The sequence below is a fragment of the Carya illinoinensis genome, chromosome 12 (genome assembly GCF_018687715.1).
Source record: "Carya illinoinensis cultivar Pawnee chromosome 12, C.illinoinensisPawnee_v1, whole genome shotgun sequence".
Taxonomy (NCBI): Eukaryota; Viridiplantae; Streptophyta; class Magnoliopsida; order Fagales; family Juglandaceae; genus Carya; species Carya illinoinensis.
Genome location: NC_056763.1, coordinates 9,785,549 through 9,857,637, shown reverse-complemented (window position 1 = coordinate 9,857,637; position 72,089 = coordinate 9,785,549). Strand labels below are relative to the sequence as shown.

Sequence of the window (72,089 nt, the reverse complement as noted above, 5' to 3'; positions counted from 1 at the left end):
AATGTTTGAATTTAATATTAAAATCTAGATTTTTAACTGGTTAAATATAATCAATCATAGGGAATTTGGCTACAAGAACCAATAGAAAGTTGCGCCAGCAACTGCAGCTGGCTTTTGTTGGAAGAGCCAAGGCGCGTCCTCCATGCATGCGCAGGGTGGGAGACGGGACATACACTAGCGCACAACGACAAAAGTGAAAAATATTGCCATTCGCCAAAGCGTCGTTATCCTTAATGTAAAATATGTAAAACAGAAACAGAGAAAAGGAAGAGAAGGAAACAGAGAATAGGAAAAGAATGAATTGAATTACTTGAATGAATACTGCTTTACATCACATCTATTTATATACACGTATTGGCATTGTAAGCTATCTGATTTTACTATATCAGATACAAGAAAAACAAGAAATGTAACTAACTTATTACATCAACTAACTTAACTGTCATATAACAGTTTCTTTATTTGATTTTAGCATTTTTGCTTCACATGATTTTAATTCTAATGCTTCAATTTGTTCTTGGATATTCCAACACCCCCCCTCAAGAGGGGAATGGATATTAATCATTCCCATCTTGCGGACTAAATGATGAAAATTAAGAGAACCAAGTGGTTTAGTTAATATGTCTGCCAGCTGATGTTTAGAAGGAATATGGATGATCTTGATCAGTCCTTCTTGTAATTTTTCTCGGACCAGATGGCAATCTAGCTGGATGTGTTTTGTCCTCTCATGTTGAACAGGATTTGATGCAATTTCAGAAGCTGGTTTGCTGTCAGTGTAAAGCAAAACAGCTTGTGGATGGGGAATATGTAAGTCAGCCAGTAGATACATTAACCATTGAATTTCACATGTAGTAGAGGCTAGAGCTCTGTATTCAGACTCAGCTGAGGATCGACTAACAGTTGGTTGTTTTTTTGACTTCCATGAGATGAGAGAATCTCCAATAAACACTGTGAAACCAGTGACACTTCTTCTAGTATCAATACATCCACCCCAGTCACTGTCTGAATAAGCTTTTAAATGAAGATGAGAATCTGCAGATAAGAAAATGCCTTGTCCTGGTGTTGCTTTAATGTACCTGAGAACCCTTTCAGCAGCTTGAAGGTGCTTGGTACTCGGTTTAGCCATGAATTGGCTTAATGCTTGTACTGAATAAGATAGGTCAGGTCTGGTTATAGTGAGGTATAGTAGACGGCCAACAAGTCTTCTATATAATGCAGGATCTGGCAGAGGAGGAGATGAATCATTGACACTCAATTTTAGGGTAGATTCCATAGGAAAGGCTATAGGTTTACATCCTGAAAATCCACTGTCTTGCAAGATGTCTAAAGCATACTTGCGTTGGCACAAAGAGATGCCTTTAGCTGATCTAGCCATTTCAATCCCCAAAAAGTACTTGAGTTCCCCCAAATCTTTTATTGTAAAAGAATCATGTAGAAACTGTTTAACAGTAACTATATCATCAAGATTATTAGATGCAATGATGACATCATCAACATAAATCAAGAGTGCCACAAAACTGGTTGAATTGTGTCTGATGAACAAAGAAGAATCAGATTTTGCTTGAGTGAAGCCAAACTGTAGCAAGGATGAAGACAACTTAGAAAACCATTGTCTTGAGGCCTGTTTGAGACCATAGAGACTCTTTTTGAGTTTGCAAACTCTAGGATCAGTTGGTGAGGAGTACCCTGGTGGTAACTGCATGTAGACCTCTTCATTCAAGTCTCCATGAAGAAAAGCATTGTTTACATCAAGTTGATGTAAATGCCAATGCTTAATTGCAGCAATTGATAACAAAGTGCGTACTGTTGTCATTTTAGCCACAGGGGAGAATGTATCAAAAAAATCAAGGCCTTCTTGTTGAGTGTACCCCTTTGCCACTAATCTAGCCTTGTATCTTTCAATTGTGCCATCAGCTTTGTATTTAACACGATAAACCCACTTACATCCTATTGCAGTCTTATTTGGAGGTAGAATTGTAAGTTCCCAAGTTCTATTTAATTCAAGAGCTTTAATTTCTTCTGACATGGCAGTTTGCCATTGAGGATGTGAGCTAGCTTGTTTGAAAGTTTTAGGTTCAAAGGTAGAAGATATAGTAGAAATGAAAGCTCTATGTTTAGGGGACAATTTTGTAGTGGAAAGAAAATGTGCAATAGAGTATGGCTTACCAGGAGAAGGAAGATAGCAATGGAAAGATTCCTGAGATGCTGAAGCAGGCTTGACCATATTACCACAATAGAAATTCTGCAAGTATGGGGGAGGATTCCTTATTCTTTCAGATCTTCTGGGATTTATATGTTCATGATTTATTTGAGGAATAGAAGGTATTGAAATCTGAGAGCTGGAAGGTGAATGTGAAGGTGAGACAGGAGGTGAATTGGAAGATGCTAGAATAGGAGAAGGTGAGACAGAAGGTACTGTAATTGCAGAAGGTATTGCAATGTCAGAAGGTGAAATAGTAGGTATTATATGTTCAGAATTTGAAATAGGAGGGACTGTATTGTCAGAATTTGAAATGAAAGGTGCTGCAATATCAGGAGATGAGATTGAAGGCACTGCAATATCAGGAGATGAAATGGGAGGTACTGTGAAATCATATGGTGAAGGAAAATCAGGAAATATAAAAGGTGTATGATTGGTGTTTGGTATAGAAGGAAAGATAGTTTCATGAAATACAACATTCCTGGAAATGAAGATTTTAAGAGTAAGGAGGTCAAGTACCTTATATCCTTTGATATTAGGTGGATATCCAAGGAATAGACATTTTGAGGCTCTAGGTTGAAATTTTCCTCGACTGTTTTGAATTGTGCTAGCAAAACATAAACAACCAAAGACTTTGAGGTAGTTGTATGCAGGTGGTTTTTGAAAAAGAAGAGCATAAGGTGTATTATTTCCTAATACAGATGATGGAGTTCGATTAATGAGGTGTGTGGCAGTTAACACACATTCACTCCAATATGATAAAGGTAATTTTGACTGGAAAAGGAGAGCTCTAGCTACATTTAACAGATGCTGGTGTTTTCTTTCAACTCTACCATTTTGCTCAGGAGTTTCTACACAAGATAGTTGATGGATCATGCCATATTTTTGATAAAGATTAGGCATGTTGAATTCTTGGCCATTATCTGTTCTAAGTGTCTGAATTTGAGTATTAAATTGGGTTTGAACATAAGTAATGAAATTGATGAGTAAGGATCTGGTTTCTGATTTTGTTTTCATAAGATAAAGCCAAGTGAAACGTGTATGATCATCCACAATTGTAAGGAAAAACTTGTAACCAGAATGTGAAAGAATTGAGAAGGGACCCCAGATGTCACAATGCACTAATTGAAAAGCTTTATTTGCATTGCTTTGTGATACAGGAAAAGACAATTTCTTTTGTCGAGCTAGGGGACAAATCTCACAGACATGATTGTGAGATGATTTTATACAAGGATTAAGAGAGCTAATGATTTTCAATCTGGCAGGAGAAGGATGTCCCAACCGAGAATGCCATATGTTAGGACTGATGGAAGAGGTGTTGGCCAAAAAAGAATTGGTTGAGTCATGTAATGTCTGCTGTGTGTTATGAGGAAAAATAAGGTGGTATAGGCCAGCTCTAACTTCAGCAAGCCCAATCATCTTCCATTTGTTGATATCCTGCAAGACACATTTAGATTGAAAAAGAAACAAGGCAATAGAGTTTTCTTTAGTCAATCTTGAAGCAGAGATAAGATTGATATGAAAAGAAGGGATGTAAAGAGCATTATGTAGCACTAAATCAGAAGAAAGTTTGACAGTTCCTGTAAAAATAATAGGAACAAGTTGACCATTTGGTAAATGGACTGAAGATGGTTTGGTGGGTATTTTTATTGAAGTAAAGAAGTGGGGAGAACAGATCATATGATCTGTTGCTCCACTATCTAGTATCCATGGAGAATTCAAAGAATTAACAGTTGAACAAGCAGTGAAATGATTACCTGATGTGGAGGCAGTATTGACTGCAGAATTAGAATTGATAGGTGAAGTAGACAAGCTATTGGCAAGAGTGATCAGATTTTGTATTTGCTCTTGAGAAAAAGGCAAGTTTGGGATATTTGAATTTTGCTCCAGAGAAGATGCAATGTTTACATTGGGCAATCGTGTTGAATTGAATCTTTTTCCTCGAGGGCCTTTCCATCCTGGTGGATAACCTATGATCTGAAAGCACTTGTCTGCAAGATGTCCAGAAAAACCACAATGGGAACAAGTGATTTCAGATTTTCCTTTGAGTTTGCTGAACTTGGAAATATTGGGATAAGCTTGTCTTGGTGGTTGTGTAGCAGCCATAGCATGAGAATCAAGAGGAAGACCTACTGCATTTGTCAAAGATCTTTGGCTTTCTTCTTGGAGCAGCAAAGAAAAGACCTTCCCCATTGATGGTAAAGTAGAAAGAAGCAGTTGACTTCGAATGGCTGAATAAGAATCATGTAAACCAACCAAGAACTTCATCACATAGTCTGCTTGTTGGCGATCAGCAAGATTCTTTAAGATGGCACAAGTACAAGTGTTCATAATTCCACAAGTACATTTAGGGAGAGGGCGATAGCTAATGTATTCATCCCATAAAGTTTTGAAATCACTAAAATACTCAGTGATTGAGTTTGAGCCTTGAGAAATAGAGCTTAAAGATTTCTCTAATGTAAAAACTCGTGGGCCATCACTTCGAAGATATCTAACTTTTAGTTCATCCCAAATGTCAGATGCAGTGTTAAAATAGAGAAGACTTCCTCGAAGTTCCTTTGCAATTGAGTTCATCAACCAAGACAAAACAAGATTGTTTGCTCGCAGCCAAGCAACATGAAGTTTTGTGTTATCAGGACTAGGTTGAGGCAAACTTCCATCAATAAAAGCAAGTTTGTTCTTTACAGAAAGAGCAATCGAGATTGATCTACTCCAAGCAACATAATTTGCACCATTGAAAAAATCAGAAACAAGAAGAGCTCCAGGATTATCACTGGGATGGAGATAGTAAGGGCTGGATGAATCATCAGATGGATTCATTGAAGATGAAGATGAAAAAGAAACTGCCATATTAGCAGAGGATTCCATAGCAACAAAGAAAGCAGCAAGAAAGCTGAAAGATAGATCAAGAGAGCAGCGGAAATTTTATACTCGATGATACCATGTAAAATATGTAAAACAGAAACAGAGAAAAGGAAGAGAAGGAAACAGAGAATAGGAAAAGAATGAATTGAATTACTTGAATGAATACTGCTTTACATCACATCTATTTATATACACGTATTGGCATTGTAAGCTATCTGATTTTACTATATCAGATACAAGAAAAACAAGAAATGTAACTAACTTATTACATCAACTAACTTAACTGTCATATAACAGTTTCTTTATTTGATTTTAGCATTTTTGCTTCACATGATTTTAATTCTAATGCTTCAATTTGTTCTTGGATATTCCAACACTTAACATGGATCTCACTACTTTGTGCTCCCCAACATGCGCCCATATTGCTCTGGCTTTTGCCCGTTGTTAATATCTTCAATTAGGGCGGCTGTCTGCTAGCTGGGGAATAAAAGCATCTTTCCATCAAGACAAACCATGGCTTGCTTTACGAGGTAATTAGAATTACAAACAATTGAAGTCATAAGTAAGTTGGAAGTTCTGTGTCCATCCAAAATGTTTCCTGTACGAAGAGCATATTAACCAAGTAGACACTCTTCTATCCCATTTGGATGTTAAGAGGGTTTCAATCTATCTCATATTATCTTATCTCAACATTCAAATACGGCTAAAATATATATTTTTTAATTTTAATTTTTAAATTTTTAACTTGTTTATCTAATCATTATAATTTTATCAAGCATTCAAATAAAATACCAAAAAAAAAAAAGAACAATTCTACTTTTTTAAATTTCAAAACAAAAATAGCGTTTTAATAATATTTTAACTTTATAATATTTTTTATTTAACTTTTTTTCTCTTAAATTCTAAAACCTCGTAAAACATTTTATTTCAAATTATTTTATTACTGTTCATAAATTGTTTATATCATCTTATCTTAACATCTACATTAGACCCATGTAGGTCACCTCTTCCACGCCCACCACCCAACCCATGCTACATACCTGTTAAAATTTAAAAATTCTATAAAGAAAAATATTACAGCCACAAAAAGATATAATAATAATAAATTTATGAACTTTTTTTTTAATGCTAAAACATATTTCATTTATTGATAACGGGACATTACAACTAAATTTTGACCTAAAACTTGAATAACTCTCCAGTACATAATTGTAACTGACATAGTCTACTCCATACTGTGACTCTTTACAGACCCACCGTCTGAGAGATAGTACTCTATTTAAGACAGAGTTAATAAACCTCACATTCAGTTTAAGATGGAGTAGAGGACACACTCTATGAACAAAAGTCTAAAAAACTATATATGTTTTTGTTTTGTTTTTTTATTTTTCTAAAACAAAAGACATAATAAAAGTTAAAGATATATGAAAAAATAACAAATTACAGGTTGGAAAGATATATATTCGCATTTTCAACCTTGGAGGTAAACAAAACACTAACAAAGCGACTGTGATGGCGTGTGAGAGCCACGCGCCACTGTGGAAGTATGGTAGTCGGTCGAGTCTAAAGAAGTCGATGGTCTTAAATCCAGAAAAGTCACACCTGGCAACAACAAAGTTCCCCTTACGATGGTGAGTAAATGTCACACGCATACTTTGTATGATACGTTATATCTATATTATAATAAAAGTAGTTGTATAATGTTACATATTATAACAAAGCACGTCAGTTTGTATATTTATATTTGTAAAAAGAAAATGCTTAGAGTACTGATAAATTGGACCCACCAAATGGATCGATGCCTTTTTTTTTTTTTGCTTAATGCTTAACAAAATGTTTATTAGTGAATTGATACATCTTTTTTAATATTTAAAGATGTTTAATAATATGTAAAAAAAAAAAAAAAACAAATTATAGTAATAGGTTTAAACCATCGATACCGTTAGTAGGATCCTTTATAAAATCTCTTTATTATCTATAAATTAGTTTTTATTCAGGAGCTTGAGCTAAAAAACTACGTAAGGAAAACGCTAAACCCACCTAGCGTTTATCTCAAGTTCTCAACAATGGATTTCAACAGTTTTTTTTTTTTTTTTTTAGTAAATAATGAATGAAGTATTTTTTAATAATATTGTGAAATTTTTTTTAACAATTAAAAATATACAAAAAATTGTATGAAAATAAAAATAAACCAATACATAAACCGATGGAGCTGAGCCTGGCGCCTCCGATCTACTGTTTGAATCTCGGTATCACTTCCCACAAATGCTCCGCGCTAAACAAAAACGTCATGTACAGGTTGATAAGCGCAAGAAGTTACACAGGATAAAATAATTAGAAATTCTAGTCTTATCCAGAGTTGGTTCCGGTCCCGACAATATTTTTTTTTCAGTGATTAAATAACTATTTTTTTAATAATATTATAAATTTTTTTTAACAAATATATAAAAAAATAAATGATAATATATTTTTGTACTTCTCGGAGGCCTTCTCGTGCTAGCACGGCTATAAAATAACAGTCTACGTTTGTTGTTATTATTATTATTATTATTTTAATTTATAGGTACGTGAAGCATTTGTCCAAAAGAATCTCTGGCCAAAGTGAACGGAAAATAAAATAAAAGCAAAGACAGAGAATGACAACAAAGTCATACGAGCTCTTTAACAAATAGATTTCCTATCACAGTCAGAAAGCCTCGTGACCCACCAAAAATAAATTGAAAACGAAACAGATTCCATATCTTTCAGATCCAGAGGAAGAAAGACCAAGAGAGATCCTGGAAATCTACTGCTCTCCATTGTTTTTTTTTTTAAACGGTTAAAAGTTGAAGTTAGGAGTAGAGAACGGACGTAGAGCATATACAGTGACAACGACCAAGATCAAAAAAAATTATCAGCAAACAGAAGCCAGCTTCAAGATCCCCCAATCTTTCCTCCCCGCATATTTACACGACACACGCACGGCCTAAAATCAGTTAAAGAAAGAAAGAAAGAAAGAAAAAAAGCCCGAATTAAGTAGCTGGCTACCTAGAAACCAACCAACCCAACCATTTCTCACGTGATCAATATTTGCTTTATTCAAATAATAGCAATGACCCAGTGGTTCCTCCGCTTCCCTCAGGTTCGATCAGTGCGGTTCCTGCAGTTACCATGCAAGCCTCTATTGCTCCCGTTACATTCTCTCTTCTGTTGCGACGAGAACAGTTGGCCGAACCCAAACACGGAGACCGACTTGGAGGACCCACGAAGCGAACAAACCGGAACATTGAGAACCGGAGTGACTCTCACGTTCGCCGAGTATGAGCGCTCCATTCCCCTCTGCTTATGCTTCAACGTCCTTGGCCCTCCAATGAAGCTACTCGGACTGCTCGAACTCCTCTCCAAGCTCTGAAACACTATCTTCCCTGACGAGTTCATTCTCGGGCTATCCAAGGATACCCCTCTACTCCCCGCCCCACCTGAATGCTCCCCCGTTCCCCTCCTTATCGGGCTTCGTCCCATCCTCGTCGGATTTGTATTATTATCCGACGATATTGCCCTCGGTTTCACCATTCTCATCCTTGGTGGGTTGTTGGGATTCCGGTGAAGAGAAATCGGGTTCGAGTTTGGTTTATCGGAGTCGAGGGAAAGCCTAGGGACATCTTCGTGTTCGGGTCCAGAGGATGAGGAGGAAAGAGAGAGGCGCGAGGACATGGAAACCGACTCACAGTCCAGATCATTCAACAACGGGAGGCTCATCGAAGCGTCAGAGGAAGACGACGAGCATCTTGAACAGCTTCTGTGGAGAAAATGCTTCAGAGACCTAGGGTTAGCGCTCCAAGTCGCCTTGTGGGTTTCAGGTTTGTTGTTAGCGTTCTGGTAAAACTTCTTCAGCCCTAGAAGCTCCTTCCACCTACTCGAACACCTTGGGGCTTTTGGAGAAAACAGGTAGGAGTCCGTACCGGAAACCTCGGCTCTCCCCCGGGAGTTGGTGGAGTCCGGCGACATTATCTCCGACGAGGTTGTGGGCTCGTTGACCGAGGGCTTTACCGCTGAGAGCTGGAGAGGCACAAGCTTTCCTTCGGAGAACAGCTCGTCGGCAGGGTGCATAGCGACAGGATCTTCGAGCCTGAACTCAAAATCGGTAGATGAAGCTTCTGGATCTGGCTTCTCGGAAGGTTCCATGGCAGCCGCTGTGGGAGCTTTGACTCCAGCAAGTTTCGAGGAGTCTTCTTCGCGGCTGAAAGAGATGCGAGGGCTAAGCCAACCGTACGGAGGGAATGTCGCCGGAGCGCAGTCGAAAATGTTATCGGGCGACATCCCGATATTGTTGACGCATGCGGAAGCCATTACCCACAATGTACTACCGTACTCTAGAACCGAAAACAAAAAATCCGGTCAGCATCACATAGCTGGAAATGCAATAAGACCTAGGGCGAGAGAGGGAGAGAGAAAGAGAGGGAGAAGGTTGGGGGGGTGGGGTGTGGTTCGTTGGGCGCTGTGCTAGGGTTTGGAAGAAAGAACTGCCTGCCTCAGTCAAGAGTGGGAGAGCGTACTATCGCCTCGTGCTTATTATTATACATGGATCAGATCACAGCATTTCCTTGTATTCAAGCGCCACTAGCCTTGACTGCATCTCGCGGCCACCTCTCAGCGTTTAGAGAAATGATATTTATTGTGGTTAGGGGTGAACAAATAAGCCGCTGTTCCGAACCGGCCGATTTAACCTACCCGAACCGACACAAAAAAACCCGAACCGTTCCAGTATTCTTCGGAAGCGGAAATGGCCGCACCCGTTTCTGACTTAATCGAAAATTACCCGATACCCGTTTCTCTCACTCTCTCCTCCTTGCTCATAAACCCGGCAAGCATTTGTCGAATACATGATGATCTGAAACCAAATGTCTTATGCAATGAAAGTGAGAAAGAATACCAAAATCTCCGTTCTCCAAATAAAAATTTCCTGATGAGAAAGTTGCCTCTAAAAGCAGCTAAATTCGGGTTCAAAATCGTGCGTTGTACATATAAGTATATTATTTATTAAAATGTTATTTCAACTTTGATAGAATCGATTGGATATCGTCGAAAGAGAGAGAGAAACGGACCTGTTTGACAGATTCGGCGATCTCCGGGCCAATACCATCCCCAGGGAAGAGAGTGGCTCGGATCGACGTGGGCACGGACGAGAAGGCCCTGGACATAAACGGTGGATTAGCATTTGGGGTTATGGCGGAGGAGAGGATCTGGCTCGACCGGTTTTTGAGGACGCGTCGATGGAAGCCATGATCATTGAATCACGGCCATGGTTCAGACCAGTAAATACTGGAAACCTTAGAAGACGTTATCATTATCGAAAAGAAGCTTGTAGAAGCCAGAGGAATGTTGGTCTGGGTTCGGCTTGAAAGCAAAGAAGCTGAACCATTTGGGTTTGGGTTACTGGGTATTCGAAGAGAAAAGGTCTGAAACGAATGTCTTATAGCATACCAAATAAATTAAAACGGAAAACCCGAAACAAAACGAGTCGGGTAAACGGGTAACGGGTAACGGTTCGGGAAAGCCATATTCGGTAGTGGAAACAGGCGGGTCGGGTCGGAATGCTGCTAATACGGTCCGGATCGGGTCGGGTGAACAGCCCTAATTGTGGTTGAGTGCGCTGATGTCACAGTTTTAAAAAAAATAAAATATAGTTGAAAGTATAGTTGTGTATTAATTTGTGTATTAATGTGATGTGATTAATTAAAAAGTAGATTTTATTGAAAACAGTGTTAATTTAAATTTTAAGTATGAATAAATCAATAATGGTACACAGATTAGTGCGCAACTGTACTTGTATGTAGCAAAATTCTTTAAAACTTTTTTATTAATAACACTCATTTTTATTGTAATGCCCTCAATTCACTCTTTGAGATGTAATGAACACTTAAAACATAAGGATATGTAATACATGGTTATATACTCTCATTTATAATAATTAATATATAATGTATCCTAGTATATAATTAACAGTTTATAAATATCGCAATGGAACAAAAGTAACTAAAATAAAACTCATGCCAAAATGAACAAAACATTCCAATTGCATTGATAATTATCATAAGTTCAAATTTAAAGATAGCGCATTATTCATACAAGTACTTAAAACTAAGCGTCAATAGTTAAATTAACTCTTTCATACACTCTAAGGCATAAAGAGTTAGTGCTATAAACATCATAATCAAATCTAATCTATGCTCCAGGTCCATCTCCTACTCAAGCAATTGTATCCATTGGTCCATCCAAATCGGTTTCCTCCAGTCCTCATAAAACTTTTATCATTCTAGAAGGAATGGTAGTGACTATCACAATGAGATTCCTTGAAATCTCAATAAGTTAATAACCAACGTACCTAGAGATAAATTATGCATGACAGATGATAAATATGAGATGCATGTTATGCAGAAAGTCAATATTTGTCTCCTATTCAGATTCTTCAACATTTTTAGAAAACTTTGATGCACATTTTCTTTCAAAAAACATATTCCAATTCATCTTTCAAAAATATAATCTTTCATCAACATTATAGCCATCATTAACATTAACATCATAACGTATGATATTATCACAGCTCTCCATACGTATTGTGAGTACCTGTTGGTGATTATAGTACAACTCATGTTGGAACTACATTCTCTGTAGATTCTTTTTAATGCATTGGTAACAATGTTTTGAATACTGTACCAGATGTCGTACTAGTCAAGGCATTGGAACGAAATATTTTGATATCCGTACCGTTTCGTGTACCGTTTCAAGATAGTTGATATATGAATAATATATATATATAAATTATATTCCAAACTAATAGTCTATATATGAATAAATTATACATAAATACATATATATAAATTATAAATAGTTTGGTCTGAATTTGGGGTAAAAAATGAGCTTGTAGTTTGAAGAAATGAAAAAAAAAAAAAGTAAAAGCTGAAATACTAGTCAGTACGGGCCGATATAAGTGCAAATATCGGCCGGTACGGCTGGTATTTGGACTTGTATGAAACAGGTAAGATACCTATACCAAACCAGTGGCCGTTATGGTATGGTATTCACAACAATGATTGGTAATATAACATTTCATCATAACATCATTATGGTAACATCATAACATCATACATATGCACCCACCAACCGTATGTGCCATAAATTTGACTTTGCTCTGGTATTTTTTAAAACAAATACATTCGAAGTATGTTGACAGTTCTTTGTCAATCTAGGGTTACCATTCCATTTTTACTCACTTTAGAGTGAACAAGTTGCACTAGGATAATTCACCGTCCTAGTCATTGGGATCGGGACAAAAATTTATATTTTCATGCTATGCTTGAGAATGTTTTTCATGACATGTACTTGTAAGATATGCTTCATGTGAAAATGAAAATCTCATATAATATGCCAAAATGGTGGAAATTACACTTGTCATGTAAGTAAGTAATCAAATACTCAATGTATCATATAACATGATGTTCATGCTCCGAATGAAATTTATATCATGAATGTGATATTTATCAATAAATTATAAATAAATTATCAAAGTGTAAGTTAAAGGCTAACTTACTAATTTTATGAAGTTAGAGAATCGAGGTGGCTGAAATTAAAGTTATTCTAAGTTAGGATTTGAACCACAGGAAGATGTTCATAATCAAAATGGTTCAAAAATTGATACTTACAAAACTGCTTTTAAACTTTTCAAAATTGCCACTAAGGCCCTAAATTTTCACTATTTGTAATCGAGCTCCAAAATTCACCAAGTTTCCCAAACATCATATTTTCTATGTTTTAAAATCATTTATGCCCTTAGAATTGTAAGATTCAAGTTATGACTATGCCAAACATACCCAACCCGTGGCATGCATATCTTAAGGCCTATATGTGATTCCAAGCTTAAAACCTCTGTGGATGCAAGTGTGCTCAAATTTAATCAAGTGGAAACTACAAATATAACCTTAGGGGCAATTTACAAACTTAGTTACAGATCATACAAATTCATCCCAACACTTAAGCATAGATTACGGCCAAATAAGTACTAAACCATCCATTAACCATATGCATGAAGTTTCTAACTTTTCTTTTTCCAAGAAATGTTTTAAAACCTAACTAAATCTTGAATTTCCATTCTTATCCCAATCACAAGGCTTTTCTAAATGCTTATGATTCAAGCCTAGGAAATTTAAGCAAAACTTCATAAATTAAACTTAAATTAGGTAAAACCGATGAATGCTAGTTGATCAACACAAGATATGAATTTATAACCTATTATGGCAAGCTTTTAACCTCAAATTTAAATCTTCAAAGTTTATTCGAAGACCTTAGTGAATCATATAAAATCATATTAAGATGTGCCATGGCTAAAAACTCAAACCAAAATAATTTATTCATTCAATATTCCCACATTGACCCGGTTTGCATTTAGCATGGTAATCCCTAAATAAACTCAATTAAAATTTCATTTCCATGCCATAACTTAAAGCCTAACATGCTATGATAACACTAAACAAAATATGGGGCAAGATTACTCACAAAATCATCTTTGAGCTCCCAACACAAACTCACTTCAAGAACACTCTCAAACCCACTCGGTTTCCCTCTATTCTTACACTAACAGGGAGTCCAAGAATTCTAGCGGAATGCTTTGAGGAATGGTGGGAGGAAGTAGGGGCAAAGGGGGGTATTTATAGGGCTTCATGGAGGGGGTGGGGGCATGGGTTTGGATGAAGAAAAGGCTTGGTATTGGTGGAAGTTGGCAGTGGAGTGTGGATGTGCAAAAATTAGATTGTGTCATCCTTTTGCAGGTTAATAGTATCCTATAGGTGACGCCCCTAGATTCCTCTTGGAATTGCATGAATTCTGAAATTTCAGGACATGCAACATAAGGTTACCTACTTCCGTTCGTGATAATTAAGGATACAATGCACCTAGCATGCATCTAAGCAATATGCGATATTTGCAATGGATACATTTTTTTCTTTGAGCAATACTCTGTACCAGAAGTAATATATCGCAAAACATAAACATGCTTCATAAAATTTCTGTGATAATTGGTATCCAAAGGTTACAATACTTGTCCAATAAGTCCGTAACATAAAGAGTACTAGAGATAGAGCTCCTTAAATACATGTAAAACTAAAGTAACTACTAGGCTAATCAATCAAGTAGCTTGCTCAACTCAGTCAAGGATACCATAATACTATCAATGGAATGGAGCATCGAAGCAATGGGCTCTGCGTCGTGCTGTCACTGTCTAGTCGACCGCCTTCAAACGATCTTGTAACGACCCACTAGAAATTTAATGGTGGAATTTCCATAGATTTTAGGAAACTCGTGAAAACCCTATAAGTTTTCATGAATCAATCAATCGCATAAATTTTAGTCTGTCAACATAATTAGTGTTATCACTTACTATAGTACCAAAAATGTGATTTTTAATTATTTGAAATAGTTAGAAGTGTCAGAATGCATTATGGTCTATGTCATTAGACTCAGTGGGTTATTTAGGATTTTATGGCACAATAACTTATTTTCATATTTTTGGACGAAATGCCTTTTCGAAACTGTGAAGTTATTTTTAGGGGTAATTCGGTAAACAATTTTCACTATAGCTTCATATGAATATTAAGGATTTCTCGGTACCAAGTTTATCATGCACTTTTTCAGAATGAATAGTAACCTTGATAAACACACCAAGTGCAATATTTTCAAAATTACAGTATGGAATGTCCAAATTAGGTTAGAGAAGTTTTTTTTTTTACACTTGGTAAGATCTTAACCACACATGATGAATAGTATTTGACACATGGCACCATGAGGAATATTTGATGGATTTGAAGGAATCAAGGTGTGAAATCATGCCACCTAAGCAGAAACCTTATTCCATCCGACCAATCAAATTGTGCTAAACCAAAAATGATTTATACCCTAGTAAAATCCTATATGGTTGGAATCTGACTAAGAACCCAAAAGCATAGTTGAAACTGAAATCCTAAACGGTTTTATCCAAATCCTAAAATTGACCTCAAAATCCTAACTGAATCGGTTTCTAACATTATGTTTAATCGCTTGATTAAATTACTTCCACATGCTATTAATCTTTCAAATTTATGTTAGAACATTATTATCCAAACTTTTTAACCTTGGATATTTGATTGGACTAAAAGCAATTGGATTTGGGCTTGATAGCAATCCAAACCCTCTTAAAACCCCAAATTAAGGCCCATTCAATTTAGAACCATTAACACCCATGAATAAGGCCTCATTAGCATTGCTTTTTAACTCAGTTTTGCACTCTCACTTGGCTGACCAGATCTTTCAAAAAGGGCCTAGAAGGTTCTAGAAGGGATAAGCTAAAGGGGCCACCTCACTCTTTCAACTCAATACTCCACCATGAGGAAATATCTTGGGATAGTTTTGTCCACTTTTTTGGGTTATCAAGAGCAACACTCAAGCTCACTCTCAGCCCTCTCTTCATCCTTCACTTATCCAAGAAGTCTTCCAGCTCATTTAATAATCATCCCACCTCTTTTTCCCACATTCCTTAGAAAGAAAACTAAAGACTCTCATATAGCTTTTCGTAGTTCTGCACACTCATTTTGAAGCTTTGTTAAGTATTTTCTCATAAATTTTTCTTCATACAAGTTATTTCTTTTTTAGTCTAGTTTATGTGGATATCTTATTTTTTCTATTTTAAGATCATTTGATCAGCCAAATGTTGTTTGAAACCTCGAAAGGTCATTCTAAGTGATAAATTGGAGAGTATGTTATATTTTGGAGTTTTTGATCAAGCTAATGGATAGATCTTAGTTTGAAATTTTATGGAATATTGTTAACATGTGTATATAATTATTGATTGAAGATTTTTTGCATGATTAAAGGTTTTGATGAAAGATTTTCTTAGATCTAGAAACTTAGAAACTGGAAGAGGAAAAATAGTTTATGTTTTGAGAATGTTTAAACTTTTGGTGGTTTAAACCTATTCCAATGACTTCGATAATTTTATTGGAGGATCCTAAGCCTCTTATATACATGTTAGAATATTATTTTGAAGGTATTTGATGTTAGTTTCAAATAAATGAAATTTTATGCAAAGAGATATTTAGATACGCCAAAGTGTGGATGTTCTTGGCTAAATGTATATTTTGGTTGATTTTTAACCATGTGATCTTGAATTAGAAGCTTGGATCTGTTTTAGGACGCCTTTTTAAATCGTGTGATGTTTTGGCTTAAAGATCATATCTTTATAAGTCATTGATCAAAAGGTTGATTAAAACTAGTTAGAAACAAAAATCTATTTTTAGAACTTAGAAAGAAACCAAAAAATTCCAAGTATTGTTTCAGTGATTTTGATGACTTTTATTGATGATTCAAAACATGATTACTCTTAGGAATATGTTATGAATATGTTAGAAGAAAGATTTAGATTTTTGAAGTTCTTGGAGATGCTGGGAAATAGATCAAATCATTTGATTCAATGGTTTGCTCTTTCAGTTAAAAAGTTTGAATCCTTTTTCTAAAAGTTTGGTGTTGATGATTAGCATATTTTGGTGGGTGTTTCAAGTATGTTTTAAACTTAGGATAGAAAGATATTTGTTGCAAAAACTTGGTTTGATAATGAGTTTTGAAATTGTAAGAATTGCAACAAAAATAAAGGAAAAGCCTATGCAAGTTTTGGCCCCTATAGAGTTTTTATGGTTTTGTTTAGTGTTAAATTTTTCTGATTTGATATTTGAGTTTAGAACAAAATTTACATGAGGTATGTAAATTTTGGTGATTTTTGGAGTTAGGATGCAATATCCATAGGTTAGGGGTAAAATGGTCATTTTTTCACATGTAGAGGGTAAAATGGTAATTTTGCTGTAAGTTAGTATTTTTCTATATTTCTAATTGTTAGTGATTAATTTTTAACGTTTAGAAATTACTATTTTCAGTTCCTCGTGATCTCACTTGAAATTGATTAGAAAATATGAAGATCGAGGTAAGTTAGCTCTTAACTTACTAGCAGTTTGCTGTGTATATGTACTAAGTAAAGGAACTACAATGTATGTATGTGTGTTATCATATATTTCATGCCATTTCAAGTTATCACATATTTTTCTATTACACAGAATTTATTCTATCATGAGTTATTCATCTATTACTCAAGATATTCTGTCACGTATTACTATACATTGCAAGTACATCATGTTAAGTATGCCATCTATTACATGTATGTCATGTCATATTCACTATTGCAAGTATGTCTTGTTAGTTATGTTGTCCGTTACATGTGATACTATGTTATGAAATGTTGTTTGTTACATGTTTATATCATGTTACGAAATGTTTCTATCTCAAGTTAGTCATGTCTTTCGAGTTATGTTACATCAGGACTTCTGTCCTTTCGTATTCCAGTCATGTTTTGCCTTGAGTACAGTGTGTGTATTTTGACAACAGTCAAGTCAAGTTATTCATGTCAATTACGACCCTAAGTGCTAGGATGGGGTAATATCCTAGTGAAACTCTTTTGTTCACGTTGGAGTATTTAAATAGGTGTGAAATTCTCTGAGTTGATGAAATACTGTCAACATGTAATGGTAGGGACCTAATTAGCTGGTCACCGGAATGGCTGATGGAGCCACATTCAGTTTCGTGGGGTCCATAGTGAGTGTGGCACATGAAGTATGAGGTCATAGCAATTGTGGTGTATACACTATGTGAGACACAACAATTGTGACACATAAAGTACATGGGGCCACAACAACTATGGAGTATGTATTAATGCACTCATAGCTGGTCCGGTCCATATACCTATGTTGTGATGTGATAGTCGGCACGGACACATGGCTCTAGGGGACCCATGTAGCACCCAAGAAGTTGAGTTTAAGCAGTTAAAGAATAAGTTTAAGATCAAGTTCATGTTAAGTCAAGTTTCAGGGCAAGTTCATGTTAAGTTATGTTTCAGAGCAAGTTCATGTTAGGTAAAGTTTTAGATCAAGTTCAAGTCAAGTTCAGTTCACATTTCAGTTTAAGTTATATCAGCTATGTTATGTTGTATGTCAAGTTGTGCTATGATTACTTATGAATTTGACTATGCATTCAGGCTTTTACTGTCATGCATGCATCATTAACCTGTGTGAAGGTTTTCTGTTAACTTGCTGAGATTTGTAATCAAATCTCACTGTAGTAGTCTCAACTATCATTCCCCCCCGGATGGTAGATCTTGTTATAGGACTCGAAAGAGAATCAGAATCCGACCAACTAAACATGATCGACTAAGCTACGGTGTGGCGTCAATGATGACATAGTAATTAATTTAGGTTATTACTTGTACTTATCGAGTTGTATCTCCAGTACTCTTTTGATCACAACTATTTTGGACTACTATTGTGATCATGGCTGTTTATTATGCCTTTATGTATGAAGTATGTTTCAAGTATTTGTGATATTTTTAGTTTGGTGCATAGTATTACTAGAGAAAAAAATTTATCCGCTAACAATATTGCATAATGCTAGATACATGTTAGAAACATTGCATCTTATATGTCATGAACGAGGATAGGTAACCTTTACATGTTTCGATGCTTCAAATGTCTATTCGATTCCAAACGAAATTTGGGGGGGGGGGGTCACAGATCTTCTACTGCATCTCCTGATCTTGGCACATGATCTACCATTTCAAGGGGAATGATAGTTGGGACTACCACAGTGAGATTTGAATACAAATCTCAGCAAGTTAATAGATAACTTAACATACAGTTTACAAATACAAACATGGTAGTAAAGGCATGAATGCATAATCATAATCATAAATAAGCATGACATGACTTGACATATAACATGACTTGAACTAACATGAGAAGAACTGAACTTATGTGAACTAGACATGATATAAAACTAAACATGAACTGAACATGAATTGACCTTGAACTGAAAGTGAAATAAATGTGACGTGCAACTGAGCTTGAAACTGAACATAAAACTTGACATGACGTGAACGAACTTGTGAAATTGAGCTCGACGCTTCAAACCAAAATTTACATTTCTCATATAAATTTTGTCCTAAAGTCAAATATCAACTTAGAAAGAATTAAACAATTGTGACGCCCCCAAATTCTACTTGGGATCGGATGGACATTTGAAGTGTCGAGACATTTAACACAAGGTTACCTGCCCTCATTCATGACATATAAGATGCAATGTTCCTAATATGCATCTAACATTATGCAACATTCACAACGGATAAATTTTTTCTTTAGCAATACTATGCACCAAACTGAAAAATATTTTTTTCTTTAACAATACTGTGCACCAAACTGAAAATATCGCAAATACTTCAAACATACTTCATACATAAAGACATATTGAATAACTAAGATCACAACACTAGTCCAAAATGGCTATGATCCAAAAGAGTACTGGAGATGCAACTCCATAGCTCAAGTAGTAATTTAAGTTAACTCTATTAACATTGAAGTTACACCGTCACTCAGTCAACTGTGTCCAGTTGGTCAGATCTCGATTCTCCTTTAGGTCCTATAATAAGATCTACCATTCGGGGTGAATGGTAGTTGGGACTACCACAGTGAGATTTGATTACAAATCTCAGTAAGTTAACAGAAAACCTCTACACAGATTAATGATATATGCATGACAGTAAAAAATGAATGCATAATCAAATTCATAAGCAATCATAGTATAACTTGACATACAACATAGCATAATTGACATAACTTAAATTGAATCGTGAATTGAATTTGACTTGCCTAAACTGAGCTGGATTTAAACAGAGACTTGACTTGACATAAACTTGATCTGAAACTTGACTTAACATGAACTTTATCTTAAACTTAACTTAACATGAACTTGATTTGAAACTTAACTCAACATGAACTTAATCTGAAACTTAACATGAACTTGGAACCTTATTTCTTGAATTGCTTAAACTCAACTTCTCGGGTGCTACATAGCATAACTTGCCGATTACATCATCACAACACAGGTATCTGGACTAGCTGTGAGTGCCTTAATACATACTGCACAGTCGGTGTGGCTCCACGTATTCTACGTGTCACAATTGTTGTGTCTCACATAATATATGCGCCACAATTGCTGTGACCCCATACTTCATGCTTCATAGTTGTTGTGGCCCCATGAATTGTTGAAATGAAATGTGGCTCCATCGGCGTTAGTGCCTAGCGCGCTCTGGTGACTAGCTAGTTAGGTCCCCGCCCACTACCTGTTGAGAATATGTTATCAATTTAGGAAATTTCACACCTATTTAAACACTTCAGCATGAACAATAATTTCACTAGGATATTACCCCATCCTAGCACTTAGGGTCGTGATTGATATGAATAACTTGACTTGCCTTTTCTCGAAATACACAAATTATACTCGAGACAAAATGTGACTGGATATGAAAGGACAGAAGTCCTGATGTAACATAACATGACTTGAACAAAAGACATGACTAACTTGAGATAGAAACATTTCATAACATGACATAAACATGAAACAGACAACATATTTAACATGACATACTTGTAACAGTGAATATTACATGACTTGACATACATGTTATGATGCCCCCAGATCCCCACATATGGACACGGGAAAATCGAGACGTCTGGATGATGACAACACGGGTCACTACCCTATCGACGAGTGCCAAGTGTGTGTAAAAGCAACAAATGTGCACGAAAAAACACGCAGTGGATAGCAAAGTCATATAACTAAGTACCAGAATTTTTCTTAGTTTAATACAAAGTGGTTCAAAACATACATAATAAAATATTACAAACTACAAATATCTTTTAAAAACTAACTATAAAGCATAACCCCACCCAGAACTCCAGCGGAGCCGTATCCTCGGGCTCAGCTTCCTCCTCCTCCTCGAACTCTGCATCAAAATCTACGGTACCAAAAATGGTGCCGCAGGTAAGTAAGATCCAAACACCAATAGATAAAAACATATTAACTCAAACAACATGCATGAAAGAATGCAATGCACATAACCCATAAAACACATATTTTTCCATGCACGCCAAAATCTCATTTAGCCCAAAAAACGCATTACTTTCCAATTCCCGCCAAAAGTCTCATTTGGCTCATATCCAACTCATACCAATAACCAATTAATCCGTATGCAAAATTACCTCCCCTAGGGGTCATCCGCACACCCTGGCTCCTGTGCCACACCACAGGTAACGACAACGCGTGTGACACCTAAACAATGCCCAGTTTCGCGTCCCGAGCGTTCGTAGCCAAGCATCCTCTAGCCCTCGCCAGCGAAGGGCCACAGAGTCGGTATGAAGAGCTTTACCATTCCGCCCGCTCTTGTTGTCGCCCAGCAACAACTCAGGGGACATCACTCAGTATATTACGCTCCTGAGTGAACAGAGGAGCTCCACCGAGATAATACCCCATCTCGAGTTGGGGTTGTGATACACATGCACCCGAAAATCCATTTACGCCGATGAAACATGATTTTCTCAATTAAATAAAATGCACGTGCATGCACCATGTAAATGCAACCTCAATGCACAAAACAACCAACCAATCACAAATCAACAATCCAAGCAACTCCGTCCTCAATCCATCCGACCCTCGAACTCCTCGGACTCAGTCCGGAATCAACCAACCAGCAGATAAATAATTATGGTAAGAGCAAAATATATTTAAATCTAAAAGTAGAGTTTGGAAAATACTTACAGCGCTATACGATATTTTTCGAAAGCTCGCGACGTTGCAAACGGCGGAGGAAAAACAACGTAACAGTATATTTTACACTGTGGTCGTGGGTAATAAATTACCCACTTTCGAACGGGGACAAACCAAGACACAAAATTGATAGGGAAGGGTCTTGAGATGTTTATGAAGTTAAAGGAAGTGAGCTTTGGCCGTGGGTAGTGGTGGAAACGGCGGTGGATGGCCAAAAAGGGGCTGAACGGAGTTGAGCTCGTGGGAGCTGCTCCGGCAACAGATCGAGGCCAGAAATGGGTGGGTTAGGTCGGCAAGAGGTAGGGAAAGAATTTGTGAAGAGGTTGTGGCCGGAAGTGGAACGACGGAGCCGAAAAAGCTCAAAAACCGTGTGGCTTGGAGGAGCTCGTGGCAGCTAACGGTGGCTCGGATGGAGGTGAAACTTGGTGGGGATGTTCACTGGTGGGAGGAGAAGAAAACTGGGTGGGTGGTGTCGGCCACGTCACCAGCGAACGGCGGTTCTGGGCTGAGAAAGCAACCGGCGACAGAGAGAGAAGGGAGAGCTGGTGCCGTGACTTGAATGGCCCTGAAAATTGGTGGGGGTGATCACCGGCTGGAGGGGGTTCGAATGGTGGGGGTGGTGTTGACCACGCCGGCCGGCGGCGGCAGGTCTGGACGGTCAAAGGGTCAGTGACGGGAAGGAGAAATGGAGCAGCTCGGGCACGTGGGAAGAGAAGGAAGAAGAAAGAAGAAGAAAAGAAAGAAAAAGAAAGAAAAAGGAAAAAGAGAAAGAAAAAATATAAAAGAAAAAGAAAAGATGAGGGAAAAAAATGAGGTCCAGTCCTCACTCTGGAAACCAAAAACTGATCCGCCGAAAATGATTTTAAAAACGTAAAACGACTAAAATAAATTAAACACCACATCAAATAAAATAAAACTAATTTAAAATACAATAATTTAAAATAAAAGAACTAATATATTAATTAAATTAAAAAACAACTCATTCAGTGAAAATACACGTAAAAACGGGTCATCACACATGTAATAGATGGCATACTTAACATGACGTACTTGTAATGTACAGCAATACATGATAGAATATCTTGTGTAACAGATGAATAACTCGTGACAGAATAAATTCTGTGCAATTAAAAAATATGTGATAACTTGGCATAGCATGGCTTGGCATATATGATAACATATATATATACACTGTAGTTCCTTTACTTATCACCCATATACAGTAAACTGTTAGTAAGTTAAAAGCTAACTTACCTAATTCTTCGCATTTTCTAAGCAATTTCAAGTGCAATTACAAGGAACTGAAAATAGCGATTTCTAAAAATTATAAATTAATCACTATAAATTAGAAATATGGGAAAAATACTAACTTAGAGCAAAATTACCATTTTACCCTCTATATGTGGGAAAACAACAATTTTACCCGTAACTTAAAGATTTTGCATCCCAACTCTAAAAATCACCAAAATTTACATACCTCATGTAAATTTTGTCCTAAACTCAAATATCAAATCAAAAAAATTTAATCCTAAACAAAACCATAAAAACTCTATAGGGGTCGAAACTTGCATAGGTTTTTTCCTTATTTTTGTTGCAATTCTTCCAATTTCAAAACTCATGGTCAAACCAAATTTTTGCGCAAAAATCTTCCCATCCTAAGTTTAAAAACATACTTAAAACAACCACTAAAATATGCTAATCATCAACACCAAACGTTTAGAAAAAAGAATTCAAACTTTTTAACTAAAAGGGCAAACCATTGAATCAAATGATTTGATCTATTTCCAAGCATCTCCAAGAACTTCAAAAATCTAAATCTTTCTTCTAACATACTCATAACATATTCGTAAGAATAATTATATTTTGAATCATCAATAAAAGTCATCAAAATCACCAATACAATACTTGGAATTTTTGGTTTCTTTCTAAGTTTTAAAAACAGATTTTGGTTTCAAACTTGTTTTGATCAACCTTTGGATCCATGACTTATAAATGTGTGATCTTCAAACCAAAACATCACATGGTTTAAAAAGGCATCCCAAAATAGAGCTAAGCTTCTAATTCAAGATCATATGATTAAAAATCAACCAAAACATCACATGGTTTAAAAAGGTGTCTTAAAATAGATCCAAGCTTCTAATTCAAGATTACATGGTTAAAAATCAACCAAAACATAAATTTAGCCAAGAACATTTGCACTTTTGCCTATTCGAATATCTCTTTGCATAAAATCTCATATCTTTGAAATTAACATAAAATATCTTCAAAATAATATTCTAACATGTATATAAGAGGCTTAGTATCCTCCAATAAAATTATGAAAGCCATTGGAATAGGTTAAACCACCAAAGATTTAAACTTTCTCAAAACAGAAACTATTTTTCCTCTTCCAGTCTCTATGTTTCTAGATCTAAGAAAATCCTTCATCAAAACCTTTAATCATGTAACAAATCCTCAACCAATAATCATATACATATATTAGTAATATTTCATAAAAAATTCTGGACCAAGATCTATCCATTAGATTGGACAAAAACTCTAAAATACAACATAGTCTCCAGTTTATCGCCCAGAATGCCCTTTCTAGGGTTTAAACAACATTCGACTGACCAAATGATGTTCAAATGTAACAAATAAGATATCCACATAAACTAGACTAAAAAAGGCACAATTTTTATGAGTTAAATTTGTGAGAAAACACTTAAAAAAGTTTCAAAGTGGGCATGCAAAAGAACTTCTAAAAGTTGTCCAAGAGAGTCTTTGGATTTCTTTCTAAGGAATATGGGGAACAAGAGGTGGGATGATTGTGAAATGAGTTGGAAGACTTCTTGGATAAGTGAGGGATGAATAAAGGGCTGAGAGTGAGCTTGAGTGTTGCTCTTGGTAACCCAAAAAGGTGGACAAAACTATCCCAAAATATTTCCTCATGGTGGAGTGTTGAGTTGAAAGAGTGAGGTGGCCCCTTTAGCTTATCCCTTCTAGAACCTTCTAGGTCCCTTTTTTAAATATCTGGTCAGCCAAGTGAGGGTACAAAACTAAGCCAAAAAGCAATGCTAATGAGGCCAAATTCGTGGGCCTTAATGGGTCTAAACCAAATGGGCCTCAATTTGGGGGTTTTAAGAGGGTTTGGGTTGCTATCAAGCCCAAATTCAATTCTCTTAGTTCATTCAAATATCCAAAGTTAAAAAGGTTGGATAATGATGTTCTAACATAAATTTGAAGGATTAAAAACATGTGAAAGTAATTTAATCAAACGATTAAACATAATGCTAGAAACCAGTTCAGTTTGGATTTTGAGGTCAACTTTAGGATTTGGATAAAACCGTTTAGGATTTCGGTTTTAACCATGCTTTTGGATTCTCATCTGGATTTCAATCATATAGGGTTATACTAGGGTATAAATTTTCTTTGGTTTGGCACAATTTGATTGGTTGGATGGAACAGGGTTTTTGCTTAGGTGGCATGATCTCATACATTGAATCCTTCAAATCCATCAATGTTCCTCATGATGCCAAGTGTCTAATACTATTAATCATGTGTGGTAAGATCTTTCCAAGTGTCCAAATAAAACTTCTTTAACATAATTTAGACATTCCACACTATGATTTTGAAAACACTGTACTTGGTGCGCTTATCGAAAATATGAAAATGGGTTATTGTGCCATAAAATCCTAAATAATCAACTGAGTCTAATGACACAGACCATAACATATTTTGACAATTCTAACTACCTCAAATAATAAAAATCGCATTTCTTACACTATAGTGAGTGATAATACTAACTATATTGACAGACTAAAATTTATGTAATTGGTCGATTCGTGAAAACTTATGGAGCTTTCACGAGTTACCTAAATCCTATAGAAATTCCACCATTAAATTTCTAGCAGGCTGGTACAACCTCCCCTATAAAAAAAAAGATTTCATCCTCGAAATTGACGCAAGTAACAAACAACAAGTTAAGGAAAGATGTTGCTTACCAACCTACTGTCTATCAAGTATATATCTACCGTTGAGATTATGTCATTCCTTAACTCTATCACTTTAATCAATAATTATACTGTAATTCCCCCACAAAGTAAGCGAAGTTGTACCGACATACTTTCCAAATCTAAAACTTCAAGTAGATACTCTTCTGAAACTTTTCCTTAGAAAAAAATATAAGCGAGACACTTTAAGTGTCCTTGTTAGTTGAAGTTTTTATTTTTATTTTTAATCCATACACAACTAAATTCACTTTCTCTATTTTCTCAAGGAATTCTATCTATCTAGGACTTGCTTACTCCTTCATAATCACAATGAATCATTCCTCCTCCTATGTGGTATTTCGATAATTGACCAGTTAATAACTTAAACTCAAGACTTTCTCTCTTATGATTGGCATAACTCTTTTATCCATCATGAGCTGCTCTTATTCTAACTCTAAATAAAATGATCTATTCCTACTGTTCACATAAATCCTCAAGATTAAAATTTTACTCCCCATATACTAGTCTTCCAAAAGGAGAGTGATCTACATATCTAAAGACAGTGCTTCGCAAGAAACCATTTATTGGCTGCAGGGTAAGACGATTATCATAAATGAATCCTACTAAGGCCAAAGCTTCTCCTAATCACTTTACTCTTCCAAACACAAATTCCATCGTATTCTCAGAATCAAAACAATTCTCCAAATGTGTGGAATACTATTCATCAACATTAAATAACCTTCCTCATATCACTAAAAAGTATTTAATATTTACACTGGCATGAACAATAATACTCATAATGAGAATTATTACTCTTACCACATGGATGACAATTCAGCTTCCGAACAGAACTCTTGTGTGATACCATAATTTTTAAGTTTATTTTTAAAAAAGGACTCACTTGAATCAAACAGTGTACAAGTTATAGATTATATTGGCCTAGCATTGCCTAACGCTAGTTATAAAGTAGTACTACTACTAATTGTAGTCAAACAAATCTTAGCTAAACTTAAACATAAAAGGGTCTAGAGGGTACCAGGGATGATGCCAACTCCTTCTGTTTCTGGGACATCAACATCGATATCAACTGGGGTTATAGCATACACGCGTGTCGAGATGTGGGGCCTTGGCTTGTGATCGGTGGTCACCTGTGTCCAGTTGGTCAAATCCCAATTCTCCTTCAGGTCCTGTAATAAGATCTACCATTCCGGGTGAATGGTAGTTGGGACTATCACAGTGAAATTTGATTACAAATCACAAGAAGTTAACAGAAAACCTCTACACAGGTTAATGATGCATTTATGATAGTAAAAGCATGAATGCATAATCAAATTCATAAGCAATCATAGCATAACATGACATACAACATAGCATAACTGACATAATTTAAATTGAAGCGTGAATTGAATTTGCATTGCTTAAACTGAATTGGACTTAAATTGAGACTTGACTTGACATGAATTTGATTTGAAACTTGACTTAACATGAACTTTATTTGAAATTTAACTTAACATGAACTTGATTTGAAACTTAACTTAACATGAACTTGGAATCTTATTTCTTTAACTGCTTAAATTCAACTTCTTGGGTGCTACATGGGTCTCCTATAGCCATGTGTCCCTACCAATTACAACATCACAACATTGGTATCTGGACCAGCTATGAGTGCATTAATACATACTCCATAATTGATGTGGCCCTATGTATTCTACGTGTCACAATTGTTGTGTCTCACGTCATGTATGCACCACAATTGCTGTGACCCCATACTTTATGCTCCACAGTTGTTGAGGCCACATGAATTGTTGAAATGAAATGTGGCTCCATTGGCGTTAGTGCTTGGAGTGCTCCGGTGACCAGCTAGTTAGGCCTCACCAGCTACACATCGACAATATGTCGTCAACTTAGGGAATTTCACACTTATTTAAATACTCCAGCGTGAACAGTAGTTTCACTAGGATATTACCCCATCCTATCACTTGGAGTCGTGATTGACATGAGTAACTTGACTAAACTCTTCTCGAAATACACAAAATGTACTCGAGATGAAATGTGACTAGATATGAAAGGACAGAAGCCCTGATGTAGCATAACATGACTTGAACATAACTCGAAAGACATGAGTAACTTGAGATAGAAACATTTCATAATATAATATCAACATGTAACAAACAACATATTTCACATGACATATTTGCAACAGTCAATATTAAATGAATTGATATACATGTAATAGATGACATACTTAACATAACTTACTTGTAATGTATAGCAATATGTGATAAAATATCTTGTGTAATAGATGAGTAACTCATGACTGAATAAATTTTGTAGAACAGATAAATATGTGATAATTTAGTATGGCATGGCTTGGCATATATGATAACATACATATATACACTGTAGTTCTGTCACTTATCACCCATATAAAGTAAACTACTAGTAACTTAAAAGCTAACTTACCTCAGTCTTCTTGTTTTCTAAGCAATTTCAAGTGCAATCACAAGAAATTGAAAATAGTGATTTCTAAAAGTTAGAAATTAATCTCTAACTATTAGAAATATGGAAAAATGACCAACTTAGAGAAAAATTACCATTTTACCCTTTACATGAGGGAAAAAGACTATTCTACCCCTAACTTAAGGATTTTGCATCCTAACTTAAAGAATCACCAAAATTTATATACCTCATGTAAATTTTTTCCTTAACTCAAATATCAAATCAGAAAAATTTAATAGTAAACAAAACCATAAAAACTTTATAAGGGCCGTAACTTGCATAGGCTTTTTCCTTATTTTTGTTGCAATTCCTCCAATTTCAAAACTCATGATCAAACCTAAGTTTTGCAACAAAGATATTCTCATTCTAAGTTTAAAAACATACTTAAAACAACCACTAAAATATGCTAATAATCAACACCAAACTTTTAAAACAGCTTCACCATGCGTAGCTCCTAGTGCTGCCATGCATGGCCAGCTGGGCCACCAAGCATCACCACCGTGATCTCTAGCCACCAAGGAACTACCAGCACCCCTCCATGTCCCCCACAAGCCTCTCTCTCTGTGTACCTGAAAATGGGTCTCTCATGGCCTAGATCTACCACCGACGGCCCTAGCACAGCCGTGCTCCACCTCGCCTACCACCAAGCACTTCCACCAACCTCCCTCTTCCTCCTCCTAGCTTCCCATGAAATTCCATCGCCTTCCTCCACCTCAAGCACCCTCACTCTTTCTCGGGTGCACTGATCATGGCGTGATGCCGCGGTGCTTCACGACCCAGACCACCATGAGGCCACCTTGAGCCTTTCCAAGACCACGCCTAGCTATTCCTAAGCTTAAACCGCCACTTTACATGGTGGATAACCATTATTCGTGGCTAATAGCCACTATACACGATGGTAACTGCCACGTACGACTCCTCTGACGTCTTGATCGTGAATGGCAATGAGTGACATATGGGTTATCCCGTCGATGGTATAACCTCTATCTCTCGTTGTTTATGATATATGTTAGTTAATAGGTTGTGGACTGGGCTATTAATATTGTGGAGTTCGTTGTGAAGTATGGCTGTGTAGTAAAGTGTTGGGCATAATTATGTAGTGTTGTGGACTGTGTTGTGAAGTATGGGCGTGAGGTGTATGCTATAGTTGTGGTGTGGCGTGGTGTGTGAAGGAAGTACACGTGGAGCATACTTCATGTAGTGCATCGTGTGACGTGCGCCGTAGTGATGTGTAGCATAGAGTGAAGAGAGTGCGTGTGGCATGTGCTTTGTGTTGTGTAGCGATACACTGTAAGGCATGTCGTGTATAAATGGATGGTTGCTTAGTTGAGGAGCCTAGAGTGTATTGTATAGTGTTGGAACTGTGTAACAGTGTCCCGAAGTAGCTGTGACTTCTCCTGTAGTCCGAGGTGATGGGTATCACCTTGTGGTTGACTTATGGCTGAGAGTATGTGTGAAGTGGTGGAAAAGTATCATAGTAGTGTAGCAGAAGCATTACGGGCGTCGTGTTGTAACTCGAGATTTGTCTCGAGCTAAGTAATGTGATAGAGGTGCATTTGTGGATGCAGTCCTCTTGTTAAGTGTCGAAATGAACTTGTACAGGGCCGGGAAGTAGGAAGAGTCCTATCGACCAGGTCTGAGCAAGTTGGTATCGGAGTATGGAGCTTGTTTATACAAGTGAGGATTCATTGGATTATAAATTAGTCTTAGGTGATAAAAGGGATAAGATATATGTGCCTCTGGTGAGACACGTGTGCCGGATAGGTTTACCTCATGGAATGGATAATCTATCCTCAGCATGGTCACACGATATTTAAGCCTCAGAGTTGGCTTAAAGTCATGTGGCATGCATGGATGGGATAAGGATTGAGTATGGGCTAGGATGCATGAAGGTAGTGATGAGTATATCGTCTAAGGTTGGAACGCGTGACTCTGTCGGTCATAATCATGCGTCGGAATGTGGAAATAGAAAAGTAAGACAAAAGTCTTAGTGTCTTAATCCTAAGGTAAATTACAGGTTCACTTTAAGAAATAAGATTTCAAAGGTTTTAGCATAGTAAATGGCACGTAAGAGCCTAGGGATGGATGGAGAGTGTTCCAAGTGAAGCATAGTTCTATTTTTAGTATAGTTGTTTATGTATTAGATAGATGATGATGTAAGGTTATGTATATGCATGTAGGTTACCATTTGACACGCACACGAATGGACTGCATGGAATGAGTATGGCATGAAGTTCAGGTAAGTATTGCGTTCATACTCTTCTAGAGTTTTCTTAAATAAATGACGATGAAAACAAAAGCTCTTTATTTAAAATACTTTACGAACTGACGCTTTTATCTACGAAACACGTTTTATGAAAAGAAAGCTAAACATAAGTTTTCAAGTATAAGTAAGTAACGGCCCTCCTTGGCAGCCTCTTTTCACGCACCCAAAGTATGTAAGTGTATGCATGTGGATGGATGCTATACGTGGTACGTATTGTATGTATGTTCATGAAAGAAAACGAACCGAAGCTTAAAAAGATGCACGAACTAACATTTTTAAAACGATGCCACGAAAGAATTTTTTTTCTTTTTTAAAATGTCCAATGCTTTCAAAATGAATTTTATGAATGAAAGGACTGTAAAAACTGTAAGAACTGTAAGAACCAAATGAAAGAACTATAAGGACTAAATGGACTGTAAAGGAACGAAGAGACTGAAAAGGAATGAATGGACTGAATGCATGATGTATGAAGATACGTAACGACCATATGAATGGAATGGAAAAGGTACCAAAGGACTGGACTGGGCAAATTGCAATGCGTTTTACGAGAAGAAAGCATGTTTAAAAGAAAAACCCCACCTCACAACATTTTAAAAATAACAGAATGTCTATACATGCTATGTATATTATATGTATGGAGTGATGAATGCATGATTGAAAACCTATGTTATTATATTTTAAATGTATGAAGTCATACTTATGAGTCATCAACTCATTTTAGTTTTTATGTGTGCTCTCCCAATAACAAGATGAGCATGACACGTTAAGACGGGCATAGCCCAAGGGGAAGAGTACGAAAGCCTAGGCATGCTATTTTGTACTGCTATTTTGTACGAGAGACTTAATTATGAAATTTAATATTTTCTGTTGTAACCTTTTAAATTAAGAAACAAATTTTTATTTATAAACATGGAGTTTTTTGTATCCTGGCACGAAAGAAAAGAAAATTTCATCAAGAACCTTAATTCCCGTCTATTTTCTTAAAATCATTTTCTGAAAGACCCACCATAAGGACGGGCGTTACAGCCTACCATTCGAGAGGAATAGTAGTTGAGACTACCACGGTGAGATTTGATTACAAATCTCATCAAGTTAATAGTAAACTCCAATACAGGTTAATTATGCATGCAAGGCAGTAAAGGCATGAATGCACAATCAAAGTCAATAATAAGTGTGACACCCCCAAATTCTGCTTGGGATCGGATGGACATTTGAAGCATTGAGACATGCAACACAAGGTTAAATGCCCCCATTCATGACATATAAGATTAAATGTTCCTAACATGCATCTACTATATTAACAATGACGTCGCACAGTGATTAGTGTATGAAATTGCACTCGAAATACTTTATTAATGGACTAGAATGCTAAAATGTGAATAGAAATCATAAGATTTAATTTATATTCTTGAATTTAATTTTTATTTATTTTGGGATATTTCTAAGCACATATTTTTATATTTAATTTCAAAGTCCATAAAAGATGAGGACACACAGCAACTTCAGTTCTTCTAAAAATGGAAAGCAGCTTGTACTGGTGTTATGTGGACTTGTTCCACTTTTTGACTTGTTAGAAAATTAAATACGTGGTGTTAGCCATATTTGAAAAGGCTGGAAAGGAATGAAGAGTGGGACAAGGAGCTGTTGAATAAAATGAGAAAAGGGCTAGCAACAAGGGAAGAGATTGATAGCACCACTGGCCCTTTTTTACATTTTGGTTTTACGAATGAAATGGACCAGGTTTACTTCATTTCAATTTGGAGCGGCACGCATAGGACACTGAGTCTAGCAATGGAATCACAATGAAAGGTAGCAGATATGAGTTGCATGCAACACGTCTTTGTGGGTTGTTGGAGTAGGCAATACTGATAAACATTATCTTGGGAGAATAGAGACGCATGGAACACAAGGGGAATTTTTTTTGTCTTTTGGTTGGTTTTTGGACGGGAGAAAGAGCAGATCTTTTTGGCTTGGCTTTGGCATGATGGCATATCTGAACAAGACGAAGAAAAATACCATTTTTTTGTAATTTTTGAGTTCTCCCATGGAGAACTAATTCTTGGGCAAAGCCTAGGGCTGAAATTGATTGGTAAAAGTTTTTTGACTTATTTTAATTCATATATTAAGTTTTATTGTTTAAGATTTTAGGATTTAATTCCTCTATTTGTTTTGGATTTTATAAATTTGAGACAATTATATTAAATCTTGCTATAGTTTGATCTTGTTGAGCCATCGGATTATGAATATATGATTGTGACTTAAACAAGTTTTTCATACCATTGATGTGATCTTTTGCTACACTATTGTTTGTGAACATAGTGTCGTCTCTAGATTTGATATTTATTTTTATATACAAAAACCGTGGTTTGTAAAGAGGGAATAGATTCTAGAATTAAATTTGAGAAAGTTGATGAACATAATAACATATCTTCTAATTAGGAATTTGGTGCTATAATTCTTAATTGTGTATAAAGTTTGGATTGAAAAAGTTAGAGTATTGGCTCCGATTGATTGAAGCCCGAAGCTTTACTTGCCTTCTTATCTGTGCCCTAATCTCATTTTAATTACATGCTTTAGGTAGAATTCTCATATTCTCATCATATTGTCATTTAATTTTTTTCCTTAAGTTTGAATCTTGTAGCGTTTCTTCTGACTCCCTATGGATCAACACCCTAAACTATATGACACGACCGTGTAATAGTTTGGGCGTCATCAAATTTTGGCATCGTTGCTAGGGAGTGCGGCGCAAGAATTGACACAAGGCATAATTTTTACTTCAGTAGTTTGTAAGGGCTATAACTTCATTCCCTCTTTTAGCTTGCTGCATTATTTTTTTCCTTTCCTTTTCATAGTATTTTTATTTATTTATTTTTAGTTTTTAGCATTTTTTTCCCTTGCATGCACAAATATATAGACACTTTGGGTAGGTTTGCTTGTAGGCCTGTGCTAGAGTTATAATCAAATTTTTTAAATTCTTTATTTGACAATCCATCTAGTTCCAAAGAAATGAGTGAACACAAAGATCAACCCACTAGAACTCTTTAGGATTACCTCCACCCTACACGCACACCCACTCCATCATGCATCATGTTTCCAGTCAACACTCGTTAGCTTGATTTTAAAATAGGGATGATACAACTACTTCCCACCTTTCATGGTTTAGAGAATGAAAATCCTTATTTGCACATCAGGGAGTTGGAGGAAGTAGTTATGACTTTCCATGGTCATAATGCTACAGATGATGTTGTGAGACTTATGTTCTTTCCTTTCTTTTTGAAGGATAGAGCAAAGAGTTGGTTGTGCTCACTAAGACTGAGATCAATAGGATCATGGAATGAGATGATATAGGTTTACTTTAGCAAATACGTTTCCCAACATAAGACCAATGCTTTGAAGAGGCAGATCTTTACCTTTGCACAAAAGGATAGTGAGACTTTGTATCAAGCTTGGGGGAGGTTTAAGGAGTTGTTGAGTATGTGTCTTCACCATGAGTATGAGAATTGGCTCTTAGTTAGTTATTTCTATGAGGAACTTACACCTAGAGAGCGTCAATTAACAAAGATGATGTGTAATGGTGATTTTTTGCAGAATAATCCAGATGAGGCTATAGAATATCTTAATGAGCTTGCTGAAAAAGCTCACTTGGACTGGACCTAGTGCTACTGAGAGTACAAATAGGTCACAGCCTACTGGAATTTACGATCTTAGGGAAGAGGATAAGCTAGAAGCTAAGGTTGAGATGCTTACTAGGGAGTTAGAGGTGTTAAAAACTAAGGATTTAAAGCCAACACACATGGTTGCTCCTGTAGAGTCCTTTGTGTGTGGTGGGGTAGATCACCTAGCTCAAGAGTGCCCCACATTTGCTAAAATGAGGGAAATGTATGAGGAACAATATAATGCCTTAGGTATGTACAAGAAGCTTTATGCACCTTTCTCTGATACCTACAATTCTAGGTGGTGTAATCACTCAAATTTTAGCTATAAATATGAAAACCAGCAACCTGTACAACCACCTAGAGCTTACCCTACACCATATCAGACATTATCTTCTTATTCTAGGAACTCCTTAGAAGATACTTTACATGCTTTTATTGAGGCACAGGGTAAAACCAATCAAAATTTTGATTCTTTGATTATGTAGTTGTTGAAGAAAACAAGGAGATAAAGAGCCATATATCTAAGATGATGAGTTGCTTGAGTGTGAATGAGCGTGGCAAGTTCTCTTCTCAAGCTCAATCCACACCCCATGATGAACATATGGTGTAAGAAAATTTGAAAGATGTCAATGCCATTATGACACAAAGTGGAAAATCCTTAGACATACCAACAACTGATAAGTCAGAGGATATTGAAGAGGATAAAAGCAATAGTGTTGCCGAGTTTCCCAAGGAAATCGAGTTAATAAAGAGCTCAGTTAAGGTACCATTTCCTCAAGCTGTAAAATTGAATAAGAGAACTTTGGATCCTAGCAATGAAATCTTGGAGAACCTCAAACAGGTAAAAATTAATCTTCCCTTACTGCATGTTATTAAACAAGTTCCTACTTATGCAAAAGTTTTTAAAGATTTGTGTACAGTTAAGAGGAAGCACCATGTTAAGAAGACAACATTCCTGACAGAGCAAGTTAGTGCTCTAATTGAGTAGGAAATTTCTCTTAAGTACAAGGACCTTGGTTGTCCAACCATTGCATGTAATATTAGAAATCATGAGTTTGGGTAAGCGCTACTAGATTAAGGAGCTAGTGTAAATTTGATGCCATATTCCATTTATTTGCAGCTAGGGTTGGGAGAAATCAAACCGACTATTGTGGTACTGCAATTGGCTGATTGTTGAGTCAAAGTAACACAGGGTATTGCAATTGGCTGATCGTTCAAATTGATAAGTTTTATTATCCTATTGATTTCTTAATCCTTGACACTAGTTCTGTTGTTGATTCTAGTTCTAAAATCCCTTTAATTTTAGGTAGACATTTCCTTGCTACTGCTCATGCTCTTATTAATTGCATGAATGGTCTAATGAAACTCTCTTTTGGGAAAATGATTGAGGTGAATATTTTCCATATTGGGAAACAACCAAAAGAGGATGACAAGTGCTACTAAACGTATATGATTGACGCACTCATAGACAAGGGAGTTCGCACAACTCATGATTATGATCCACTTGAATATTTCTTGTTAATTTTGAGTTTGATATTACTAGTCATTCATCCGATGTTGTTGATATTTGTATTATTTTTTATGAAACTCAAGATTATGGCACATGAGCTTGGCAATGGAAATTTGAAGAGTTGCCTAAGAAAAGTGAGAAACAGATTCCTTCAAGTATAGAAGCACCAAGAGTTGAATTGAAACCTCTGCCTAAGGGTTTAAAGCATGCTTTCCTTGGCCCAGGTGATACTTTTCCTATTATTATCTCATCTAAATTATCTGAATTTCAAGGTGAGCAATTACTTCGAACCTTAAACGAGCACAGATTAGCTGTAGGTTGGAGTATTACAGATATCAAAGATCTTAGCCCATTAGTTTGTTCTCATAAAATTAATTTAGAGGAAGGAACTAAGCCTCATAGAGACCCCCAACACAAACTTAATCGTACTATGAAAGAAGTGGTAAAAAATGAAGTGTTAAAATTGTTAGATATAGGAATTATATATCCTATTACTGATAGTAAATGGGTTAGTCCTACACAAGTTGTTCTCAAGAAGTCAGGCATTAATGTGGTGAAGAATGAATAGGGAGAGTTAGTACCTACAAAGCTTGTGACTGGGTGGCAGATGTGTATTGATTATAGAAAATTGAATGCTGCCACTCGTGAAGACCATTTTCCCCTCCCTTCTATTGATCAAATCCTTGAGTGTGTAGCCGGTCACCCATTTTATTGTTTGTTGGATGGTTATTCTGGTTACTATCAAATTGAAATTGCATTAGAAGACTAGGATAAAACCACTTTCACTTGCCCTTTTGGTACTTATACTTTCTGTATAATGCAATTTGGATTGTGTAATACCCCTACTACTTTTCAACGTTGCATGATGTGTATTTTTAGTGATATGGTTGAAAATTGCATGGAAGTTTTTGTGGATGACTTGACTGTTTTTGAAACTTCTTTTGATGCATGCTTGCTAAATTTAAAGAGTGGTGACCCGTTGTGAGGAAAAGGAACTGATTTTGAATAGGAAAAAATGTCACTTCATGGTACCTTCAGGTATTGTCCTAGGGCATATTATTTCTTCCAAAGGGATAGAGGTTGATTAATCCAAGATTGAATTAATTTCTAAGTTAACTACACCTAGGACAATAAAGGATGTTAGATCATTTCTTGGTCATGCGGGGTTTTATAGGAGGTTCATACATAATTTTTCTACCATATTTAGACCGCTATGCAACCTCCTAGCTAAAGATGTCCTATTTGAGTAGACACAAGCTTGTCAAGATGCCTTTAAAATGTTGATTTACAAGCTTACTTCGGCACCCATAATGCAACCACCTGATTGGGTTTTACTTTTGCAGATTATGTGCGATACTAGTTATTATGCTATAGTTACTATCCTTGTACAACGAAGGCAAAGGAAGCCCTATGTCATTTACTATGCTAATAGAACTCTAAATAATGCTCAAATGAATTACTCAACCATTGAAAAAGAGTTTCTAGTTGTAGTTTTTGCTTTGGATAAGTTTTGTGCTTATTTAATTGGTTCTCCTGTGATGCCCCCAGATTTCGCTTGGTATCGAACGAACATCTGAAGCGTCGGGATATACAATATAAGGTTACCTGCCCCCGTTCATGACATATAAGATGCAATATTCCTAACATGCATATAGCATTATGCAGTATTTGCAACGGACAAATTTTTTTTTTTAGCAATACTGTGCACCAAACTTATAATATTCCAAATAGTTAAATTGTAATCCAAGCATACTTAACAGAATAAACATCCACGATTTTAGTAGAAGTCTCAGAAGACTGTAATCTCTAAAACATGGGAAGCCAGATTCCATATTTACATTACCAAAATACACTATTGAGGAAGTTCGTCGAGTAACTCATGTAACTCGATTAACGAGGCCAGAATCGGTTAAAAAACTAACTATGTAAGTTGTAAGTTCCGCGTCATGTCTGGGGCATCTAGTCAACCTCCTCCAGTCTACCAGTGTCTGCTTCGTGTTCTGATCCTGACACAACACCTACCATTTAGGGGGAATAATAGTTGGGACTACCACGGTGAGATTTGATTATAAATCTTGGCAAGTTAACAGGAAACTTTCACACAGGTTAATGATGCATCACAGTAAAAACATGAATGCATAATTAAAATAGTAAGTAAGCATAACATAACTTGACATATAGCATGGCATAACTGACATACCCTGAATAGAAACGTGAACCAAACTTGACTTGACATGACATGAACTTGAATTTAAAACATAACATGGACTAGCAACATAACAAGAACTTGAACTTGAAACATAACATGGACTTGAAACATAGCATGAACATGAACATACATAATATAAACATGAACTTGAACTTAACATAAACCGGAGCATAACATGACATAAACGTGAGCTTGAGACATAATGTGAATGTGAACATAGCATAACATGAATGTGAACTTGAACATAACATGTACGTGAACTTGAAACATAACGTGAACATAAACATAACATGACATGAACATGAGTTTGAACTTAACATAAATGTGAACATAACATGATATGAACATGAACTTGAAACTTAACATAAACATGAACATAACATAACATAACAGCAGATTATACTCCTTCACCGTAGTACTTGGCAGCGCATAACCTTGACCGTAGTACCAGGCAGCGCGTATCATCCTTTTGTAGTACGGCAGATTATACTCCTTTACCATAGTACTTGGTAGCACATAGCCTTAACCATAGTACCAGGCAGCGCGTATTATCCTTGACCGTAACATAACTTAACATAACGATAGATTATACTCTTTCACCGTAGTACTCGGTAGCGTATAGCCTTGACCGCAGTACCAGACAGTGCGTATTATCCTTAACCATAACATAACTTAACTGATTTAACCATCTGTAGTATGGTAGATTATACTCCTTCACCTTAGTACTCGGAAGCGCATAGCCTTGATCGCAATACTAGGCAGCACGTATCATTCTTGACCGTAGTACAAATTAATTGATAACTGAAACTTAATTGTTCTCAAAATGCACAACTGTATTCGAGATGAAACGTGACTGGAATACGAAAGAACATAAGTCTTGACGTCACATAACATGACTTGAACGTAACTTGAGATATAAATATTTTGTAGTATGACATAATATGTAACAAACAACATTTCAAAACATGGCATAACATGTAACAGTAAATATTACGTAACATGACATACATGTAATAGATGGCATAACATAATATGACATACTTGTAACATATAACAATACCTGACATAATAGATTGTGTAATAGATAAGCATTCATGACAGAATAAATCATGCATGTCAGATAAACATGTAATGACGTGGCATGACATGGCATATATGATAACATACATACATAAATTGTAGATCTCTTACCTATCATACATACACAGTAAACTGATAGTAAGTTAGGAGCTAACTTACCTCGATCGTTGCATTCTACAAGAATAAAGCGCGAAACACGAGAAACTGTAAGAGAGTATTCTAAAAGTTAGAAATTTAATTATTAACAATTGAAAGCATGAAAACAAGCTAACTTAGAGTAAAATTACCATTTTACCCTCTATATGTGGGAAAATGACCATTTTACCCCTAACTTAAGGATTTCTCATCCTAACTCCAAAAATTTCCAAAATTTACATTCCTCATGTAAATTTTGTCCTAAACTCAAATATCAAGTCAGAAAAATTAAAAACAAATCACAATTATGGAAAAAACACTATGGCCAAAATATCCATAGGCCATTTCTCTTATTTTTGTTGCAATTCCTTCCAATTTCAAAACTCATGCTTAACCCAAAATTTTGCAACAAGGATCTTTCTATCCTAAGTTTAAAATCATACTTAAGACATCTATTTAGAAAGAGCTAATAATCAACGGCAAACCTTTTGTAAAAAGATCAAAACACTTGAGTCATAAGTTTTGACCCTAAATCAAAGCATCTCCAAGAATTTCAAAACAAAATCAAATCTTACTTCTAACATATTCATAACATCATTATAATATCAAACATGCTTTAAATCATCAAAATAATACTTGGATTTTTTGGTTTTACACTTGGTCTAAAAACAGAAACTTTTTCCTCAATTAGCTTTGATAAATCTCTTGATCAATGGCTTAAGAAGGTGAGATCTTCAAAATAAAGCATCACATGATTTTAAAACGTGTTCTAAAGAATATCCAACCATCAAAGTTAAAATCACATGGCTAAAACTCAATAAAACATGGATCCAACCCAAAAACATCAAATCTTAGGCCTAACCGAAATTCTCTTGCATAGAAAAATCATATCTTTGAATCTAATGCTAAATATCTTCAAAATAACATCCTAACATGAAAATAAGAGACTTAGAATTATCATTTAAAAATATAAAAGCCATTAGAGTAAGATCAAACCATGAAATATTCAAAGTTTCTCCAAATAAAAATTGTTTTTCCACTTCCAGTTTTCAAGTTTCTAGATCTAAGAAAATCTATCATCAAAAGCTTTAGTCATGCAACAAAACTTCAATGAACACTCTTAAAAACATTCTAATAATACTCCATAAAATTTTTGGATCAAGATATGTCCATTAGCTTGGTCAAAAATTTCAAAACATAACATACTCTCTAGTTTCATGCCCAGAATGTCCTTTCCATGGTTAAAAATACTTTTGACTAACTAAATGACCATGGAATGATACGAATAATACATTGTAGAAACTAGACTCAAAGAAGAACAACCATTATGAATGAGTCATCATGTAAAAATACTTACAAAGGGTCAAAAAGCTCCACGCAAAAAGACCCAGAATGTCCCAGAGAGAGCTTTTTTGGATTTCTCTCTAAGAACGGGGTAAAGAAGTGATGAAAGGGAAGGAAGTGTGTCTTTTATGACTCAAGACTTCTGTAGGGGGAAGATATGGACCTGAATGACCTTGATTGGAGGTGGCTATATGACATAAAGTGGAGAATAGTGAGGGGCAATGGATAGCCTATAGAAGCTATGAGGTATGGGGGTTGATGGGGTGGGTTTCTCCATCTCATCAAGGCACTATTGGGTGCAGCCAAGGGCAGTGAATGGTTTGCCATGTGGGGGAGGAAACTTCTTCAAGAAGCCTTGCCAAGGTGGCCAAATCGTGGGCCTTGGTGGGCCTTAACCAAGTGGGCTTCAATTTGGGGTTTAAAGAGGTTTTGGTTAGGGTTTGAGATGCTATCAAGCCCAAATCTAATTTTTCTTGGCCCAAAAAAATTTTCAAGGTTTAAAAGGTTGGATAATGATGTCATAACAAGAATTTTAGAAATTAATAGCATGTGGAAGTGATTTAATCAAGTGATTAAACACAATGCTAGAAATTGGATCAAAAAGGGTTTGAAGGCCAATTTAGGGTTTGGGGAAACCGTTTATGGTTTTGGTTTCAACCAAACTTTTGGGATTTCAATTGGATTCCAACCATTTAGGATTTCACTAGGGTTGAAACCCTCTTTTATCTGGCTCAATTTGGTTGATCAGATGAAAGTTGCATGATATCACACCTTGATTTCCTTCACAAATCCATCTAATGGTTCCTCTTTATGCCAAGTGTCTAATATTATTCACTATGTGTGGCTAAGATCTTCCCAAGTAGCCAAATAAAACTTATCTAAAATTTGGACATTCCACATTGTGATTTTGAAAACACTGCACTTAGTACGCTTATCGAGGTTACTATTCACTCCAAAGAAATGCATAATAAACTTAGTACTGAAAAATCCTAAATTTTCATATTAACCTACAGTGAAAATCGTTTACCAAAATTCAACCCTGAAGTGCCCATAAAAATAAATTCACTGTTTCAAACAGTCGTTTCGTCCGAAATTATGAAAATGAGTTATTATGCTATAAAATCCTAAATATTGAACTGAGTATAGTGGCATAGACTATAACGTATTCTGACACTACTAACTACCTCAAACAATTAAAATCACATTTCTGGCACAATAACGAGTGATAACACTGACTATGTTGATAAACTAAAATCTATGCGATTAGTCAATTCGTGAAAACTTACGAAGTTTTCAAGAGATTCCTAAAATCTATAGAAGTTCCACCATTGAATTTCTAGTGGACTGTTACATCTCCTATTACAATTTTCACAGATCATGCAACCCTTAAGTTAGTGTTTTAAATACCGTATTGTACCGGCCGGTATATGCCATACTGGCCACTAGTCTGGTACAAGTAATATACCTGTTTCGTACCGATCCAAATACCGGCTGTACTGGCCGATATTTCGGTCTATACCAGCCTACATAGGCCCGTACCGGCCGGTATTTCAAAATTTACTTTTTTTTTTTCATTTCTTCAAACTACAAGCTCATTTGTTTACCCCCAATTCAGACCAGACTATTTATAATTTATATATATATATATGTATTTATGTATAATTTATTCATATATCGACTATCCTGAAATGGTACACGAAACAATACCGGTTCTGAAATATTTCATTCCAGTGCCTTGATCGGTATGGCATCTAGTACGGTATTAAAAAACATTGCCTTAAGTACCTTCTCACAAAGAATGATGCTAAAGTGCGATTAATATGGTGGATTTTACTTTTGTAGGTATTTGACATCACCATAAAAGATAAGAAAGGAGATGAAAATGTAGTGGCCGATCATCTCTCGAGGCTCATGTTTGAGGACAACACCGACCACATGCCAATTAGGAATGATTTTCCAAATGAACATTTATTGTCTATTTCCTCTTTACCATGGTTTGCTCATATTGTGAATTATTTGGCTACAGGTGAAATACCAACAGATTGGAGCAGGCAAGACAAGAGGAAGTTCATGGCTGAGGTTTGTAATTTCTATTGGGATGAACCTTTTCTTTTCAAATATTGCCATGACCAAACTATAAGGTGTTGCATCGCTGATGAGGAGATTGCTAGTGTTTTAGAATTTTGTCATACTCAAGCTTGTGGGGGTCATTTTTCAATGAAAAAGACCGTGGCCAAAATTTGCATTGTGGATTTTATTGGCCCACCTTATTTAAGGATGCACACATCTATTGTTGCTCATGCGAAAGGTGTCGAAAGCTAGGAGCTTTGTCCCGTCATAATATGATGCCCTTAAACCCGATCTTAGTGATTGAAATTTTTTATTATTGGGACATTGATTTTATAGGACCGTTCCCTCCTTCTTTTGGATACCAATATAGTATTGTAGCAGTAGATTATGTGTCAATATGGGTAGAAGTAGCAGCTTGTAGGAGTAATGGTAATATGACAGTAATCAAATTTCTTAGAGAAAATGTATTTTCTCGGTTTGGTACACCACGTGCTATCATTAGTGACCGGGGCACACACTTTTGCAATCGTTCAGTTGAGGCTTTGATGAAAAAGTATGGGGTTGTTCATAAAATTTCTACTGCCTACCATCCTCAGACAAGTGGATAGGTAGAACTTGCCAACAGGTAAATTAAGCAAATCCTAGAGAAAACATTAAACCCGGATCACAAAAATTGGTCTTTAAGACTAGTTGATGCACTCTGGGCCTACAATACAGCTTTCAAAACTCCCTTAGGTATGTCACCTTATAGACTTGTTTTTGAAAAGCCTTTGCACCTACCTATGGAGCTCGAGCATCAAGCCTATTGGGCCATCAAGCATTTTAATTTTGAGCTAGGAGAGGCGGGTAAGTTTATAAAATTTTAGTTGACCGAGTTAGAGGAGTTGAGAAATGATGCTTATGAGAACTCTAAAATCTATAAGGCTAAAACAAAAGCATTTCATGATAAAAATGTTCTTAGGAAGATGTTTAAGCCTAATGACCTAGTATACTTATATAATTCTAGACTTCACAAGCATCCAGGCAAACTTTGGTCTAGGTGGACTCGCTCTTTTGTAGTGAAACATGCTTTTGAAAATGGGGCGGTAGAAATTGAGGACCCTAAGGATGGTTGGGTTTTTAAAGTGAATGGTCAACGCCTAAAATAATTATTGATAGACAAGTTTCTAATGTGGAAGACATTCTATTTAGAAGACCGGTCTATCAACCTTGATCCCACCATGTACGTAAATATTTTCTTTTACTTTTTTTTTTTCATTCCTTTTCTTTATTTTTGTTTGTTACTATTTTCTTTATTTTTTGTTTGCAGGTTAGTGTTATTTTTCCATTTTAGTTTGCTAACTCTTATGATTGTTAGGTTGCTCAAGTCACACATCAGGTGTATTCTACCCTCTTTATTTACTTTCCATTCAGTTTTGATTCTTAAACATTGAGACCACTGTTTGGTTTAAGTTGGGGGGTGGTCAAACTATGCATTTACAAATGCTTATTGGAACACTATGGCACTTTTACATATGACAAAATTTTATTTTTTTATTTTTTTAAATTAGCATCACTTGTACATCCTTTCACATGTGTACCCATTCTCATACATAGCCATCTTAGTGAATTCAACAAACCCATTTTGATCATTATGCTAAGGTATTCACAAATTTTCTAATGCACTCATCCAAGTTTTTTGGTAAGACGGTAGTTTGACACATGTATCTAGAGAACTGTTTTGCTTAAGTCATTATATGTGAGTTTTGGAGAGGATTGAGAGCCAACAAATGCTAAAAATTGTAATAAGCGTTTTTTGATTTTTTTTGCATTGGGCCCTTCTTTTGAGAATATCATTGTGTGGTTTGCGGTATGATGGTGGATATACTTGGGATACAATGAAGCTTAATTTAGGATTAACATTTGAACCTTTCAAGCCAAACCTTTCAATTATAGACCCCTAGTAGCCAACTTTAAGCCAAGAAACACATATAGTTTTTTTTTTTTTTTATTCATATACCTACATTATCCATACCTCTCCACATGAGTATAACATATACACTGATTTTCCCTATCCTTGTTACTTCCAAGTGTGTACTAGATGTGGATTTTTTTTTTGGTGAAGAATAAAAAAAAAAAAAAAAGAAAAAGGAAAAAAAAGGGAAGAACATGAGTTTCTAGGTTTTCAAGTGAGTTAGCTTCAAAGGCAGAAATAGCAGAATACCAGGGTGACATATACTTGTTCATCAAATTGGAAAAAAAAAAATGAAGTTGAAAATATATATATAAAGAAAAAAAAGGAAAAAAATGCATTATTCAATGATTTGAAAGGTTGAAGAGTACATCAAGTGAGGAATGTGGTTTATTAAAATGTTTAGTGATTTTTTTTAACTCTTTCATTTTTTTGTATAGCAATTGCTCAAGACTAGTATTAAGTAAGTTGGAAGGTGTGATGAGTGTATGAAAATATATGTACTCTAAATACATTATTATTGGACAAGAATGTTAAAATATGAATAGAGATCATAAGATTTAATTTATAGTACTGAGTTTAATTTTTATTTATTTTGAGATATTTTTAAGCAAACATTTTTATATTTAATTTCAAAGTCCAGAGGAGGACACGCAGTAACTTCAGCTCTTCAAAAAATGCAAAGCAGCCTGTATTGGTGTTATGTGGACTTGTTCCACTTTTTGACTTCTTAGAAAATTAAATACGTGGTGTTAACCATATTTGAAAAGGTTGGAAAGGAATGAAGAGTGGGACACGAAGCTACTGAATAAAACGAGAAAAAGGCTAGCAACAAGCGAAGAGATTTATAGCACCACGGGCTCTTTTTGACATTTGGTTTTACGAATGAAACGGACCAGCTTTACTTCATTTCAATTTGGAGCGGCATGCATAGGACACTGAGTCTAGCAATGGAATCACAATGAAAGGCAGCAGATATGAGTTGCATGCAACACGTCTTTGTGGGTTGTTCGAGTAGGCACTATGAATAAACATTATCTTTGAAGAATAGAGATGCACGGAACACGAGGGGAGTTTTTTTGTCTTTTGGTTGGTTTTTAGACGGGAGAAAGCAGCAGATCTTTTTGGCTTGGCTTTTGGGATGACGACAGATCTAAACAAGAGGAAGAAAAACACCATTTTATTTGTAATTTTTGAGTTCTCTCATGGAGAATTAATTCTTGGACAAAGCCTAGGGTAGAAATTGATTGGTAAAAATATTTTGATTTATTTCAATTTATAGATTAGGTTTTATTGTTTAAGATTTTAAGATTGAATTCCTCTATTTGTTTTAAATTTTATAAATTTGAGACAATTATATTAAATCTTGCTATGGTTTGATTTTGTTGAGTTATTGGATTATGAATATATGATTGTAACTTAAACCAGTTTTTCATACTATTGATGTGATCTTTTGCGGCACTATTATTAGATCTGATATTTATTTTTATATATGAAAACTGTGGTTTGTAAAGAGGGTAATAGATTCTAAAATTAAATTTGAAAAAGTAGATGAACATAACGACCTATCATCCAATTAGGAATTTGGTGCTATAGATCTTAATTGTGTATAAAGTTTAGATTGAAAAAGTCAGAGTATTGGATCCGATTGATTGAAGCCCGAAGCTTTACTTGCCTTCTTATCTATGTCCTAATCTCATTTTAATTACATGCTTTAGGTAGAATCCTCATATTCTCATCAGATTGTCATTTAATTTTTTTCCTTAAGTTTGCATCTTGTAGCATTTCTTCCGACTCCCTGTGGATCGACACTCTGAACTATATGACACAATTGTGTAATAGTTTGGACATAATCCCACCGTCACTTAGTCGACTGTTTCCAACTAGTCGATTCTCGACTCTCATTCAGATCCTATATGTGAGGCCCCCAAATCCCCACGCATGGACACGGGGAAATCGAGACGTCCGGATGATGACATCACGGGTCACCACCTTATCGACGAGTGCCAAGTGTGTGTATAAGTAACAAATGTGCACGAAGAAACACGCAGCGGATAACGAAAGTCATAACTAAGTACCATAATTTTTCTTGTTTAATACAAAGCTGTTCAAAACTTACATATTAAAATATTACAAGATACATATTATTCAAAGCAACAACAAGATATTAACTTCAACTCAGAACTCCGGCGGAGCCGCATTCTCGGACTCGGACTCGGACTCAGCCTCCTCCTCCTCTTCGATCCCTGCACCAAAATCTACGGTACCAAAAATGGTGCCGCAGGTAAGTAAAATCCAAACACCACTAGATAAAAATATCATAAACTCCACAATATGCATGAAAGAAAGTAAATGCTCACATCCCATAGAATCACATTTTTCCACGCACGCCAAAATCTCATTTGGCCCAAAACATATCCTTTAAATATAAGCTTGCCATTATTCCCGATAATGGCCCAAAAACCAGACCGTCAGAGCACTGTAGGCAGGAATCATAGGCGGGATTCTACCACCATCCCTGCTCACCACCGTCCCTACTCGAGCACCGTAGGCGGGAATCACAGGCGGGACTCTACCACCATCCCTACTCACCACCGTCCCTACGCGAGCACCGTAGGCGGGAATCACAGGACGGATTCTACCACCATCCCTGCTCACCACCGTCACTACGCGAGCACAGTAGGCGGGAATCACAGGCGGGATTCTACCACCGTCCCTACTTACCACCATCCTTACACGTGCCTCTAACTCAAACCAGTCAGTCCAACCGTTCACATATACCATAAATCATTTCTCGCTTGCAAGCCCAGCTTTCATTTTTCAAACACATGTACATGCATGCAACTACACAAAAAACCCGATTTTTCCTTTTTAAACATGAATATACGTGCACTATACAAAGCAAACATCAAGGCACAAATATCTCAAACAAACATCAACATCAATCCAACAACTCCGTCCTCAATCCATTCGACCCCCGAACTCTTCGGACTCAGTCCGAAATCAACCAACTAGCAGATAAATATTTATTGTAAGAGCAAAATACATTTAAATCTAAAAGTAGAGTTTGGAAAATACTTATAGCTATACGGTATTTTTCAAAAACTCGCGGCGTTGCAAACGACAGAGGAAAAGCAACGTAACAGTATAATTTACACTGTGGCCGTGGGTAATAAATTACCCACTTTCGAACGGGGACAAACCAAGGCATGAAATTGATAGGGAAAGGTCTTGAGATATTTATGAAGTTAAGGGAAATGAGTTTTGGCCGTGGGTGGCGGTGGAAATGGCGGAAGAAGTGGAAAAAGCCCAAATCGGAGTTGAGCTTGTGGGAGCTGCTCCGGCAACGGATCAAGGCCGGAAATGGGTGGTTTAGGTCGGCAAGAGGTAGGGGAAGAAGCTGTGAAGAGATGGTGGCCAGAGGTGGTGCGACGACACCGGAATCGGTGAAAAATCGTGTGGCTTGGAGGAGCTCGTGGTGGTTAACGGTGGCTCGGATGGAGGTGAAACTTGGTGGGGATGTTTACCGGTGAGAGGGGAAGAAAACTGGGTGGGTGGTGTCAGCCACGCCACCGGCGAGCGGCGATTCTAGGCTGCGAAAGCAACCGGCGACAGGGGAGAAAAACAGGGCAGGTGCCGTGACTTTCAACAGTGCGTGGTGGCTAAGGGCTGGTCCGATGGCCTGAAAATTGGTGGGGATGATCTCTGGTGAGAGGGGAAGAGAATGGTGGGGGTGGTACACTACACGGCGGTCGGACGGCGGCACACCGGGCTGACAAACAGGCGGCAACGTGAAGGAGAAAAGAGAGCTGTTCGGTGTACGCTGGAGAGAAAGAAGAAGAAAGAAGAAGAAAATAAAAGAAAAAGAAAAGATGAGGGAAAAGAACTGAGGTCCAGTCCTCACTCCAGAAATCAAAAACTGATCCGCCAAAAACCGTAAAACGACTAAATAAATTAAACACCGCATCAATTAAATTAAAACCAATTTAAAATACAATAATTTAAAATAAATAAACCAATATATTAATTAAATTAAAACAACCCTTCAATGAAAATACACGTAAAAGTGGGTCATCACATCCTCCCCCCTTAAAAATAAATTTCGTCCTCGAAATTTGCAAAATCAACCATCAGCGCCAAAAAGATACAAGATACAACTCTGAACCTAATTAAGAGATACATATCATCGACATCATCGACAACTCCCAACAAATCCAAAGGTTATTATCTTCACACCATAAATTACTAATATCAACGACGTCTTTGCTTTACCTTCCAAACTTTCATCCCATTTCAGCTTTGGTAACCTAATAGCCACTTCCAAAGTTAACCATCCATAAACCAAATTGCATGACCGAAAGATTAATCTCTCATTAAAACTTCGAATCACCACTAATTCTTCAAAATCAACACAAAATTTGAACATCTAAGAATCTCCAAAAATCATGCTTTCGCACGCACTCTGATAACTCACCAAAATACATAAAGGCTATGTCCTCAAAAATTAATATTATGAAGTATAAGCTCAATCCACACCTAATCACAAGAAAATCTTTACCACCTTTCCATAGAAAATCATATACCTCCAAAAAACCACAAATCTCCACTTATTCCTCAGTTGGCCATCGTTGCCCTAAACGAAAACTAACATTCCACAAAAATACATCCATTGATTGATAACGGAAACTAGTACTAATCAACCTCTAGGCCCCAATTTGAAAACACATAACATCATCCCAAAATACACTTGTCTCTCCTGAAGATAAGGAACATCTCCAAAAGGCCCAAGTCCTTCCCAGCCAACCAACGAGAGCGCCTATAACCTCTATCCGATATCCTCCACTTCAAGCTCATTACCTATATTTAGAATAACATCTAATCTTGCAATAACTAACTCACTATAAACTACCATTTACTTCACCTAGACATAATCGAAACGCTCTTGGTAACTCACCCACCTACTTGTACTCTCAAAAACTTTAGTTTTAGCACAACTAATTCCTTCAATAGCACTTCACAAATAAATCTCAAGACAGGCTATACTGTTTAAAACTTCAATCCATCAAAAACTATTAAACAACATTCATGGATCCTAATGCTTTATTTCTTCACACATATGATTATGCTACCCACCGTTGGTGCATAAGTTTCAACTTCCAAGATTTATTACTTCATACACCACACATGGTGACCTAACAATCTCCTTTCAAGTTAAATAACCATATCCCCAATTCTCCCAACTGGATACTTGATCTTCAAAGAAAAGTATAGCCTCACCAATTTAAATTCTTATGACTTCAAGTTACAATTAATTCTCAAGATAAACACAACAGTCGTTTCAAACCATCATCCCAAAGGATAACCCGCTTCGACTGCACATTCCGTTCAACTTACCAAACAACTCAAAGCCAAAACCTCTTGAATTTAATATTACCACACATATTCCTCTTCAACTCCTACCAAGCCAAAATAAGATGAGACTAGGACCTGCACTCCCCGGAATCCATACGCACTTACCATTACTACTCATCGATCTCATGTACTCTTAGCCAACACCAAAAATCATCCGAACGTACAAGTGATCCATTATCACATTTCCATCATCTAGACTTATATCCTCAACTCAACAAGAATCATTCTTGATTCTACTCAACTTATATCCTTAAATCAGCAACTAGTCATTGCTTAAAGTTTGGTACCGAGAAGGACCTTAAACCTGCTAAGAATCCATTCCCAAAAGTCTACGGATCATATAGCCTCAAATTCAATCGTATTCAATATCAACACAAAATCTACTATTTCCAACACCCTGATGGACCTATATCTTTCGAATCGATAGAATCATTTCCTAAAATCTGCCACTACAACCTCAAGTTAACAATAATTATTTTCTAAACTAGCTCGATATCTTCAATCCTCAAAGAAATACACGAACTGGATCATTACCTCCAATTCTCAAAGGAATCTACTCTAGAAAATTTTCATATTAATAACTCAACTCCAATTAACCCCATTTTAATGGTTACAAACTAATCACTCACTAGAGTAGATCAAGCTACAACACTAAGTCTGTAAAACTAAGAACTCAATTCCTATAATAAATTAGTCCTTCAACTCTACAATTCTAAAACCTTAAATCAAATAAGAATCATCTTCCGAAACTTCTAAGATCAATGAACTCACATCAAACGATAGAAAAATCGACTCCCGAATCTTTCAAATTCTCAAACATTAATAGATAATAAATCATTTTTTGAAATTCTCAAGATTGGTGGCTTTAATCCAAAACATTCACCTTAACAGCTTGTAAAATCTAAAGCCCCAATTGCCACCAATTTACTCATCCGAATCACGAAATCTACAACTCGAAATTTAATTACTCCCCCCCAAAGCTTGTCGAACCTAACACCTTAATTACCATAAACTTATTTTCCTAAAATCTATTAGGCCCCAAACTTTAAAACTTTAATGAAACTTCATAAAATCTATCCTTGAAATTTGTTAAACTTACAATCTACTACATTATAGACCATTTCATAAACTCCACGGAACTAAAGAACGCAATTATTCTACTTCCCAAAAGGATCACCCAGATCATGCCATTCTCTCCAAGCCTCGATAATATATATATAAGAAAACAAAACCACACAAGGCATTTATCACGAAGGATTAGATTAGACCCATACCTGCCATGAATCCAGCATTCTGAGTCTCCGTAACCTTGCCTCCAATGGTACCAGGAGTCACTGCGTACATTCAAGCCCGAGCTAATTGCCTCTAGTTAGCTCTACCACCGCAACGAGCTCCACAACTTTCTTGAACTCGACTAGGGCATTCACGAGCAAGATGCCCCGTCTAACCGCATTCAAAACATTGGTTACTACCCAGACGACACTCGCCTCCGTGAGCTCTATTATATCTTCCACAAACTGGCACTCGTCCTCCCATACGCACTCCCGAGGTTGATAATGGTCGAGTCTCGGTCCGCTGAACAAACTTCTGAGACGAACCCGAACTACTTCCTTCACCAGAAAAACTCTGCCTGAGGGGAGCCCATTCTCAAATTATTCTCTCGCTCCACAAGAGTGGCCACATCCACTAAATCCTGAAAAGTGGATATCCGATGGCTGACCACCATACGGCGTATATCAGAATGTAGACCCTCCTGGAAATGCTCGGCTCGCATTTCCTCTGTGGCGATGAGGTGGGGAGCAAATCTCCCAAGTTCTATAAATCTTCGGGCATACTGTTCCACGGTCATGCTCCCTTGGACCAAGCTTGAGAACTCTCTTGCTTTTTACCGCCTCACAGAAGCGGGAAAGAAGCGATCATTAAACTCTTTCTTGAAGCGCTGCCAGGTCACAGCAGCGAAAGATCCCAATTCTGATTCCAGCATCACTCTCTTCGTATGCCACCACTCAGAAGCGGTGCCTTGCAACATATAGCTGGCGTAGAGTACTTGTTGCGCTTCAGTGCAACCACACACTTCAAAAGTTCTTTTCAAGTCTCTAACCCACTTTCCAGTTTGAAGTGGATCCTCTTCTCTAGTGAAGTGTGGAGTTCTATGCACCAGAAAGCGCTCATAGGTGCACCCAGCTTGCACCCCTCCACTAGGCCCTCCAGGTAGTAGCCATGGCCCTCCTTGTTGTGGCCAAGGACCTCCTAGTTGTGGCCAAGGCCCTCCCTGCTGTGGCCTAAAATTCTGTTGCATGAACTCAGTCATCTGCCTTATCGCTTGGGCTATGGAATCATCTCTCGATGTATCGTCCCGTGGCTCCTGAGTAGATTTCCTTGGTCTCACCATTTTTTCTGCCACAACACAACCTTTGACCCCCTTTAAGAAAAACAAATAAAACTAACATAAAACCAAAAACCGAAACCAACACCACATAGCAAGAAACAAAAGAAACCAGCATGCAATAACATAACTAAATAAATAAAAACAAGCAAACAAGTTCAAACAAATAAAACAAATAAAACATGTCAAATAGCAACTTTACTTAAAATAAATTTTAAAACACAACTTTAAAAACATTCTGGTACTCCCTACGGGACATGTGGTTTTACCTAGAGCCAAACCTCTCGGTAACCACTTGTGATGCCCCCAAATCCCCACGCACGGATATGGGGAAATTGAAATGTCCGGATGATGACATCACGGGTCACCACCCTATCAACGAGTGCCAAGTGTGTGTATAAGCAACAAATGTGCACGAAGAAATATGCAGCGGATAACGAAAGTCATAACTATGTACCAGAATTTTTCTTGTTTAATACAAAGCTGTTCAAAACTTACATATTAAAATATTACAAGATACAAATATTATTCAAAGCAACAACAAGATATTAACTTCAACTCAGAACTCCGGCGGAGCCGTATTCTCAGGCTCAGCCTCCTTCTCCTCTTCGATCCCTGCACCAAAATCTACGGTACCAAAAATGGTGCCGCAGGTAAGTAAAATCCAAACACCACTAGATAAAGACATAATAAACTCCACAATATGCATGAAAGAAAGTAAATGCTCACATCCCATAGAATCACATTTTTCCACGCACGCCAAAATCTCATTTGGCCCCAGAAACGTATTCTTAACCAACTCACGTCAAAAGTCTCATTTGGCCCAAAATATATCCTTTAAACATAAGCTCACCACCGTCCCTATGCGAGCACCGTAGGTGGGAATCACAGGCGGGACTCTACCACCATCCCTGCTCACCACCGTCCCTACGCGAACACTGTAGGCAGGAATCACAGGCGGGATTCTACCACCGTCCCTGCTTACCACCATCCCTACATGTGCCTCTGACTCAAACCAATCAGTCCAACCGTTCACATATACCATAAATCATTTCTCGCTTACAAGCCCAGGTTTCAATTTTCAAACACATGTACATGCATGCAACTACATGAAAAACCCGGTTTTCCCTTTTTAAACATGAATATGCGTGCACTATACAAAGCAAACATCAAGGCACAAATATCTCAAACAAACATCAACATCAATCGAACAACTCTGTCCTCAATCCATCCGATCCTCGAACTCCTTGGACTCAGTCCGGAATCAACCAACCAGCAGATAAATATTTATTGTAAGAGCAAAATACATTTAAATCTAAAATTAGAGTTTAGAAAATACTTACAACACTATACGGTATTTTTCAAAAGCTCGTGGCGTTGCAAACGGTGGAGGAAAAACAACGTAACAGTGTAATTTACACTGTGGCCATGGGTAATAAATTACCCACTTTCGAGCGGGGACAAACCAAGGCATGAAATTGATAGGGAAAGGTTTTGAGATATTTATGAAGCTAAAGGAAACGAGTTTTGGCCGTGGGTGGTGGTGGAAATGGCGGAAGAAGCGGAAAGGGCCCAAATCGGAGTTGAGCTCGTGGGAGCTGCTCCGGCAACGGATCGAGGCCAGAAATGGATGGTTTAGATCGGCAAGAGGTAGGGGAAGAAGCTGTGAAGAGATGGTGGCTGGAGGTGGTGCGACGGCACCGAAATCGGTGAAAAACTGTGTGGCTTGGAGGAGCTCGTGGTGGCTAACGGTGGCTCGGATGGAGGTGAAACTTGGTGGGGATGTTCATCGGTGAGAGGGGAAGAAAACTGGGTGGGTGGTGTAGGCCACGCCACCGGCGAACGGCGGTTCTGGGCTGCGAAAGCAACCGGCGACAGGGGAGAAAAACAGGATAGGTGCCGTGACTTCCAACCGTGCGTGGTGGCTAAGGGCTGGTCCGATAGCTCTAAAAGTTGGTGAGGATGATCTCTGGTGAGAGGGGAAGAGAATGGTGGGGGTGGTGCACTACATGGCGGCCGGACGGCGGCGCACCGGGCTGACAAACAGACGGCGACAGGAAGGAGAAAAGAGAGTTGTTCGGCGTACGCGGGATAGAAAGAAGAAGAAAGAAGAAGAAAAGAAAGAAAAAGAAGGAAAAAGAAAAGAAAAAAAAAAGAAAAGATGAGGGAAAAAAAATGAGGTCCAGTCCTCACTCCAGAAACCAAAAAATTGATCCGCCGAAAACGATTTTAAAAACCGTAAAACGACTAAATAAATTAAACACCGCATCAATTAAATTAAAACCAATTTAAAATACAATAATTTAAATTAAATAAACCAATATATTAATTAAATTAAAACAACCCTTCAGTGAAAATACATGTAAAAGCAGGTTAGCACACTATAACCTACCGTTCGGGGGGAATGGTAGTTGGGACTATCACAGTGAGATTTGATTACAAATTTCAGCAAGTTAACAGTAAACCTTCACACAGGTTAAAGATGCATGCGTGACAGTAAAAGTATGAATGCATAATAATAGTCATAAGTAAGCATATCATAACTTAACATAAAATATAGTATAACTTCACATAAAACATAGCATAATTGACATAACTTAAATTGAAATGAGAACTTAACTTGACTTGCTTGACATGAACTTGATCTGAGACTTGATTTAGCATGAACTTGATTTGAAACTTGACTTAACATACACTTGATCTGAAACTTGACTTAACATAAACTTGGAATCTTGCTTCTTTAACTGCTTAAATTCAACTTTTTGACATGAACTTGTATTTGAACTGAAACTTAACTTAGCATAAATTTGATCTGAATTCTTACAGTCAAAATGATTTCACCAGTGGATTCATCAGGAATAGTGAACAATCAGAATGATTCCGCCCAATGTATTTCATCAGAGATACTCAAACAATCAAAATGATTCCATCATGAGTATTTTAAATTACGTACCCTAGCAATCAAAATTATTACACTAGGAGTACCTAGTAATACTTTGACAATTAGAATGATTACATCACGCATATTTTAAATAAGATATCTTAACAATCATAATTTTTAGGCCAAGAGTATCTATATAACTGAACTTGAACTGAATTATGACAATCAAAATGATTTTGCCAGAAATACCTGTCATGAATTACAAATGGCGATGCTCGGACAATCATAGTGATTACATCGCGAGTATCCTAAATATAAGTGACTTGACATGACTTGAAAGGTTGCTCTTGAGATACACACATTGTGCTCAAGATAAAACATAACTAGAATACAAAAGGACAGAAGCCCTAATGTAACACAACATGACTTGAACATAACTAGAAAGACATGACTTACTTGAGATATAAACATTTTGTAATATGACATGACATATAACAGATAACATACTTAACATGACATACTTGCAATAATGGATATTACATGACATGACATATATATAACAGATGACATTTTTAAGATGCCATACTTGCAATGTATAGCAATACGTGACAGAATATCTTACATAATAGATGGATAAAATGTGATAGAATACATTCTACATAACAGATGAATATGTAATGACTTGGCATGGCACATATGATAACATACATACAAAAATTGTAGTTCTTTTACTCATCACCCTTGCACAATAAACTGCAAGTGTGATCACGTGGAATTGAAAATACTGATTTCTAAAAGTTAGAAATTAATTATTAACAATTAGAAATATGGAAACATACTAACTTAGAACAAAATTATTATTTTACCCTCTATATGTGGAAAAATGACCATTTTATCCATAAATTTTGTCCTAAACTCAAATATCAAATTAGAAAAATTTTAAACTAAACACAACCATAAAAAATCTATAGAGGCCGAAACTTGCATAGGCTTTTTTCTTGACTTTTGTTGAAATTCTTCCAATTTCAAAACTCATGATCAAACCAAATTTTTGCTACAAAGATCATCCTATCCTAAGTTTAAAATTCTTAAAAAATCCGCTAAAATATGCTAATCATAAACACCCAACGTTTTAGAAAAAGGATCCAAATTGTTTAACTAAAAAGGCAAACACTTGAATCATATGGTTTGATCTATTTCAAATCATCTCCAAGAACTTCAAAAAATCTAAATCTTACTTCTAAAACAGTTATAACATATTCTTAAGAATAACCATGTTTTGAATCATGAACAAAAGTTATAAACATCACCCAAAACATACTTGAACTTTTTGGTTTCTGTCTAAGTTCAAAAGCAGATTTTTGTTTCTAACTTGTTTTGATTAACTCTTTGATCCATGACTTATAAAAATGTGATCTTCAAAACAAAACATCACATGGTTTAAAAAGGTGTCCAAAAACATATCTAAGCTTCAAATTCAAGATCACTTGGTTAAAAATCAACCAAAACATTAATTTAGCCAAGAACATCAACACTATGGCCTATCTAAAGATCTCTTTGTATAAAATTTCATATCTTTGAAACTAACATTAAATATATTCAAAATAATATTATAACATATATATAAGAGGCTTAGGATCCTCCAATAAAATTATCAAAGCCATTGAAATAGTTTAAACCACAAAAAAACTTTCTCGAAACATAAACTGTTTCTCCTCTTCCAGTTTCTAAGTTTCTAGATCTAAGAAAATATTTCATCAAAATATTTAATCATGCAACAAATCCTCAAAACATATTCATATACACATGTTAAAAGTACTTCATAAAAATTTCATACCAAGATCTATCCATTAGCTTGGTCAAAAACTCCAAAATATAACTTTACTCTCCAATTGATCTCCCAGAATGATCTTTTCGGGTTTTAATAACATTTTACTGATAAAATGATATTAAAATGGAACCAAAATATATCCATGTAAACTAGACTCAAAATTAAATGACTTTTATGAAGGAAACTTTGTGATAAAACACTTACACAAGCTTCAAAATGGGCATACAAAAGAACTTCGAAAAGCTGTCTGAGAAGTCCTTGGTTTTCTTTCTAAGGAATGTGGGAAAAAAAGGTGGGATGATTGTGAAATGGGTTGGAAGACTTCTTGGATAAGTGAGGAATGAAGAGAGGGCTGAGAGTGAGCTTGAGTGTTGCTCTTGACAACCCAAAAAAAAAATGGACAAAACTATCCTAAGATTTTTCCTCATGGTGGAGTGTTGAGTTGAAATAGTGAGGTGGCCCCTTGAACTTATCCCTTCTAGAACCTTCTAGGACCCCTTTTTTAAAGTTATAGTTAGCCAAGTGGGGCTACAAAACTTAGTCAAGAAGCAATGCGAATGAGGCCAAATTCGTGTGCCTTAATGGGTATAAACTTAATGGGCCTCAATTTAGGATTTTAAGAGGGTTTGAGTTGCTATCAAGCCCAAATCCAAATTTTCTTGGCTCAATCAAATATCTAAGGTTAAAAAGGTTGGATAATGATATTCTAATATAAATTTGAAGAATTAATTGCATATGAAAGTAATTTAATCAAACGATTAAATACAATGTTAGAAACTTATTCAGTTAAGATTTTGAGGTCAATTTTAGGATTTGGATAAAAAAGTTTAGGATTTCGGTTTTAACTAGGATTTTGGGTTCTCTGTTGGATTCCCACCATATAGGATTTTATTAGGGTGTAAATCCTCTTTGGTTTAACACAGTTTGATTGGTCGGATGGAATATGATTTGTTCTTAGATGGTATGATCTTACACATTGATTCTTTCAAATCCATCAAACGTTCCTCATGGTACCAAGTATCTAATACTTTGCACTATGTGCGGCTAAGATGTTACCAAGTGTCCAAATAAAATTTCTTTAACCTAATTTGGATATTTCATACTGTGATTTTGAAAACACGGCACTTGATGCACTTACTGAGGTTACTATTCACTCCAAAAGTGCATGATAAACTTAGTACTGAAAAATCATAAATAGTCATATGAACCTATAGTGAAAATTGTTTACCAAAATTCCATCCCAAAGTACCCCTAAAAATAAATTCATAGTTTTGAATAGGCATTTCATCCGAAAATATGAAAATGAGTTATTGTGCTATAAAATCCTAAATAATCCACTAACTCTAATGGCGCATACCAGAATGCACTATGATACTTCTAACTATCTCAAATAATTAAAATCGTACTTCTAGTACCATAGTGAGTTATAGCACTAACTATGTGGAAAGACTAAAACCTATGTAATTGGTTGATTTGTGAAAACTTAAGGGGTTTTCAAAAGGTTCCTAAAGCCAATAGAAATTCTACCATCGAATTTCTAACGGGTTGTTACAATAAGCATAACATAACTTGACATAACATGACATGAGCTAACATAACTTGAACTGAAATGTGAACTGAACTTGAAACTTGATATGACATGAGATTGAAACTGAGACTTGACTTGACATGCAAAGCATGAACATGAACTAGAGACTTGACATTAACGTGAACTTGAATTGAAACTAAATATGAACTTAATGCAAGTTGAAACATGAACTGAATGTGAACTTGAACATACCATGAACGTAAAATGAATTTTGACAATCAAAATAATTTCACCAGTGGTTTCGTCAGGAATAGTGAATAATCAGAATGATTTCACCCAACATATCCTGTTAGAGATACTCAGACAATCAGAATGATTACGCCATGAGTATTTTAAATGAGATACCTTAACAATCAGAATGATTACATCAGGAATACCTAGTGATACCTTGACAATCAGAATGATTACATCATGAGTATTTTAAATGAGATAACTCTAACAATCAGAATGATTACATCAGAAGTACCTAGTAATATTTTAAAAATCAGAATGATTACATCATGAGTATTTGAGTAGAGGTATTCCAACAATCATAGTGATTACGTCAAGAGTACCTCATGTGAATTACAAATGGAGATGATCGGACAATCACAATGATTACATCAGGAGCATTTTAGACATGACTGACTTAATATGACTTGAAAGGTTATTTTCGAGATACACAAACTATACTTGAGATGAAGCGTGGCATGAAACAAAGGGATAAAAGTCCTGATGTAGCATAACATGACATGAATGTAAGACGAAAGACATGAATTACTTTGAGACAGAAGACATTTCATAGCAAAACATAACATGTAACAAACAACATTTTATAACATTTTATAACATATAATAGATAACATTTCATAACATGGCATAACAAGTAATAGGTAATATTTCGTAGCATGACATAGTATGTAACATACAACAATACAACATTTCATAACATGACATAACATGTAATATGGAATATTATGTGACATGACATTCATGTAATAGTTGCATACGTAACATGACATACTTGCAATAGATAGCATATGTAACATGACATACTTGTCACAAATAGCAATACGTGATAGAATATATCGTGTAACATATAAGCATTTTATGACAGCATAATTGATATAACGGATAAACATGTAATGATGTGGCATGGCATGTCATATATGATAACATACATACATAAACTGTAGTTCCCTTACCCATCACACATACATAATAAACTAGGCGTGTACAGAAACCGACACCACTGGCCACCACCAGGGAACCGACTGGCTGTGTAAGGAACTGGCTGAAACCGCTGGTGAACTGGTTGGCGTATGGTAGAATTTCTTCAAAATCGACCTACGTCAGTTCGACAGCAGTTTGACCCTGTTCAAACCGTTGAACTGGCAGACGTAAAAAGTTATATATTTTTTGATTTATACCTTACTTAAACGATGTTGTTTCACTTAAATAAGTGAAACGACGTTGTTTAATATCTGAAGTTAAAAAAGAAAACTAAATTAAGCCAAACGGCGCCGTTTCACTCTTGCCTTGAAATAATTCCGACCCATCCACGTAGTCGTTTGTATAGAGGGGGCTAACGTTCCTCATGAGGCAAAGACTTCATCTCATAGCCTACACCATTCTAATCTATAACCATCACATGGTTGCACATGATAACATGTAGCTTATAAAAGGAGAATATAACACTCATAAAGGTTATTGCCTAAACTTAACAAGTTCTAGGCTAGCCTTCTAGGATACTAAATCCTTGCTTAAGTGAAATCTCTACTTTTTTTTGCTGCTCAAAAAGTTATTCACCACAGAAATTTCTACCTCTGAGACGATGCCATTCCTTAACTCTCTCTTTCTCAATTCAACACGTAACACTTGAATCCTTCCTAAAAGTAAGTTGAGTCGTACCAATATACTCTTTGAATAATCCAAAATTGTTAACTCCCCTCCATTAAAGACTTCTAATTCCATTCCATGATTCGAACAGCTAGGCCATGTTGCCTCTATTCATGCTTTCTTACTCCAACAGTTTAGTTTGTTCAAGTCTAAATATCTTAAATTCAAGCCTAAAAATAACATTGAAATCCCAATCCTATTTTTTTGGTACAACTTCTTGGGACATGTGGATTTAACCCAGAGACATATTGTTCTGATACCACCATGTGATGCCCTGAAATCCTGCTTGGGATTTGACAGAACTTGAAGTGCAACATGACATGAACTCACATGAGAAGAACATAATTGACGTGAAGTTAAACATGACATAAAGTTGAATGTGAAATGAACATGAACTGAATGTGAACTGACTAAAAATTGAACATAAACTGAACTGAACGTTAAATAACATGAGTATGAATGTGAAATACATGAACTTGGAATCTTGTTCAATAAATAAGCGTGATTAATAAAAGTGAAATGTGGGTGCTACACGGGTCCCCTTGAGCTATGTGTTCCTGTCAATTACTACATCACAATACATATATCTACACCAGCTGTGAGTGCATTAATAGATGTGCCAGTTCAAAGATATCTGCACCTGCTATAGACACATGTATTGTACATGCCAGTTCACAGGTAACTGTACCCGCTATGGACACACATATGTACATATCCTGTGTCAAGTATTTACCCTAGCATGAGTACGTATAAAATGAAATTGAAATGTATAGGGGCACCGTTGGCGTTAGTCCCCATCTCTGCTCTGGTGACCAGTAGGCCTGCAACCCGTGAAGCAAAGTCGGTTCTGTGCATGGTCCGATCTAACCTGGTCACCTAAAATGCGCCAACCCGACCCGACCCATTTGTACATACTGGTCTGTACGGACGGGTGGTTTTTTTTTTCCCTGTCTGGTTCTGTTTTGATGAAATTCTGCAGGCACTTTGGTTTCTTTTCCATACAAATCAATATCATTTCATTACTAAGGAGTGAGCAAAACCTGTAATTAATCACACTGATATCATGATAGTATAGTACAAGCTTCCTGATCTACTTGATTATTATGTACAGATTAAGCTCCATTTTTAACATTACTAGTAGTATATGGCATTCAAACCATAAAATTTAGTAGCCATGAATGTCTTCTTAACCAGTTGGGCACTGTATCACGCATTATTGGACTTTCAGCTTAAATTTGAGTTGAACACTTGAAAATTTTACCTACATTGGACTAGCCATTGGTACAGTGATTTTTGAGTTTGCTAAATCTAAACTTTTTTCAACTCACTACAGTAAATCCAAATGATCTTTTGTGTATTATATTCAAATGGAATGGAATAGAGAAAGATTGGAAGAGTGTGATTTTGACGTTTCCAAATGTAATTTATTGAAGCCAGTTAACAAAATCTATGCAGAGGTATTTAGTAGAGATGGAGCAATAAAGAAACATCCAAGAGAACATCTATGAAGAATCTGATGTACCATTATGGTGGAATGTGTAAACAAATTGGGAAGACCAACAACAGTTTCCTACATTCTTTTGAGTAAAGACCTCAAATGTAACATGCTCATGGTAAATTTTCATCATATTACAAAAGTAACGACTACACTGTCTAATTTTTTTGACAGATTTTTTATAATAGTAATGACATTCCTTGGTTCCTAATTTCCCTTTGTATAACATCTCAGATCGATTTCTTCATGAAACATGCAATAGCACCCTTTTAAGTAAATCTGTAAATGTTCAATATCTACTGATGCAAGTTCTAGAAATGCATGTGCAAACGCACTAGAAAAGAAACACATGAAGCCAGCAAATCTACACACTAGCTTGATAAGGTCACAGACTCACATGCATGCCACAGAAAGCAAAGTCTTGTTCCTCTCACGAAGCCAGAACAATGGTATTTCGTCAAATGCTTATTATTGACAAAAAGGGGACGAAAATGGTCACCAACATGGGTGAAAATAAGAAAAACAAGATCTCAAAAAAATATATTCAGATCTTAAAAGAAAAAAAATGTTTGTATCAGTTAGAAAAAACAATGCAGATCTAAAAAAAAAAAAATCATTCGTATCAGTTATCCTTCCTACTATCCACCATTAAAGAACTTCAAAACCAAAGCCAATTGCAAAACCCAACAAAGCACCATCGCCCACTTCAATAACTCCAACCAAAACCTAGCACAAAATCAAAACCCACTTCAACCAAACCCTCGTCTTGAACAAAAATACAATCATTGTTCATCCTCTAAGCAAAACCCATCACAAAATCACAAAGATAAATCACACGAAGCAAAACCAAGTAGAAAATCATATTTTTAGGTTTCAGTTTTGGGAGAAATACTTTAAATAGAGGGATTCACTGGCTTGAATGGTGAAGATGACGGTGACGACGAACGGCGATTCCCAACAGTGACGATGAATAGCAAAGACGAACGGCGTGGTGCACTGGTTGTGAAACACAGGGAAGAGGTCTGCCTTGGTTCAAAATGCTAGACGGTATCAGTTTCGACCGATAATAACTTGATTCAACCCATTAGTGACGTGGATCCGAATAACCCAGCTTTTGTTGGTTGGGCTAAAGCCGATTCTAGCGGACGGATCGGCCCACTGCATTTTATGCACAGGCCTAGTGACCAGTAAGTTACACCTCATTCGAAACTCGTTGAACTTTACTTTTTTGACTCAAGGGATTTCACACTAATTTAGACATTTTCAACTTGAACAAAGAAGTTCCACTAGGATATTATTCCATCCTAGCATTTAGGGTCATAATAAATGTAAACAGACTTCACTAACATGGAAATACTAGTTTTGAGATGCACAAACTGTACTCGAGATATAACGTAACATGACATGAAAAGGAAAAATGACTTGACATAATGTAATGTGACATACACGTGAGATGCATGATTTGTCGTAACATGAAACAAACAAACAGTACATAACAAGGCAAAACATATAACAGACAAACATAACGTGACATGGCATAACATGTAACAAGTCATATTACGTGACATGGCATAACGTGTAATAGATAATATTACATGATAGAATATATTATGTAACAGATAAATATTTCATGACAGAATAAATAGTGTGACAGATACATATGTCATGATAGAATATAACATGCATAAGAAACATACATGATGTAATATGACATATAGGATAACAAAAGTGCATAAAAAACAGTTTCCTTACCCATCACACATACATAGTGATCTGACATACTATTTTAAAGTAAAATTATCATTTTACCCTTTACATATGAGAAAATGATGGAATTCCCTTCCGAGGTACATTCTTATTTTTAAATAAGCGACCGAGACATGGCCATGGCCGACGAGACTTATGGAGCTAAATTTCCAAAGCCTTGAAGTCTTACTCACTCTACATCTATTGGATCTGAAGATGAAGAGGATAGGGAGTGTGAGAGATATTTGGAAGCTACACGATCCTTTCCTCCTTCAATAAAACCGAAAGTGGAAGAGTTAAATTCATCTTAGCTGACATCTCCAAGTAAGGAACCACCCAAGCTTGAGCTCAAACTACTTCCATCAAAATTAAGGTACGCTTTCTTAGGCCAAGACTCTATTTTTCCAATTATTATTAATAGTTCCTTAAGTGATGTAGAGGAGAAGGAGTTGCTAAGAGTCTTGCAGGAACACAAGATGGCCTTGGGTTGGACCATCTAGGACATCAAAAGAATTAGTCCTTCAATTTGCATGCATAATATTTTAATGGAGGATAATGTTAAGCCGATCTTCCAACCCCGAAGGAGATTGAATCCATCCATGCAAGAAGTGATGCATAAAGAGGTACTGAAGCTATTAGTTGCTGAGATTATCTATCTGATCTCAAACAGTGCATGGATAAGTTCAGTACAATTCATCACAAAGAATGGTAGGATAATGGTGATCAAGAAAGACAACAATGAACTTATACTGATGAGGATGGTCACATGATGGTGAATATGCATAGATTATAGAAGACTTAATGATGCAACTTGGAAAGACCATTTTCCATTACCTTTTATTGATCAGATGCTAGAAAGACTTGCGGGCCATGCTTACTATTATTGTATGTATGGATATCTTGGTTATAATCAAATAGTCATTGCACTTAAATATTAAGAGAAGATCACTTTCACTTGTCCATATGGAAGATTTGCATATAGGTGAATGCCTTTTGGCCTTTGCAATGCGCCAGCCACATTCCAAAGATGCATGATGTCCATCTTCTCGGACATGGTGGAAAAAGTTTTAGAAGTCTTCATGGATGATTTTTTGGTTTTTGGGTATTCTTTTGACAATTGTTTGTTTAACTTATCTTCAGTTTTGTAGAAATGTGAGGAGACCAATCTAGTTTTGAATTGGAAAAGATGCCACTTCATGGTCAAGGAGGGGATAGTGCTTGGCCAATGAATTTCCTTTAAAGGAATTGAAGTTGACCGAGCAGAGATAGAAGTGATCGACAAACTCCCAGCACTAGCCAATGTGAAGGGCATGAGAAGTTTCTTGGGACATGCTGGGTTCTACCATCAGTTTAATAAGAATTTTTTCCTAATTACTAGACCTCTCTACAATTTATTGATTAAAAAAACTCAATTTAAATTTTCAGATGAATGCTTGCATGCTTTTAAAACTCTGAAAAGGAAATTAATTTTAGCACCTATAATTGTGTCGCCGGATTGAAATTTACCATTTGAATTAATGTGTGATGCTAGTGACTATGCTATAGGGGCTGTTTTGGGGCAGAGAAAAGATAAAATTTTTCATGTTATTTATTTGATAGGGTTTAAAGTAGTTGTCTACACTGATCACTCTACTCTTAAATACTTGCCATCGAAGAGAGATGCCAAACCGAGATTGTTAAGATGGATTTTGCTATTACAAGAGTTCGATTTGAAAATAAAAGATAAGAAAGGTACCAAGAATGTAGTTGCGACCACTTATCTCGTCTTGAGCTTAAAGAGGCAGCTGGCAAGGAGAAACTCCCAATTAATGAGACCTTCCCGAACAAGCAGTTGATGGCTATACAAGTCGTTCCATGGAATGCTAACATGGTAAATTATTTGGGGTCAAGAATTCTACCAATCGAGATGACATATCAACAAAAGATGAAGTTTTTCTCAGACTTGAAATATTATTTTTGGGAGGAACAATTTCTATATTGGCACTGCATGGACCGAATAATTAGGAGATGTGTGCCTGAGGAGGAGATAGAGAGCATACTTAGACACTGCCACTCATTAGAAGCGGGCAGCCACTTTGGTGGACAACAATGGTAGCGAAAGTTCAACAATGTGGCTTTTATTGACCGACTATTTTTAAAGATTCTTTTAATTTTGTTAATTTATGTGATCAATGTCAAAGAGTTGGCAATATTTCTAGGAAACATGAGATGCCTTTAAACAATATTTTAGTGATTGAATTATTTGATGTTTGGGGTATAGATTTCATAGGTCCTTTTCCATCCTCATACTCTAATAAATTTATTTTGGTGACTGTAAATTATGTCTCCAAATGGGTGGAAGTAGTTGCTTTGCCGACCAATGATGCAAGGGTCATAGTTAATTTCCTATAGAAGAACATTTTTTCCTAATTCGGCACTCCGAGGGCCATAATCAGTGATGGAGGGAAGCATTTTTGCAATCACCAATTTGAAGCATTATTGACTATGGAGTTACCCATCACGTGGCGACACCATACCATCCTCAAACAAGCAGCCAGGTCGAGGTGTCTAATCGAGAGCTGAAGTGCATATTGGAGAAGACTGTGAGTATTTCTCAGACAGACTGGGTGAGAAGGTTAGATGATGCACTATGGGCCTATTAGATAGCATTCAAAACACCGATCGGGATGTCGCCTTATCCGCTCGTTTATGGAAAAGCATGTCATCTACCCGTGGAGCTAGAATATAGAGCCTATTGGGCAATGAGGACACTAAACGTTGATTTACAAGCGACTTGTGAGAAGAGAATATTGCAAATCAACGAGATGGGTGAGTTTTGCAATGATGCTTATGAGAATGCTCGGATTTACAAAGATAAAACTAAAAGGTGGCATGATAAGCATATTCTAAGAAGGGAATTCGAAGTCGGGCAGAAAGTTTTGTTATTTCACTCAAGATTTTGACTTGTCCAGGGAAAGCTGCGCTCTCGGTGGTTGGGACTGTTTGTGGTGACTTGTGTCTTTCCCTATGAGGCGGTTGAAGTACATCACGAGACAAAATGGATATTTAAAGTAAATGGACAGAGATTAAAACCCTATGTGGATGGAGACTTCAACTTGGAAAAGTGTTCCATCAATCTTGCCAAGCATAAATGCTAAGAGGATAATGTCTAGCTACAAACTTTAAATAAAGCTCTTTTGGGAGGCAATCCAAGTTTTTATTTTTCTGTTTAAGCTTTATTTTTTATTAATCTTATTCTTTTGCTTTCGTCTTGCAGGAACGAAGAATCTAGGGAGATCTCCAAGGAGTACACGGCTGCACCTTCACGGAAAATATTCAATTGGAAGAAAAGAGAAATAATCAGGGGAGCATCTCTTACCTTCTCTCATCCTCTTCTTTAGTTTTCTTTCTTTTTCCCATTGAGGAGAATATAATATTTAAGTTTAGGGGAAGCGAATTTATTTTATTTTTATTTATTTCAAAATAATAATAATAATTTATGTTCTGTTCTACATTAGTGCAAAGTGACTTGAAAACCAAGCCTATGGAGTTTATAGAGATCCATTATTTATTTACTTATTTTCATAAAACCATCCAAGGAGCTAATTATAAAGTGAGAATAATAGGTATGCATGAATATAATGATGGATAATGTGGTGGATTTGAGTTTTGAATTAACTTTCGGACTTAATTAATGTTGAATGATTCCTTTGTGATATGAGCCCATAGGATTAAAATCACTTGAACCCACAATTAAATTGAAAACCAACCCAAGAAAGTCAATAATCAAGTCAAAGAGATCTAGACCCGTTGAAATGTTCTTTCAAGAACCTAGATTGTAGGGTGAACGTGCCTTTGATAAGTTCCAAAGTTCATTCAAGAACAAAAAGAGATAAACTCAACTCATATGAAAATATTCATTAATAGTCTAAAAAAATGTGAAGTGCGGCTAGAAGGGATTAAATAACCCTTCTCCAAAACAAACCTTACCCGAATATACATTCCCCTAAATACCCTATGGTCGGCATCCCCTCTAATGATGCATACAATAATATTACTCTAAAAACCTAGTTCATAAAAGTAAAACATATGTTGGTTGAACATCCTCAAGACCAAATAACCTAGACTAATTCTTATAGCTAATAATATAAGCCCTTTTAATGAATTAAACAGTCCAAAGCCTTCAAGCACAAAAACATAACAATAGGCCCAAATAAGAAACCCTAAGTCATGTCACTCCCTTCCATGGCTTGTATCACATGGATCAAAACTGGTTCTCCTTCTTTCAAGCCTATCTAGAATGTTGGAGTCATGTTAGTTTCGTCCTATGTAGATTGCACCAATCCTTGTATTACTTCCTTGATGTACTTAGCTCTTGACCTTGTAATTGGCCCATCTGGAACTTGCAAAGGATCTTTAAGACTAAGTCCACCTTGGTACCCATCATTCCTCCTCTCTTCAAAAGGATTCGACTTCGAATATTCACCTACATCAAAAGGAGAAAGATTAGAAACATTGAAAGTAGTATAAACATTATACTCACCTGGAAGATCTACTTTATATGCATTTTCATTAATTTTCTCAGGAATTTGGAAAGGTCCATCTCCTTGAGGATGCAATTTGGTCCTTCTATGGGCTGTGAATTTTTCTTTGTGCATGTGAACCCAAACCCAATCTACCAGTTCAAAGATGACACACATTTGCCCTGTATTGGCTTAGGAAGCAAATCTTTCATTCTTTTGGGCAATTCAAACAACGAATGGCATAAACAATTTCAAATCTAAAGGAGTAAGTGGATTAAAGTCATAAACAATTTCAAATGGAGAATCAAAAGTAGTAGAATGAACACTCTGATTATATGCAAACTCAATGAATGCCAAAAAATACTCCCAAAAATGTTCATGCAATTGTCTAAAGTCTTCCTTACACCAAAATGACCCAACATACCACCTCTATGTGCTTCATGCCCAAGTCTAAGCAACTCATACATAGAACTATTAGGCACACAAAATCTATTCTCTCTAAACAAGTACCCATTTAGTCTATAGAATTTACCAAATGATGCATTCTCACACTTTCCATACACACTAGAAAAATCATCATCATTAGCATACAATCCCTTGACATATTCAAATCCCAATAACTTTTCATTAAAAATAAAGATAAGGGAACCCTTATTGATAATGCATCAACTACAATATGTTCATTACCTTGTTTGTATTTGATCACATGAGAAAATATCTCAATGAATTCTACGTACTTGGCATGCCTTCTATTCAACTTACCTTGTCCCTTCAAGTGCTTCAAGAACTCATGTTCAATATGTATGACAAATTCTTTTGGCCAAAGGTAATGTTGCCAAGTCTCTAATGCTGTCACAGAATTAATTTGATGCTTTATTCCTCTAATATGTGGCAATCTACTAAGCACATCATTAGGAAACACAACCTTATATCTCTACAACAAAGAGACAACAACACTAGGCAAAGATTCATCAAGTTTGTTAGTATTAAAACTCACCTTAGCAAAAAAATTCACTTTTGTCTTTCCTTTTCTCTATGCAAGCTCTCTTTCTTTTTTCTCTCAGCCACCTCTCTATTTTTTTTTTTACTCTATCTATTATTATTATTATTATTATTATTATTATTATTATGTTTCAGCCTCACCCTCTTTTTTTTCTCTTTCTTAGTTTTCTCTCTTGTGTTTTGGCCTCACTTTTTCTTTTTTTTCTCAAGCTCACTTTCACTATTTCTTTTGTGGTCAATCTCACTTTTCAGTTTCAGTTGGTCCTTATGGACTTGTTTTGGAGTCAAAAGAGTAAGCTTCATTGTTCTACCCTCCTTTACAAAGAGCTGTACATGTTCATAAACCTATCATTGATCACCCCCTATCATACTGTCACGACCTCCCCAACAAAATATGGCCAGCATGCACAAACATTACATCACAAAGCACCTCATCACTATATCTCCCAATGGTAAAAGCCACCAAAACCTGCTTATTAACATTGACCTCCCCACATTCATTCAACCAGTGTAGCTTATAAGCTCTAGGATGCTTCAATAAAGGTAAACTCAACTTCTCAACTAGGATGGTACTAGCTACATTGGTGCAACTTCCCCCATCAATAATCATGCTACAAACCCTTTTGCTTACATAACAAAATAGCCTAGACTATTTTGTGGGCTGAACATCCTTCAGCCCAAATAGCCTAGACTAATGACTTAAACAGTCCAAAGCCTTCAAGCACATAAACATAATAAGAGGCCCAAATAAGAAACCCTAAGTCATGTCACTCTCTTCCATGGCTTATATCATATGGATCAAAATTGGTTCTCCTTCTTTCAAACCCATCTTGAATTTGGAGTCTTGCTAGCTTCATCTCAAGTGGATCGTACCAATCATTGCATTGCTTCCTTATTCTACTTAACTCTTTACCTTGCAATTGGCTCATCTGGAACTTGCAAAAGATCTTTAAGACTAGGTCCACCTTGCTGTCCATCACTTTGAATTATAAACTTTAGGCAATAATTGAGGTAATAAATTTTAGGAATCAAACCAATGCTTGATTTAATTATTTTTCTCTTTTTCTTTGCTCAAGGGAGAGCATAACTTAAATTTGGGGGTATTTGATAAGAGTGATTTTTATATGATTTTTATTACTCTGTTATTTATAAAAAGTGTCAATTTTCCTTTAATTCTATCAATTTTTATTTATTTTTACATATTTTTCTTTATTTTCTTGGATTTGAAGGAATGACAAGATTTAGTGCAAAAGGAAAGCATTTTGGAACAAAAGAAGAGAATAAAGATATAGATCGATGAGAGATGATGAGAGGTGACGAGATTTTATGAGAGCTGAGAAGATTGGACGGGGAGCCTTGTCTTGTAGGCAACAAAGAGATTTTTCTAGCCCAAAGGTGAGAAGACTACCCCCTCGGTAGGCTAATAGTCTTTCCTCTTGGTAGGTGAAGAGACCCAATGGTAGCTAGCATGGGCAATGAAAGTTGACCTTAAACAATCAACTTAAATGACCAATCTAAATGATATCGTGGGCAACAACTAGCAAAGGCGAGCAGCTTTACCGGTCAGTAGGTTGTCGAGATGAGAGTTTCATCTCAGTCAGGAACTTTACATATCGGCCATTGGGCGAGGAGACTAGTTATATTCAGGGCACACAACATCTACCTAGTGGGACCCTTCTGAGCTCTGCAATTCAAGCCGCATATCACTGAATCTTCCATTTTAGATAATCCTGTTATTTTTGGGATAATTTTTTCTCTTTTGTTAATATTTATCTTTAGATACTATTTTCCAGATCTTTAGACTGGATTATAGATGTAAGTTGCTGATTTCGTTTTTGTCAACCTTAATAGCTATTTAATCCCGGCTTGTAGGATGAATTAGGGGGGTTGGAGAGTCTGACTTTTTGATGATTTTCTGGAGTCCAGTTTTTATTCTATATTTTTTTGAGGAGGAGGTAGATCTGGAGAGCAAAAGTGATAGCCGCATGTTTCTTCAACCGATTCCAACGAAGAACACTAGTTTTATTCTTTTTCTTTTCAGTTTCATCATGAACTAATTTTATTTTTCTAGAGTTTTGATTTAGTCTAGCTTTGACCACACAATTTATATTCCAAGTTATTTTATTTTCAATTTTTCCATGATTGAGTGTTTATTCTTTGTTCTTATTCAATTTTCTAGCTAGTTATTGTTTGATCTATTGAATCGCAATGAGACCAAGAGGTGATTTGTGATTAGAGCTATAAGATTAAGCTCCATTAGTGGAGCGAAAGTAGAGATACTTTTATTGTGATTAGTGTGATTTTCAAGAAAAATCCAAAGAATTTAATGAACCTCCAATTAGTTAAATTCACAAAGAGATATAGATTTATTAGTTAGATATATTTTTAATCCTATTCAAGAGAAGATATTGAATAGTTAGGGGACTTGTTAACGACATGTTTCATATACCTTTGGACTGGGCTCTCAGAGGTCTAGGTCTTCTGCTTATGGGACCTGCAACAAGGAAGAGGGAATTAGGAAGGGTGGCCTTGGTAATCTCCGATGCCTAAGTCAGTAATAAATTACTGAGAAATAAGAGAATTCAAAATGAATGCAGAGTTTTAGTAGGAATATTTGATTAGAGAAAAAGCCAATTCTTTTACCTAAAGGTCGAGGCGATCTTATATACCCAGCCTAGAGGATCAGATGGCCATACCCTGTGGCCTGGGGTGAAGGTAATTCCTCTCGAAGCTCCCTCTGCCATATTGTCTTTAATGTGGTGTGGCCCTCTAGGAACAACCATTAATGCGGCATGATTGTTTAGTGAACTCATTTAGTACAGCATGATCATTTGGTGCCACTTTGAGTTCGGTCCCTTCCTCTTGGCATGCATCCTTCTCCTTCCTCCGGCTTAGCTTCCCGTGCTTCCCC

General features: G+C 36.3%; 1 protein-coding gene, 1 non-coding gene and 1 pseudogene across 2 annotated transcripts; 1 reads left to right on the top strand and 2 right to left on the bottom strand.

Moving 5' to 3' along the window:
* Nucleotides 1–7,702: 7,702 nt before the first annotated feature.
* LOC122288951 lies at nt 7,703–9,676 on the bottom strand. The gene has a single exon (XM_043095789.1). It carries the CDS (start codon nt 9,392–9,394, stop codon nt 8,183–8,185), a length of 1,212 nt encoding a protein of 403 aa, XP_042951723.1. The 5' UTR covers nt 9,395–9,676; the 3' UTR covers nt 7,703–8,182.
* Nucleotides 9,677–33,888: 24,212 nt separating this feature from the next.
* Nucleotides 33,889–33,996, bottom strand: LOC122290572. Its single transcript, XR_006236435.1, has one exon. It is a non-coding gene; the product is annotated as a small nucleolar RNA R71 (small nucleolar RNA).
* A 799-nt stretch (nt 33,997–34,795) lies between these two features.
* On the top strand, nt 34,796–67,054 carry LOC122289240 (annotated as a pseudogene).
* Nucleotides 67,055–72,089: the final 5,035 nt, after the last annotated feature.

Excerpts from the sequence above, each read along its gene's own strand:
- LOC122288951 (XM_043095789.1), bottom strand. The coding sequence starts at position 9,394 with ATGGCTTCCGCATGCGTCAACAATATCGGGATGTCGCCCGATAACATT.